This window comes from Malaclemys terrapin, chromosome 10, assembly GCF_027887155.1.
Source record: "Malaclemys terrapin pileata isolate rMalTer1 chromosome 10, rMalTer1.hap1, whole genome shotgun sequence".
NCBI classification, from domain to species: domain Eukaryota; kingdom Metazoa; phylum Chordata; order Testudines; family Emydidae; genus Malaclemys; species Malaclemys terrapin.
In genome coordinates, this window is record NC_071514.1 from 18,147,682 (window position 1) to 18,208,629 (window position 60,948).

A 60,948-nucleotide genomic window follows, 5' to 3' on the forward strand; every position below is an offset into this window, starting at 1 on the left:
AGTTATTTAAAAAAAAATGCACTGATACAAATTTTAAAAAAGGGTAACAAATTCTTATATTTCATGGCATAAATGGACCAGTGCATGAGTCACTTTTACGTGCACGCATATACCATGTGGCATTGCACAACTGGCTATGTACATTATGGGTGGGAGCAGGGTTTATCTTCTTCTGCATCAGAGGCAGGCTAACGATTCAGTATTCCCGTTGTCCTAGATGCCTAGGACATGTATGCATTTTACTCATTCTCAAAGTCCATAGTAAAGAAACCTTGTGGTTTTAGAGTGTGAGCAATTTTTTTTAATAAGCATGTCTGTCTTTTCCAAAGATTACTGTTATTTTATGGTTTCAGAGTATGGTTTTTATCGCTTCCCGGCTCTTTGAGCTCTGGTCCAAGTGAAAAATTCTCTAAGTTATATCTGTTATTTTATCAGATCATTTATTTTTTTCAACTACATTTCAAAGTTAGCTGAGCTTTCAGAGCTTGTAATAGATGGTATAAGGCCAATTGATCATTTAAAACCCTGTATACAATTGTTAGTCACTTAGAGGATTACAACATAGAATTCACACTGTGCTTATTTACTAGTGATGTAATCAGGCAGGCTTCTGATACACTCTTGCTCACAACTGCTCACTGTGGCAGTTTTTCCAACTGTGACTGGCTAGTCATGATGTAACATTTTAATTGGTAAGTAAAACTAGCAGCATGTTCGACTGCTACTAGCTGGGGCTGTGAAGAGCAGCTTCTAATTAGACTAAAGTTGTGCCAAATATTGGCATTTTCACAGTCTGGCTTTGCAACAGCTTATTTACATCACAAAAACTCTGTATAAAAGCATCTTGCATCCCTCCTCCCTTGCAAACATACCTTAAGCACTTGGTGGTGATGATGCTCCCAAGTGAATGGTGCCCAGATAAGATAGTTTGGAATACAGAGGAAACACTCAGTTCTCGCCTTAGAAATTGTATATACTGGTGTGGGTTTTTTAGAGCTTTTTCTAAAGAAGCCAATTTTTTAAAAAGATAGGTGAATACATTTCAAAAGAAATAGTATTTCTGTTTACTGGCTAATATAATAGGTTGGTTCTGCACTAACGTGATTTTATATTTAAAGAACATACTGTTGTAAGTCTGCACAGAGAGAGAGTCTATATGGGCAAAGATTGTACTCAGACTCTGCTATTTACAGAAATAATTATTGTAACCTTTCTGACAAATCAGTGATCAGTGTGGAAGTGCTACACATAGCAAGGTGGCTGGAGCACAATGTTGATTGGCTGTTTGGGTTTTATTCTTAGCTCTGTTACCGACCTGCTGTGTAAATCACCAGACTTCTCTGGGACTCAATTTATCAATCTTTAAAATGAAGATATCGTGATTTATGCCAGCTGAGGATCTGGCCTCGTGTATTTTCTAACAGGTACTTTTTTTTTAGTTATATCTTTTTAACTATAGAAAAAAGTAAAATCTAGCCTAAATATTAGTATGATACCTATTTTAAAAAACCTCAAATGCACTTAAATACAGATGGGTTCTGACTAAATCTGAAGTTGCTTAACTTCATTATGGATATTCGAAAAGGAAGATAGCACAAAATGATGATTATATACAGTATAATGTTTTAAGCCTATACAGATTTTTGTGATCTTTTGGGTAAATGAGGGTAGAGGAATATCCTGGTGTGTAGTTAATGTAGGAAAATTTATGACAAGTCAAAGATGTGGAGAAATTGGAAAGGGTCCAAAGAAGAGCAACAAGAATGATTAAAGGTCTTGAGAACATGACCTATGAAGGAAGGCTGAAAGAACTGGGTTTGTTTAGTTTGGAAAAGAGAAGACTGAGAGGGGACATGATAGCAGTTTTCAGGTATCAAAAAGGGTGTCATAAGGAGGAGGGAGAGAACTTGTTCACCTTAGCCTCTAAGGATAGAACCAGAAACAATGGGTTTAAACTGCAGCAAGGGAGGTCTAGGTTGGACATTAGGAAAAAGTTCCTAACTGTCAGGGTGGTTAAACACTGGAACAAATTGCCTAGGGAGGTTGTGGAATCTCCGTCTCTGGAGATATTTAAGAGTAGGTTAGATAAATGTCTATTAGGGATGGTCTAGGCAGTACTTGGTCCTGCCATGCGGCCAGGGGACTGGACTCGATGACCTCTCGAGGTCCCTTCCAGTCCTATAATCTATGAATCTATGAATCTATGAGATCTGGAATTCAGTTTTGACCACATGGAGTCTGAGAGGACTATTGCCATTTTTAGTCACTGCATTGTTCATAACTTGCTCCTCGGATTCCAAATTTGTACAACATGGTAATAAAATAAACTCAGTTATGTGCATTAGAATTTTAGAAGAACATTCTCAATTTTGACATATAAAGTGAGTGGGTGGGCTTAAGTCATTTTGACTGAAGTTAGCCAGGATTCCAGCCCAATACACCATGCTAACACTACTTGCATTGTCTCGGTATGTTCAGGGATGTCACCAGCTTACCATACAACTTTATCACTGCACATTTTCACTGTGTGTGGGAGCTGGTAATGCCCATCCATAATAAATATTGATTTAAAAAAATTAAAATGGCTGATAGGCTTGCCCAGTCAGGAAATTGCTGTTCGTTCTTCTCATAGTAACACTTTTCAACCAAAATTTTTCATTTTAAAAAGGAATGTTTAACGGTTTGCTACCTACATAACAAACGCTTAACCTGTAGCTAAAAGAAAACCTACATGACTTTATGACTAAATGTTGGCAACGCTTTAGTTAGGCAAAATACTTGTCTCGTTCATTTTATCAGTCTGCCACTGAGACACCTCGTAGTCATCTGTGTAATATTCTAACACTCCCATGAAACAAAGCAAAATTGCCACCATTGGCATTGCTGGCATGTTACTCACTGGCTATTATATTCCACGCTTTAAACACATAATAAAACCACTATCTGGTACTAAACAGAGTGAAAATCCCAGTGAAACACAACAAAATGAATGAGGCTTGTTCCTGTGGGCAAGGTGTCTGCTGATATGAGCTGTATTGATTTAGGCTTGCATCACCTTTACTGGTGCAATATTAGCGTTAAGGTTTCAGGGTACCATGCTACCCACCCTTCTTTTTTTAATTATCTGTACCTTGATTGCTCCCAGTTTTGTGACAAAGCTTCTGCCCATACTTTGGCACACCCATTAGCCCACATCTGAAGAAGTGAGGTTCTTACCCACGAAAGCTTATGCTCCCAATACTTCTGTTAGTCTTAAAGGTGCCACAGGACCCTCTGTTGCTTTTTACAGATTCAGACTAACACAGCTACCCCTCTGATACCATTAGCCCAGTGTCACACCTTTTGGCCCAGAGATATAAACATGGTTGGTGACTCTTCCTTTTATGACAATGCAGTGTCTCTGGCATTCTGTCTAGGCTGCTTTTAATTAGATACCGCAAAAAGGATCACCAAGCTAGTGTCTGTCCCAATTGTATTCCTGCCTGGTTTAGTGTAACTTAACTTACTGGTATTTTTGATAGGCCATTAGAGTTGGGAGTTTTTTTATTAATTACTAAACTCTTACTGACAGACAAATCCTGCCTGTTAAAACTTGTGTTGTAATTTGAGGATTAAATGCCGCGCCTCTGGGAAATGTCAGTATCAAAATTGATTTGTTGTAGGAGACATATGTTGTTGGAAGCTGCAACTCAACAGAGTAGATTCTTCTATAATGCTGTTAGCAATTAAATTTTGTAAATTGTTAAGTTACAAGATTTATGAGAAGGCAGTTCTTAAACGTGCACATTAAAGGAAAATGCATAAAACATCAGTTTAGTTTCCTCTTCCTATCCTCCCAAAAAAAGTCATTGTGTAACTTCTGCTCTCCTGCCTTTTTTGAAAATACTTTTAATTTTTGATGGCTAGTGGAGAAGAATGGAAAATGGTGTGTTTCAATTGACAGTGGAGCTGAGTAGATTTTTCAAATGAACAGTTGACTTGCTGAAAAATGCAGTTTGGTTGACCTGAAACGATTCACAGATTTGACACAAACTGGGTAAACAGTTTTTGCCACAAAAAACAAAACAAAACAAAAAAACCCACCATTTTTCAGGAGTTAGGCACCATCACAAACCAGCTGGAGGAATAGGTGGTATATTCCTTATACCCTTTAGTACATTGGTTATGGCATTCACCTGGGATGTGGGAAACCTGTGTTCAATTCCCTATTCTGCCTGATGTGGAGCAGGGATTTGAACTTAAGCCTCCTACACTTCAGGAGAGTACCCTATCCATTGAGCTATGGGATATCCTGTGGCAAGGCTTTCCTGATGAAATTGTTCCACTTTGTATAAAGTACTTGACTAGTCAGAGAGCGTGAGAATCACACGCTAGCCTGCACTTTTTTTTTTTTCTTCTTTTCAAAACTACCAGTGAACTGAAAAATCACTGATTACCCAGCTCTAATTGATAGGACTTTTTCTATTACCCAAAGCACTGTGGGTTCAAATCCTAGCCCGTCATTGGGCACCAGATCTGAATCTTCTTTAAATACCATAATGGCTAACTCACACTTACAGTATTACTTCAAATACAAATGAGTAGTGAAGATAACTAACGTACCAAACAATTGCCTGAAAATCATAGCCTTGGACGGGGTGCAAGAGTAACTGAATGTTAAACAAGCTCCCTACTTTCATCATGTTCTTGAGCCCCATATACACAGGACTTTAAAGCAAGATAGGGATCAGTTTATATGTGGTTTTAACTACAACAGCTGTGAACACAGTTTGACCAGTCACTGTGTATGTGGAGTCAAACATTAGAGGCAAAATTTTCAAACGCATGTAAAATGACTTAGGAAACCAAGTCCTATTGTCAAAAGTGATGTAGGAATTAGGAGCTTATACCTCATTGAAAGTCTTAAGTGCCTAAGACACTTTTTAGAATAGGACGTGGACTCTTACATCAGTTTGGTGCTTTAGAAAATTGTATCATAAAACTAGAGATGGAGCTGAGTAAGAGAACCCTCCTTACTTTTGAGAAAGTTAGGAGCTATCTGCATACATCGTGACACAAATGAACCCATCTCTAGTTAAAACAGTGGTTTTAAAAGTGTGTTCTCCGAGGCTAGCATGTTAGTCCTTGTCCCAATGCACGCAGACTAGTCTGATTGCTAGAAACCATTGTGTTTGGAACTCTATTTAAATGTGGGTCCCTAACTGGGTTTAAAATTAAGCTGTTTGAATAAATGACTTTTTCATTTGCTAGCAGTTCACACCAAAAAAGAAATCCTTATGGGTAGAAAAAATATTTTGTTTGACCTGAAACTAAACATTTCATTTCAATTTTGAGTATTTTTTAACTTAAAAAAAAATAAAGATGAAGGAAATTTTGAAACAAAATTTCTTCAAATCAAAAAATTGAAACATTTTGACTTTTTTGGAATTTTTTTGTTTGTTTTTGTGTGCCGCCCACCCACCCCCAGAAATCGAACAATTCCATGGAAACAACATGAACTATTTCAGAATCAACAAATCTGCAAAAAAAAATTTTTACCAAAAAAAGTTTCGGCTAAAAATTTTTACCCAGCTCTTGTTTAAAGCCAAGAGCCTAAATTCTCATCAGTGCAGAAAAAAAGAGTTCTTCCATTATTGGGCCTTCACTCACCTTTCACCCTCTCTTCTTCAGAATTCCAGTACGGTGAATGTGTTTTCTGTGTTTCAAGGTTCAAAGCCCCCTCACGCCTTCTGTCCTATTCTGCCTCTTGCAGATTATTTCACTGACTTCCCCCCACCTGAAAAACAAACCCATCCCCGCCTCATTCAGACTGATCCCAGGGCATGGAGTTCACAGTTTGAGAAATGGTATGCAAAAGAGCTGAGACACTTTCCATAAAATGTAGCTTGAAAATTGTTGTCATTTTGTTTTGGGTAAGGTTTGTACCCCTGACATTTCACCTGCCTGCCACATTTCAGAGAAGCAGTTCAGTTTTGCTCTTCACTTGAAATTTCACAAAATCTCAAGCAAAAGTGATGCAACAGCCATCTTTGAAATGTTTCTTTTGTGTACTGTTGGTGAGGGGGGAGGGTTAGAAAGGCAGACAAATTTATTATGCAGCAGATTGTTGCTATTGATCCCTGTCACAGAAGAAACTCTCCACTGTCTATGCTCCTGTATCCTTCACTGTACAATAGTATATCTCCTCTTCACCAACTTCTTGTGTTCCCTTAGTATTGAACCATACTGTAGTGTGACAACTCTCTTATCTCTGTCATAGTTTCCTCACCTAAAGGTGACCCCTTGCTCTGCAGACTGACCACTGGTCCTCATGGCTGTTGTGAAGTGAAATGTCTAACCCACACAACTCCCCAAGGCAACAAGTCAGCAGACCATAAAATAAGTGCCAGGGTCTTTGCCACCATTTAGTTAAATAAGAGGGACACCAGGCATGTGGTGGAATTTAGGTCAAGCAGGCATGATACAAAGGTCAACATCTCTGCAGCAAACCCCAGCAGTAGGAATGAGAGACAGGCAGTGCTCAGATGAGCAAATAGGTGTCATTGGAATACAAAAAGCAGCTGCAGGAGTTAGACCAGTTCTGTCCCCTCAGTGTAATCAATGCATTAGTGATTTTTTTCTATCAATAGGATGAAGCCACAAAATTCAGATCTGGATCTTGAGCTCAAACACCCACAAGTTCCAGGGTGTTGGTGTCTGGGGTTCTGTGATGGGTCTTTCTTTGTGTTGCACCTACACAGTCCCAAAAGCAGTGATGATGTCCTTAAAAGAACAACCAAACTAGAGCAAAAGCAACAGCCTTCCAGCCAGCTCCCCCATAGGAGCTCTTCTCTTTGTTATAAATAAGTAGTTGAAGCACTTCCCCTTCTGACCTACCTACTCATAAACGCTCCTATGCTGCACTGGATGTACAGGCTGAGACATGGGATGGGGAAGAGAGTAAGGTACAAGGGGAAATAGGCTGGGGCAGAGGCTCAAGGAGACTAGGCTGGAAAGAAAGGAGCTCCCCTTGAACCTCCATTATGCCTTGATTCCACATACCTATTATCCCTGCCTTGTATTATGTGAGCACCTAAAGACCTCAATCCACTGGGCTGGGCTTTGTGCATACAACTAGACCGCCCCTGCCTGAAAGAGCTCACAATTCAAATAGACAAGTCAAAATTGGAGAAGGGGAAAAAGGTAAAATAACTTGCCCACAGCTAAACAGTGGGTCAGTAGCAGAGCCAAGATTAGAATGAAGGTCCTAGACGACACTGCCTTATACCCCCGCTTTTTCCCTCCACAGCTGTATCCCCTTTAATTTCTGTTCTTCAGCAGAGCTTTGCAAGGCGTTCCCCAGTTTCCATTTGTCTTAGTTGTTACATAGCTGGATAATTGCTGCACAAAAACAAGCTTGTTCATCTCACTGAAACATATGACAAAAAACTATTATAAATGTGTTATGTGTAACATAAATATGTTAATATTATATAATTCCAATAGAAGTTGATCTCAAGATGAATATTGTAACTAGCACCTGTGAAGGTGGGGCCAGAGCTCATTTGCTTAGACTGCAATGGGGCCAGACAGTAACAAGTTGGAGAACCACTAACCTGGTCATAGTGGATAGCTTGCAAAGAACAGGGCCGGAATATGTTCGCACACAGTGTTCATTGAACAATTTTGAATAATGAAAAAATGTGTAAAAAATCAAAATCTGATTGTGGATAATGCATGAACAGAGAAAGCTAAATTAGTCAAATAAATTGTTCACTATAGCTAGTTTGTCCATTCTCTAATGAGAATTAAATCTCTACCAGGTGAGTGGCAGGTAGCTAATAAAGAGTTTCTTCCTCTGGGCTGACTAGAGGGGAGAACAGCTTGCCACAGATCTAAATTTTAATCACTTATCATTTTGAAGTAAATTCAGGCCACCTGGCAGTTTATATAAACTTAAACCACTCTTCTAGCTTTTGTTGAAGAATTGTCAATGCGGTAGACACATCCCTGGCATGACATTCTGCATCGCTGCTTATTAAATTAAGAATGAAATATGGTCTAACTAATAAGGGAGGCCATTGGCTTTACAAGAACTCACACAATAGTGAGCGTGTGGTTAGGCTTCGTCTTCATTACAGAATTGTATTGTGTTAGAAGACAGCTGTTGAAGAGTCAGATTAGCTAACAGGATGCCGATCACAATTTTTTGATGGCTGTTTTGTGTTGGTTAAGAAACTATTTTCCCACACAGCTTACAAGCTGAAAGACATTGACAGTAACTATCAAAGGGCATTCTCTGAGGGACTGAAGTTCCAGTGGAATCTCTATGTAGACCCATGGCAATTCAAGACTAATTATTATTATTATTTAGTATTTGTATAACCATAGTACCTAGGAACCCTAGTCGTGTGCTAGGCACTGTACAAACACAGAGGAAGAAGACAGTCCCTGCCCCAAAGAAATTACAATAAGCCAAGAGACAACATATAGATACAGACAGATGGGAGAGTAAAAAAAAAATACCATGAGTATGTCTACACTGCAGTTAAACACCCATGGCTGGCCTGCATCAGCTGACTCGGGCTCATGGAGCTCAGGCTGCCAGGCTATAAAATTGCAACATAGACAGCTGGACTCGGGCTGTAGAGCCTGGTCTCTGGGGCACTCCCCCATTGCAGGGTCAGATGCCTACACTGTAGTTTTATATCCTGCAGCCCCGCGATCCCGAATCAACTTACATAGACCAGCCATGGTTGTTTCATTGCAGCTTGGAAGAAAACATGAAGGTTCTTGTTTGAAAATGTAACAAGTGGGTGATGGAGAATGGCATCATGGGACAAGCAGAGGCAGAAGTCTAAATCTTGCTGGTGAATGAGAGAAAATAGGTAGAGGGGGATAGATCATTAAGTGCCTTGAAATTGAAGACAAGCAGCTTATGTACCTATGTAGCCCTAAGCAGTTGACTGTTCAGACACAGATACTCTTTGTCAGAAATGACCGGCAGGCAGTGGTATGAAGCTAAATCTCCCTCACTGTTTTCTGTTCTTGTTAAAGTTCAGTGTGAGAAACATCATGGGGTGGGGAAAGCAGAGACTTAGAGAAACATGTGCACACTGTGAGATCTTGGGGCTGATTCTGATCTCACACTGGTTTTATGCTGGTATACTCCATGGACTGCAATGGGGTTATGCTGGATTTACACCAGTAGTAAGTGAGATCCGAATCCGGTTCTGTCTGTAAAGCACCATACATACCTGTAGCAAATAACAAATACAATTAAAGGAAGAAAATGCCTGTCAGTAACTAGTTACCTTAGCTGACTTCTCTCCCCAGCCTCTAGTATGGAGGTACAAATCTCCTTCTGGGCAAATATTATTTTCAGATGTTCATAAAAAATTCCTGTTGAGTTCAATGTGAATTGTCGATGTATATCACAATTTGTCTCTACAGGAAATACTAATATAAAGGAGGCAGAACAGGGACCCAGAGAACGGGATTGACAATTTTTTTATTTTATTTTATTTAAATTTATTTTTGTTTCCTGTTTCTTGGCAATTGGAATCCTAACAGCTCCAGGAATGAAATTTATCAGATGAGGGATGACTATGAGAAAGAACCTGGACCAAATTCTGTTCTACGTCACCTGCATACAACCCCACATGTGGGTAACTGAGAACAGATTTTGGCCCAATTATGGTAATTAATTCTCTGCTCCTCTTTATTACTCATATTTTTACCCATAGGAAATCTCCAATTGGTGTATTTTTATCAAAGTCTTTCAAACCTTTTCGTTGTGTTCATAAAAAGAAATAAAACTCAATTAATCTTCCTGAATTGTAAGCTGATGGGGAAATTGTAATCAATATAGCTTTTTAAAAAAGAAAACAGACTCCAGTTAAAATGAATGAACATTTAAGACCTGCAATTGCTAAATAAATAAATAAAAATCCACACTTCCAAGTCTGGGGGGGAAAACCCCTACTATGTTGTGTCAGTGCTAAAAATAAGTAAATTAAAGAATAAATACCTCATAGCTTATTTGCAGATAGTTGTACATTTTTAGAAAAAAAAAAGGTAATAGGCCTTAGGTCAGCTGCATTGATTTAATGCCTTTACTTAGGCTGCCAGAGCAGAGGTAGAATCTCCTCACACTGCATTAGGAGTGCCTCAAGCCTCTGTGACTCCTTTTGATCAAATCTCTGTGAAAGATGAGTGTCATGGCCTCTTCAAGCCAGCTGTGAGGGGGCTGCCCTGTGACTGGAGGGACATGCTGGAACACACCACTCTGGGGCATTGAGGTGAGAGCTCGCTGCAGAGGTGAGAGGCAGACACAACTTAGTACTGTAGGTCTGGAGAACACCAAGGGGGAGGATCTTATTTCACTCCCCTGTGCACAGTCTGAGCATACATCAGACCTGGAGGTGCACAGATTCAGACAAGAGTAAAGAGGCGTGTGATGATTCTGCCTTAGTACTTGTACAGACAGGAGTGTTTCCAGTACTTCTTTGTACAACTCGCTGAGGGAATGGGAACCTGTTTTATAGCTCTGGAAACATATGCACAGTAAGAATGTCTGAGGTAAGGAAAGTTCTTTGCAGTTGTATATGAATGCATATTTTCACTGTACAACTTCTACTTGTGACTATGTACTGTGGAAACTCGAAAATCTGTGGTGGTGTTGATTTGGATAATGGCTTTAGTGATTCTTAAACTGTTCTCTCCATTTCTGCCTTAATTACTAAAAGAAACTATGCAAGTGTTAGGCTAGATTATTTACAAAATCCTCTTATTCTACCTGAAATACATAGTGAACAGCTCTATGGCTCTATGAAAACAAATAATGCAAAATCTTAAGAAGGCTGTAATAAAACAGAACCATTGCTTGGATAATTGTTTTCCTATTGAAGTAGTGGCATCCGTAAATCATAAATACTTAAGAATGTTTAATTGTACAAGTCCTGAATATACATTAATAGCAATAAAATCTGTGATTTGCGACTTAAATGTATTTTGAGCCAAGTGCTTTAAGCAAATACATTATCATTATTATGATGTATATATGCACTGGAGACCAGACAACAATATCATTTCACTATGAAGTTCTAGTGGAATTAGCACAAAGTGGAGGCTAATGTATGCCCTTTATATACAAATCACTGCTCACTATTCAGCATCCAGAAAAATAAGGCAGTAATCTTTTTCTTAGAGATCCAGTCTGCATGTCTGTATTTCAGTTTTTACTTTCAAGTAATTAGGAGGCTTAAGTAGTGAATCAGAATTTAAGACACTTATTTTATTTCTTACGATTTTTCGCCATGAAGAAAAATAAATATCGCATTAACTGTCAGCTTAACCCAGTGCTATTTTGGTAGATGTGTTTAAAAGAAAAAGCATTTTACTTTCTGCTCTATTAATTGGTCAAGTACCCTAGCCTCCAGTTTAACAAATGCTTGTTTTAAAAATGAAGAGTCGGCGTATTGCTAACCCATGGAGAGGGTTTCTGATCTATACAGACTATGGTTTATCCTGTTTTAAAATGCTGAGGGTAATAAATGACAGCTGCTTTTAAAAAATGGTTCTTCTAGACTGGATAATTTAGGAACTCATGGATGATTGTGATTTTGGGGTTTGAGAGGAAGAGGGAAAGAGAAAAAAGTAACAATTTTTCATTGTTTTAATTTAAAACAAATCATTTGAAAGGCAGCTAGCACTTAAATTGCACAGCTGATCTGGAGTGGTAGACTGTGCTGTGTTCATTTGGTTGAGTTTGCTGTTCAAGTGTTTTATAAATCCCTTTAAACAAAATCATGTAACTACTTGGCTTCTTGAACCTCAGGAGCTGATTGTTTGTCTTATCTTTTGGTGAGCTAGCTCTGTGTTATGTTGCAAAACCTTCAGGCATGTTGTGTTTCTTCGTGTTCCTGCAGTCTGCAAGTGAAGTCAGCTTCATTAGTTTCATGATGGCACATCAGTGCATGGCTGGTGTTGCCGCTTCCTTCAAGCTAGTCCTGGAGCATGATCTGGGTTGCCTTGGTTTGGATAAGCTTGTAAGGATTTGTCAGCCAGATGTGACAAGATTGTCAAGAGGCAAGTAAAGAAGGAGATCTGATATTAATCAGTGCATAGCTTGGAGCCAAACTTTCTCAAATGCAGTGTAGTAACATGTTCTTCTCATTTACTGCTTCTCTTTGTGGCTATGGAACTGCCACTGTCTGAGTTTGACGGTTAAAGGGGATGCCAGCTAATAGCCTTTAATTGTAAGGATAAAATTCTAGGTGGAAAAAAGATCATACGTTTCTATTTTTAACTTCTTTTCAAAAATATAGTTCAGCATACTGAAAAAAATACATAGGTACTTGATTCTGGTAAAATCTTAATATTTCTATAGTCAGATTTTTAAAATATTGAAACTGGGGTTCAGTTCCAAACATTCAGGGAACATGACTTGGAACATGACTCAGGGAGCCCCAATGTTATTTCTGGTTCCAGTGTGATGAAGGCTGCCAGGGATATTTTTAATTGCTGAGAATAATGTGTGTTGTTTTTCTTTATTTTAGTGATGGTGACAGAAAGAGAACAGTATATGCTGAAGAATGCTCCCCCCACCCATTTTTTTTTCCAGCTGAAAAGGATCATTAGTACATTTAATTGACTTTCAAAGAGCATACCCCATATTATTACGTTGTCTGTATACCACTAGGTTTATAAAGCCATTAAGTTTTCCCTACCAAACACTATAATTCTGCATTTTGGTTAGAATTAATCTTTGGTATTAGTGAACAGATACAGTATTTCATAAACAGAGTTATATTTTAGCAATAGGTGAACAGATGTGAAAGGCATTTCTAATCCTATACATGAGGAAATTCTTTTTTTTCCCCTTGAAGACCCCAAATAAAACTCCTAGGAACACTAACCGTGACAAGAATGTTTAATTGTTTTCCAAATTCTTTAATCTATAGCACCTTCCCTTCTTGCACTTTTCCTTCATATCTTAACAAGAATGATAAACGCAAATACATACATACCCACCGGAAATGTGCATCTTTAAAATAACATAGAAAAGTTTTCTGCAAGTTTTGGGCCACATTCTGCACTCACTGAAAATTGAGGTGAAATCTTACCCTACTCCAGCAAGAACAGGTTTGGGCCTTTTGGTAGGGTGACCAGATGTCCCATTTTTAAAGGGACAGTCCTGTTTTGGGGGACTTTTTCTTATATAGGCGCCTATTACCCCCACACCCTGTCCCATTTTTTCACAGTTGCTATCTGGTCACCCTACCTTTTGGTACCAAATGTCCTAAATAAAGCAAATTTGTACCCTCAGTAAAACTGAACAATATTATAAAAAATCTGTTCATACAAGTGTATTATTTCATTTCCAATCAGATAATCCACAAATTAAGGTGATATTTTCAGCAATAAAGTAGCAGTATTTCATCTAAATAAAATTAAGAGTGCATCATATGCAAGCAGATCTCAGTTCTTTTTATTTTAAAACATGGTTTCTGCAACATGCTTTATTTTTAAAAAAGTAGTTTTTATATATTCTGGTATATGGTAAATGTTGCCATGCAGTCAACAAGCTGAAATTCAGGACTGAATCTTGAAGTCCTTACTCAGGCAAAACACCCAGTAAGTAAGGACTGCAGTTTGGTCCTTTGGGCCTTATCCTGTTCTAATTAGCTGCTTGGTGCAGGTTCAGGTCCTCTATTTCTGTTAGGTTCTCTCTCTGCAGCCACCATTTTTGTCCTAGCAAGTGCAAGAGGTAAGATAGTAAAACAACTTTCATTGCCGCCCCCTCTGTTTTTAATTGCCCATAACTGCCTCCAAAATTTTTTCTCTTGGGACTAAAACTTTCCATGCTCAGGCTCTGCCCATAGATGAATTTTTTGGGGAGGGAAGAAATCTCCATAGATATTTTAGAGTTATGAACAGTGACATGGATAATGAACAAATGGTCACACTTTAACGCTTCAAATTTCACATGTGGCTAGCCCACAATGAGAAATAGTCACTGTGTGTATTTGAAAATAGGTATTAAATTACAGTGTTAGAAGTCATTTTAAAATTGGTTATTCATGCTGAGGGAAAAATTACTTATTTTTAAATTGTTTATCTGCCTGCAGTGGTGTGGATTTGCATAAAATATTGCGTAAATATGTAGCATCATAGACTGTATCTTGTGTGTGTACAGGCAGTGTGATTGAGTTTAAAAATTATGGAATTGTGTAAAGTAAAATTGTGTAACAGTCTATTGCAGAGCATGTTAGTGTTTATTCCTTTTTAAAAATATAAATATTTAAAAGAATGGGAAAAAAATTAAATGCGAAAAATTAAGTCCATATAACATTATGGCTGCAGACTTAAACAGCGAAGTGAAGAGAGGAAAAAGTTAAGATTATCTTTGCAACATTAACTCACCTACATTGCTCATCTATAGAACTTTTTAATATTGGTAGAACTGTTACCATACGTTTTCAAGTGTGCATTTATGTGCAATGTGCGTAAGTTAATGTTGTTTATATTTTTTTCGTTTCCTAATTATTGTGTGTAAATTTGAAACGTTAAATTTGTGTTAGCCTAGGGTTTTGGTTTTGTTTAATTAAACTTTAGTGGCTCTCTAGCTTCAATGTAACATGGTGTTGTGTATGTATGTATGCAGGGTACACATAAATATGTACAAACAGTATGTGTGCAACATCCTATATATAACATTAAATGAGACGCAATCGGGTTTATTTTAATAATTTTCACATAGTTCAAATTCAATGACCTGTCCCTACCTCAGAATCCTTAACTAAAAACATTGCTGTTAAACAGCTGTGGTTTGTCAAATGAGTATGCAGTGATCTATTATTCATTGTTGAATATATAGTGGGAAATTTTCCTATGCTACCAGAAATAGGTTGCCTTATAAATTTACTTTAAAAGAAACTTCTCTGCTTCATGTAATGGGTATTAAATAATCCCTTACATTTTGCAGGGTATTACAGTCTATACATTCCTGCATTGTGGGCAGTTATGTAATGGTGCATTGTAATATTTTTGTTACTGATTCAGTATGTATGAAAATAATTTCAATTTGGTTGTAGGGTCAAGCTTAAATAATACCCATGAGATGATGACACCTGAGACAGTTTCTAGCCCTAATTCCCACTTCTCTTTGTTCTATGTTAATTGGATAATAAAAAAGTATATGAATCTTTTTCCTGGTTTGAGAAAACAATCGTTAAATGCACACCTGTTGTTTATAAATATGTAAGATTAATTGCAAAGATCGTGTATCTATAAACGTGTTGTCTAACGGCAAATTTGGGCTTTACTGGTCAATGTGTTTTGCTTTAAAAGTACCCATTTTGTGTGTGTGTGTGTGCGCGCGCTTTCTTTTGTCTTAGTAGTTATTTTGACAGTGGCCATTAACAGAAGTTGCCTTGAGGGGCCCTGGAGGGTAAATGACTTGCATGAGGAGTGTTTTGCATCCCACAAGTTATGTTATCATTTAGGTCTGGCCTTCTGGTATGTTACCTTTTTGAGAAACTCCTCCATTCGCTTTCTCTCCCAGTTGCAGTCAGGCTCTCAGTCCTAGACACCTATCTGTCAGCTCCTAACGTTGCTGTTAAGCAAGACTGAATGCTTACATTACATTTTGAAAAAGTCTTTACTTTGTATAATCCTCTATCGTGGACATTTGCTTTCAATGCAATGTTTTATCAGGAGAAGTTTTTAACTAAGTGACTGTGTATGGACTATAGGTCCATAAGTCTAAGGTCCATTCCAGCCCTTGAAGTTAATGCATGTGGGTGGTTTGACTGAGTAGAGTCATCAATATTGGGCAGAAAACATACATAGACAGTACTAATTCCGTCTTGAACTGGACTTCCTTTGGATCCTCAATTTTATGGGCACAAAATATCGCAGAGACAATTTAAGCATTTAGGTATCTAAGTATCAATTTTTACCCACAAGTGAGATAGTTGGGGTCAAATTCAGCACTGACGTATATCTTGTTCATGTCAACAAAAGACAATGGGATAGCATCAGATGTAAATCAGACCTTGGTCTGTAGACATTCATATTATAGAAATTGTACCTCCATATACTTGTATCCTCAAATTGTTAGTGTATAAAGAGAAGTCAGGTTTGATATCTGACTCTAAATACAAAATATTGTCTGTAGTTGAATGCATACACTAGGGATCCAGATAATTAACTGTGTTTTCTGCAGTCTTCTTTTATAAAGTATACTCAGAACAGGAAACATTGTGAATGAAAGGTGTATGCCTATGAGGTGTAATCTCCCAACAATCCACATTTATGCCGAGTTTAGTGATGTCACAAGACTGGCCAAAATTTTCAAACTTGAATGCCTTAAGTTAGACTCCCAAATCCATAGTGAGCTTTTTGCTCAGATTTTCAAAGGTGCTGAGCACCTGGTGCTCCTTTTGACTTTAGTGGGTGCTTGGCTGCTCAGCACCTCTGAAATCGGGGTCATTTATTTAGGAGCCTAATCCTGGATTTAGGAACCCATGTGTCAGCACCCAGGTATGACCATATTTGTGTGTAAGTGGAATTTTCAAAGGCACTCTGCTGTCATTGAAGTCAGGGGTTGAAGTTGCATGTGCTTCATGGCCTGTCTCTGGTTTGGGGAAGAGGAGTCTATCCCATCCCTGTCCTACATGCTGGTCTCTTGCATAAAGCCCTTTGCACAGGAACCAGAATTTCACTGAACCCTTTTGCTACTGAGGAATGTGCAGAAATTACTTGCATCAGCTGGAACTGATATTCATAGAAGTTCAATATGGAATAAAGCTCTTGGGTCATGCAATCCATCCTAGTGTCCTTGTAAAAATGTTTTCCTATCATAAAGAATGTTACTCAAAAGTTGCATATGTTCAAAATATCCATGTGTATATTCTCAGGACAAAACACTATCAAACTTGTTCACTGGCTAATTTATATTACTCTGTCTTCTTTTTATTAGAAGAAAAGTACTCATTTTCATTGATGATACATTTTTTGTGGGCTCTTAAAGGGTCCATGTTTGAGATGTACTCTCAGTTTATCATAATATCTTCCCAGGAGAGAGATTTTGTTTATAAACCAAAAAGATAATGTGTCAAATCTTGCAGGGCTTTAGAACCTCAGCATTTGAACCAATATAAATAGAAAATTTAAGGATTCTTTTCCCGCAGTGAAAATAGCTTCATTTATTTTAGTCTAAATATTCTTCAGCATAGTGGTGAACCTAAATACAACAACATGATACCAGTGCATGAATATTACAATTTGAAATAGACAAGCATATTTGTGTTGGATATAAACACACCATGAACTGAAAACTGATTTAAGTGCAGAGATTTTCAGAGTGGTTTAGAAGATTATCATTAAGGGAGGATATGTGGCTAAATTCCAGGCATTGTTCTGAAAATCTCAACCAAGGACCTAGAAAAGAAGTATAATAAACACTGAGTGTCCAGAGGAGTACCACAGAGCAATATATGAAGTCTGGTCTTAATTAATAGACCAGGTCCTCAGCTAGTGTAAATCAGCATAACACCATGAACTTTCTGGAGATATGCCAATTTACATCAGCTGAGAATCTGGCCCATTCCTTTAATTCCTGCAGCCATCTCAAAATCCGTTAATTAATGATCTAGAAGAGGGACTCAAAATCTTTTTGATTCTTTCTCCTGTATAGAAAGGCTTCAGCCATCCTGTCTGGGAGCAACAAGAATAGCATGTGACTTAGGTGACCAGTCACACACTATAAATAGTAAGTGGTCAATGACATACATTGAGCAAATATTTCACAAACAACCCCTGGGCTGCAATACAAGGTAAAATTCACCCCTGTGCAGAGGACCAGCACAAGACCTATATACCACTTAAAGTGTACATGAGAACAGTACATGGTCCTCATTCTGGCCTTCTTCACAGAGGCCAGTTTCACACAAAGTGTTGACTGAATAATATGCAATAAGTTGAACTACTAAAGTCTGTTCTCAGATGGTTAACAAATAGAAAATGGGTGAATTTAATCTATTCACATTACTCCCTACAAAGAGTTTGTCCAATTCTAGGCATAAGTTTATAATGTGATATGGCAGTTTTGGGCTCTGTAGAAAAATCATCATGTAAGAAAGCAGGGAAATCATAGTCCTGGCTTTTTGTGACAACGCCTAGACTATTATGGTCAATTATGATAAAATGCAGGAAGCTTAGCAGGGCGACAAAAATTAAGTGCTGGAGGAAAGATTGCAAAAATTAAATATATACAGCTTGAATAAGAGCAGATAAGATAGAACTCTACAAATATGAGGATATTCATTATCTGGGAGGAGCAGTGTTACTAGGGTAATAACAAGGAGGTATAGGTAACACAAGAAAAATGGAGGTTGAGTATTTGTAAAAGCTTTCTGACCGTGAGATCTATCAATCTGTGAAATTGTTTCCCAGGAGAAGTGGTGGAAGCCTCACCCTCATTGCTTGGCAAAATTAAAACTGGACAAGACAAAGCTTTGGAAAATGTGCTGTAGGTGTACGAAACCGTCCTGCACTGGCAAGAAGAGGGGCTAAATAACTTAATAGGGCTGTGCTTGCCTCTAATTTCAATGATTGTCCAAAGTGAGTGACATGTAAAAGTAAACGGCTATAAACAGGGGAAGAAAATCAAATTTTTAAACATTTCAATGGTAATAACCTGAGTTATCAGCAACACAGGACAGGAAAATTAGATAGGAGGCCCAATTTTGGCCTCAGGTCCCCATGTGTAGCTCTCATTTAAATCCATGAGAGAGAGAGGCATCAGATCTGAATCAGAATTGGCCTTTGATTTTGCATTTTACAGTGTTACTTTAAAAGCACACTAGAATGAGTACATCCTTTAATATTGTAAATCGTTTAACAGGTGTAAGCAGGTAAATATTTCCTAATAACCAGGCACACATCCTACTTTTTACAAACCAAAAAAGGGAACCGAATCTCCATGGATCCTTATTATCCAGCTTCTAATATGAAGGTATAAAATCCTTCACATTTTAGCCAAGGGGAGAAGAAAAAGATAATATTTTACCAAATGGTCAACCCATGTCTCTATTGTAAATACCAACCCCTCCTCCACAGGTGCAGATAGGGTGACCAGACAGCAAATGTGAAAACTCGGGACAGGGGGTAGGAGGTAATAGGAGCCTATATAAGAAAAAGACTCCAAAATCGGGACTGTCCCTATAAAATCGGGAGATCTGGTCACCCTAGGTGCAGAGGTCTCTCTAACAATGGAACTGGTGAGGTTCTATTGCACAGAAGTTGGGCAAGTTTCAATTCGCTCCCACATATGATGTGCATCTCCTGTACTCCACAGAGCCCAGCTCCACAGGGGGCTACGTAGATCCAGTGGGATTTTTTCTGGGGGATTGCATTCAGTGGCTTGAAGACCCTACATAGGGTGCACGGAGGACTGGATCTGAAATTCACATTTCACATACAGTATTGAAAGTTTCTTTCAGATTAGGTGTAGTTCATACAGAAACCACCAGGACACCTCCCTTTAGACTAAGGGTGAAGCTACTCCTCCATGGCAGCAAAAGACATTGATGGCATGTAAGCAATGGCACTTCATCTGCAACACCATTTTGTTAGTGATCTGGGTGATAAAATAGTGATGACACAGAGCCAAAGTCTAGAGCACCCCAAATATTGGCAAAAAGACCAAAAGTAGCTTTGCAAGGTGTAGCTTTATACCAAAGAGAAGATCTCTTTGATGGATGTCCACAGATTCCCTAAGAGGGGAGCAAACCAATGTGTTGTCCTGTGCATTATAGAGATGAACTAGGCTAAACTGTAAGGGAGAATGAGAGATCTCATTCTGCTATTTCTCCCTGTGCCTGCACTAGCAACTGTGACCCAGTGCAGATATCCTGTCTGGTTGGGCTGGGAATCTGTCCCTTAACCATTACAGTTTTTGCACATATTTAATTCCTTTTACTCCAAATCTGAACCTCATTGAACTAGATTCCTTTTAGATTTTAATTCTGAATGTGCAATCAGACTTGAGACAGATGAAAAATCTCCTCTTAGCTACATTCATATACACACTGGTATTTTTTATTCCTATTATTTTTGTGTCATTCTTATTTTAAACTCGCCACTTGCAAGGTGAACTCATAGCCCACAGACAACTAGTATTAATTTCAGGTAACAAATCTTAGGTGTATGCCGAGTATTGGGATGAACTTGTTATCTTGTGCCTCTCTTTAGCTACAGGTTTCAGAGTGGTAGCCGTGTTAGTCTGGATCAGCAAAAAGAATGAGGAGTCCTTGTGGTGCCTTTAGAGACGGTGCCACAAGGACTCCTCATTCTTTAGCTACAGAGGCTGAAAACTGGGATATGAAAAGGGATCTTCAGTGTAACCTCACAAAGCATAATCAAAGCCATGTCACTATCTCAAGAAAGAAAAGTTAGAGGTCATTACATTTAGGTAACCTGTTTTGGCAATGATCTCTGCCTTTTCAATGATTAGTTAGCTAGCTTTTGAGAATTCAGTTTGATAATAAATATATACTTCTTGTGACAATGGCAAAGATGCATTCTTATTAAAAAGCTATGGGCCAGATTCTTGTCTCAGTTGTGCTGATGTAACCAAGATACAAATTTGGCCCCAAATCTTCAATACTAATTTTAAAAGTATCTGTATGGGTGGTGATAGTTCTGGAATGACACGTTTAGGATTTAAACTAGGATTAAATTTGTTAGTCTCTAAGGTGCCACAAGTACTCCTGTTCTTCTTTTTACGTTTAGGAAAGAGGGAGTAACTGGAAAGCAATGATAATATCCTTGATAAAACCAGAAGACTTTAAACATCTGCTGTATGTTTCTGGAAAATGGAACAAAATATTAAAGATCTGAGTGAAAGGATTACACTTAATTTTTTTTTCCATTTTAAATTCCATCTGCACTTCCAATCCTTTAATTAGGATTCTGAATTTTTACATGTATTAAATGTGGAAAATTATTCCTTTGTTCTACAGAAAGAAATTCTGTGTACATTCTAGTTGGTGGGATAACAAAGCACATCACTCAATTATATATCAAAAATATTCTAAAGCTCTGTAATTATCTGTTTCTTTATAAAAGAATAGCATATTATTATAGATGCTTGGTAACTTGTTTGATCATTAAACCATGTTAACATTAGTTAATTTCGAACTAATCTAAACACAGCTTCCATAAATTTATTTACTAGATTGAATAATGAATGAAAACTTTTGAGATTTTGAATCTCAGTTGAATCATGTTAAAATCTAACTGACCATATTACATTTTGTTCTTCCCTATAGATATTTAGAGGGTTCACAGAAAAGTGTCTAGGGGAAGTTGGAGTGGGTCATTCACATGCAGTGTATTGGTGTGGAGAACTAAAAGGAATTACCTATTGTACACATCCTGAGTAGAAAGTCAGACCAAATATATTGTAAAACTGCCACATTTATTTATATTTTTAACATTTCAAATTAAAGGAAACAACTTGAAAGATCACCTCTCTCTGAAAATGCTGTTCCTAGTGTATTTACAAATAATTCAAAGATGACTATAACTGAAAAAAGTATGTGGTATTTTTCTCTTTTTCATGGGGGTTGTTTGTAATTTTTTTTTTAACATTGGTGCATTTCCCAGCATGCTGAGCATTTATGTATATGGAAGATTGGGGCCTGTCACTGTTCTTTCTCATGGACGTAGGCCTCCTGGTATCAGAGCACGGCATTGCACTGAGCTGCACCTCTAGTATCCCCTTTGGCCGCTTACTCTGCCCTGCACCAGCTTGCCCTTAATCTTTGTGTTCTTTGGCCTAGCTGCTCACTTCTCCACTCTCATCCCCTTCCAGGATATCCAAAGTCCAATGTAATACGTTCCAATCAACCATAAACAGAAAGGTCCTTCTGGCCCTCACCAGGTACAAGGTTGCCATCTTCCCTCTCAGTCCTCCCATCCTGACTTCCCTCACAAGAGCCTTCCTTGCCCCTCATGATTCTCTCCTTGCAGGAGAGTACTGCCTTTTCTGCAGTTCCTCCCCTTACTGAGGTCCTTCAGTCTACTTATAATGTCCAGGTGTCCAGTGAATCATCATCTAGCTGTGCCCTCTCTGGCCAGAAGGCAATCAGCCAAAGCACCCCACAGATGTTGAACGTGTCTCTAATTGGGGGTTTTCTCCCTTCTCTAGCAGGTGATGGGGGAGCCCCATCCCAGAGTCATAATCAGATTCCTTACTGAAAAGCGCCTTTAAACTTCAGCTAGAATGGAGAAAAGCCCTTATAAACCTGATTAAAGAAATGTTTAAAAACAAATTTCAGGCCATGCTATTCAGTTAGTGCACTGTCAGTAACTGGAATGTTAAAAATTTAGTCAGTTTAGAAAATTTTGATTTAAGAGTTGTTCTTTGGTGAGAGACCAATTCATGAGCTAGCCGCATCTAAGCGTGCTTCCAATAATAATCAATATCTGGATTTTTTTTAAAAAATACAGTATTTATTTGGGGGGGGGACTTATATTTGCCCTTTTAATTGTTTTTACGAATGTATGTAAGTAGCTATGTCCCTCTTTCTTTGTCCATTTTTTTTCATTGAAGAAATTTTACATTTTTTATATATATATACACACACACACACAATAAAGACAAGAGGACAAGTGAAACAGATACATGCATCATACAGGAAAGGTGCATACAAATCTCTGAAATGCAAAATTAAATGCACTTCAACTATCTTAGTTAACTACATACAAAAAGAATTAAAAACATAAGAACATAAGAAAGGCCGTACCGGGTCAGACCAAAGGTCCATCTAGCCCAGTATCCTGTCTACCGACAGTGGCCAATGCCAGGTGCCCCAGAGGGAGTGAACCTAACAGGCAATGATCAAGTGATCTCTCTCCTGCCATCCATCTCCACCATCTGACAGACTGAGGCTAGGGACACCATTCCTTACCCGTCCTGGCTAATAGCCATTAATGGACTTAACCACCATGAATTTATCCAGTTCTCTTTTAAACTCTGTTACAGTCCTAGCCTTCACAACCTCCTCAGGTAAAGAGTTCCACAAGTTGACTGTGCGCTGCGTGAAGAAGAACTTCCTTTTATTTGTTTTAAACCTGCTGCCTATTAATTTCATTTGATGACCCCTAGTTCTTGTATTATGGGAATAAGTAAATAACTTTTCCTTATCCACTTTCTCCACATCACTCATGATTTTATATACCTCTATCATATCCCCCCTTAGTCTCCTCTTTTCCAAGCTGAAGAGTCCTAGCCTCTTTAATCTCTCCTCATATGGGACCCGTTCCAAACCCTTAATCATTTTAGTTGCCCTTTTCTGAACCTTTTCTAGTGCCAGTATATCTTTTTTGAGATGAGGAGACCACATCTGTACGCAGTATTCGAGATGAGGGCGTACCATCGATTTATATAAGGGCAATAATATATTCTCAGTCTTATTCTCTATCCCCTTTTTAATGATTCCTAACATCTTGTTTGCTTTTTTGACCGCCTCTGCACACTGCGTGGACATTTTCAGAGAACTATCCACGATGACTCCAAGATCTTTTTCCTGACTTGTTGTAGCTAAATTAGCCCCCATCATAATGTATGTATAGTTGGGGTTATTTTTTCCAATGTGCATTACTTTACATTTATCCATATTAAATTTCATTTGCCATTTTGTTGCCCAATCACTTAGTTTTAGAGGTCAGTGGCATACAGAATGCAACAGAGGAAAAAAGAATGTGAAAGCTTGTGAAATAACCTCAATTAACTTTCTATAATGACAGCAATTTTTATTGTACATCTTTCTATTATTCCTCGCAGCAAAAGAAAGTTCCTCTTTTTAACATTGCTTGGAGGGGCTGCCAAAGAAACATTTGTGAAATTCTGATCTAGCTTATGGGACTAACAGAATAGCCTTATGGAAGAACGTGCAATCTATGCAAGTTATAGTATATTATGGCACAATGAGGTAGAAGAATTGAACTACACTTTATAGTTTGATATCTCGTGATGTAAATGAATCATCTGCCTAGCACAACATGCTTTTTTTAGCCTTATAAAAGAAATGTATGGCTTTTTATTGTTCTATTAAAAGATTTCAGCATCCAAGCTAAAATATATCCTGCACTAAAGTGAAGCAATTCACCATGCCTCATGTGTATTTTATGACTTTATAGGGCTCTCAAAACTTTTCTCAAGAATTTAGCATTTTGCAATGGTTTCTTTAAGGGATTAAGCAAAAAATGATTCCGTCGGCTGAATGGCCATGTTGCCACTTGTTCTTTCAAAGGAGAATGACTCTCAGCTTGTAGTCACTACAACCTAGTCATTTGTGTGCACACTAATATTCATCAGATTTCAGGATAAATACTGTAGGTACTTAAGCATATGAAATTTAAAATTCTAAATCTAGCAACAAAAGGCACTGGAGCGCCCTGGACGTGAACTTCTAAGGTAGGGTTCTCCCCTGCCCTCAGTGAGGCTCAACGGCTGAAGAAATGCTCATGGCAAAGAGCCCCATTTCATGTCTGACATACTGAGGTATTTGGTCTCTCCATCCTCTCAATCTGATCGCCATTTATGACTATATATTAATAAATACAGCAAGTTTTAATTTTGCCTAAAGTTTGAAGAAACTGGAACAGTCCCTGAGACCTATTGAATGGCAGATAATACTCAGCATAGCTGGTTGGGAGTAGCTTCTGGCTATTGAGACCATGCAGGTTGGGAGGGTGGCCATAAATAGCTCCTCCGTGATGAGGTACATCCAAGACCCCAGTCCTGCAAAGGGTTTAGTACATGAGTAGCTTTACTTACATGTCTTTACAGGATTGGGGCTCGAGGTGGAGATGGTGTGTGAAACAGAATTCCCCATGAAAGTGGTTGCTTTTCGGTTTGTATATTTTCTCAGGTGTGAGTGTCCTGAAAAGCAGAAGAGGAAAGGAGAAATGTTTCAAAAGTTCAGCTACTGAATGCCAAACTTATTTGAAGTTCAATATGTTGAAGGAAAACTGCTTTGAATTTTTAACACTATTTTAGAGGGGTACAGAAGAATCCATTCTAAAAGAAGCATTTTCAACTATGAAACTCAGAAAATGTTTCAAAATCTGCATTAATATGAATTGGACAGCTGTGGAATCCCTGGTGATTCCTTTTATGAGAACTGCAACAGGAAATGCAGCCTGAAAGCATTACATACGGTGATAGACCCAGACCAGTTGGGAACAGCAGAGTAGCAGAAGGGAGATATACTGGCCACTGGATAAGTAGTTTTCTGTTCCCTGAGTGACCAGAGCAGGGGCTGCTCCAGGCTAATAGACCACCTGACTCCAATTAACCTGCTAAGAGTCAGGTGAGGCAGTTAAGCACCTGACTCTAATTAAGGCCCCTCTGATACTAGAAAAAGGCTCACTCCAGTCAAGCCAGGGGGAGCCAGAGAAGAAGTGTGTGTGAGGAACTGGGAGCAAGAGGTGTGCAAGAAGCTGAAAGTGAGTAGGCGTACTGCTGGAGGACTGAGAAGTACAAGCGTTATCAGACATCAGGAGGAAGATCCGGTGGTGAGGACAAAGAAGGTGTTGGGAGGAGGCCATGAGGAAGTAGCCTAGGGAGTTGTAGGTGTCATGCAACTGTACTAGGAGACACTCTAAACAGCTGCAGTCCACAGGGCCGTGGGCTGGAACCCGGAGTAGAGGGTGGGCCTGGGTTCCCCCCATACCTCCCAACTACTGATCAAACACAGGGGGAATTGACCTGGACTATAGCTTCTACCAGAGGGAAAGGTCTCTGGACTGTTTCCTGACACACAGGGTGAATCTGTGAAGTGAGCAAATCCACCAATAGGCCTAGGACCCACCAAGGTAGAGGAGGAACTTTGTCACAATACATACAGGAGGGCTAGAATTGGAGTAAGAGACAAGGAGCAAGAAATTTCCATAACTCTTTATAAATAAGATCTTCATTTTTCTGGGATGGAGGGAAAAGGTTGTTTGTTTCTGATTTGGTGTTAAAGAAGCCATACCCAAAAACAAAATCAGAACAGAGTTGCAGAAATTTCTTAAATCTCTTCCTGTTCCCTGTGTCTCTTGCTACAGCTCTTAATGGCCTATTTTGGTGCACATCATTGGGATGACTGTTTTCCTTCTTCATTATTTCATATTAACATTTTTTGTTTTAATATGTGTACCCTCTATTTACTGTACAAGGTGTAATTCAGCCATGTTTTAGATTAGATCCTTTGACTATGAAGTGTTTTATATTCCATTGCACTTTCTGATGCATGAATTCCTTCACGTTAACTCCTCCTTAATAAATATTTCATTTATGTAAAAAGTATATTCAGGACACTAAGTGCTGTACTGAGAATAACAGAGCTAAGAAATACTTGGTCGTACAAATGCTGTACTCTGTAGCAATCCCTGTGGAGATTTAACCAGCACCTCAAAGTTGTCTGTTCACTTCCTGCACAAGATGGGTCTGTAAGGAGGGAAGTATGTATTCCAGGAAACACAGCTGCATTGGCCTGTTGCATATGAGCATCTGAATACTAATTTGGATTTGTATTATAGATGACCCCAGTGAAAGCAAAGTGGTACACCCGTTAAACCATGCAACAGGTTGCTAATCGATCTGCACTTTGTGTTTCATCTGTAACCCTTCAAGAATTTCTCTTACATTATCTAATATTAAACATGCCTGCCCAATGTATTGAATACATGGAATAAACAAAATGAAGCCATTCTATTAATGAGGATTTGTAGTACTTATCCTGAACTGCAGTGTTGCTACTGAGAATGGGGTGACGGATTTCTTTTGCCTCTGGGAGAGTACATCCGCCACGTGAATATTGCTAAAACAAACCCTGCCCGGGATAACTTTTATCCCTGGATCTTAAAGATGCTCTGTTGAGCAAATATGTTGCTTATACGATGCACTAGATTGCACTAAATGTCATTAACTTTCTCCTAGAACTGGATGAAAAGTTTTAGCTGAAACTTTTTTTTTTTTTTGCAAAAGATGCAATTACCGTGACACTGAAACTGTTCATGAATTCACTTTAAGTTTCACTGAATTGTTGTGGTTAAAATAAAATTTTTAAACAAAATCTAAAAGCCCCAAACATTTTGTTTTGACATTTTTAAAATGAAATATTTCAATTTGGTTTGAAATAAATGTTCATTTTAAAATTTCCTTTAATTATATAAAACAATAAATATTTTAAATGGTCTAAACCAGTGTTTCCCAAACTTGGGACGCCGCTTGTGTAGGGAAAGCCCTGGCGGGCCAGCCGGTTTGTTTACCTGCCGCATCCGCAGGTCCGGCCAATCTTGGCTCCCAGTGGCCACGGTTCGCTGCTCCAGGCCAATGGGACCTGCTGGAAGTGTGGACATACTGGCCGCCGCTTCCAGCAGCTCCCATTGGCCTGGAGCAGCAAACTGCGACCACTGGGAGCCGCAATTGGCCGGACCTGCGGACGCGGCAGGTAAACAAACCGGCCCGGCCCCCCAGGTGCTTTCCCTACACAAGCGGCGTCCCAAGTTTGGGGAACACTGGTCTAAACTAAATGTTTCATTTGACCCTAAATGATTTTTTTTCAAACCAAAAAATCCATGATTGGCCCAGCTGTATTTTCAACAAAATGTCAGGGAATGGAACTTTTATCTCTCTGTGCTCATTTCTCTTTTTAAACTCTGCTGAAAAATCGATTGCAAGCTGCATGTAAGCATAGCATAATTTCCTAATGGATAACAGCAAATTTATTTTAATGGTGCATTTAAGTTATTTATTTGACACACATCTAGGGACAGCACTAGAAGTTCTACTGCTGCTCACCAACCAGCCCCAAACCACCTATGAAAGTGTTGCTGAATATTTTGCTGCTCATAATATTCTGCTGCTTTAGAGGGTGACCCGTAATGCCAGTTCACAGCAGCAGCCCTGTTGACTTTCACAGCTCAGGTGGTAACTGGGCTGTCCACCTAGCTAAATCTATATGTGTATTCATATGTGATCTATATGCATTATCCATATGTATTTTTATACTTCATTTAAAAAGTCTGTATGAATATATAAATTTAGTGTGCATGCTCCAGATGTTGCTTGTTACCAATAAACCTGTTTTGTTAATTTCCAGGTTATCCGATGCACTCTGGTGAACTGTAGTTGTCTGTGTTTCAAACCTGGAAAAATAAACCAACGACAATGTGACCAGTGTCGACATGGATGGGTAGCGCATGGTAATATTGCTTTTGTAAATCTATCTATCTAGGTTCTTGTATAGCCCTCCTCAGCATAGTATCTCAGCTCTTGGATTTTTTAATGTTCATCACACTCGGTTGTGTATAACTCTTGCCACTCATGTCTTTTCTACTTTGTTTTAATTTTATTTTCAGCCCTAAGCAAATTAAGGATCCCCAACCTGTATCCAACAAGCCAGGTAGAGATAGTACAATCCAATGTGGTCTTTGATATCAGTAGCCTCATGCTGTATGGAACCCAAGCCATTCCTGTCCGCCTTAAAATCCTGCTAGATCGTCTTTTCAGTGTCCTGAAGCAAGAAGAGGTGATACAGATTCTCCATGCACTGGACTGGACACTGCAGGATTATATACGTGGATACGTGCTACAGGTATTGTAGTGAAAGCCTAGTCAATACAGAAAAAATAGTTGACCAAAGTAATAATTTAAAATGTCTTCCAGTTGAATCTTGGTATCCGTGGATCCCATTGAGACATCTATTTTTAATTGAATTCAGTGAGGAATTCTGCTTAAAAAGTTGATGGCATGAGATAAAGTCAACTATACACTTGTAAAAATTATGTGGCCCTGGCTCAGTTTTTATTTAGTTTTTACTCAGATAAATATCTATTGACATTGACCACCATAAGGGGAAGGAAGTCAACAGCAGTCTGTCTGAGTAAAGGCTTCAGGAATTGACCCAAAGTATTGCTTAACTATTTTATTTTATTTTATTTTTGTATGGTGGGATAATACATTTACAAGTTAACCTGTCAACATTTAAACACCAGGGCCTATATTCCTCTCCGGTGTAACTCCACTGACTTCAGTGGAGCTACACCAAAGATGAATTTGGCCCTACGTGCTTATACAGATGCTACTGGCTGGAAATTACCTTTTATGTAAAGTAGCATCATGATCTTATATTATGACACAAATCAATATTTAATGGTCTTGATAATCTTGCTTTTTAGTGTTAGGATTAAAAATATGGACTCAATTACCTTGAACCTCTATCAAATGAAAAATTTATGATGTTACGTTCTTCATCTTAGAAACTCTTACATGCACTGAGAAAAATCTCAGTAGGCCATCAAATACATGTTCTGTGATAAAATATTTATTGTAGTTATTGGGAAAAGTTAGGCATAGCTAGAGTTTGAAAGAACTCCAACACTCTAGTGTAATTACAGCTGTGCTCTGTGAACACTGGCGATAGATCAATACAGGTTCATTTGTTCTCTGATCTTAGTTGCTTGGAAGATTATTAAACTTGCAGTGAAAGAATACTTGACTTCAATGTGGAGCTAAATATTGGTCTGATTGCTCCATCTCTGCTCTTTGTACTTACATGTTGCTAACTGTTCAAATTATACGTGTTTTAATTTTTCTGAAAAAAAATAGCTTATTAGACAGTATTACTATTAGTTCAGAAAGAACTAAGATCACCACTGTGTTGAAACTCAAAAGACAATATCACAAAATTGCCATCAAACTGTCTGTAAGTAGAGTAATTTTACAGACTTGCTAGAGAGGATTTCTGAGAAAGGGGAGTCTGAAATATGTTTAAATGAACGTATCACTCTTTTAAATATGTTCTGTTTTAGGATGCTTCAGGAAAGGTGCTGGATCACTGGAGCATAATGACCAATGAAGAAGAACTGGCTACTTTGCAGCAGTTTCTTCGCTTTGGGGAGACTAAATCCATTGTAGAGCTAATGGCAATTCAAGAGAAAGAAGGGCAGTCAATTATAATACCTACAACAACGACTAATTTGGATATTAGGGCATTTATAGAAAGTTGCAATCAAAGAAGTCCTAATCTTTCTTCTTCCATGGACAAAATGAGCTCTACCAACGTTCATCACTTTGAGAACATTGTAAATAATATGGCTTTCATGCTGCCTTTTCAGTTTTTCAGTCCAGTGCCTCCACCTTTGATAGGTTCACCACCAGAAAGACATTTGCTTCAGCAAGGTCAAGACCGCAGCAATGAAACTAAACAAGATGTTCAGATACCATTTTCCGAAAGCAACTTCTTAATTTCCAGTTCTACTTCATTTCAAGTTGAAAATGAGAGGAGCATAAACAGCCCAGATGCCACTACTAAAACAGAAGATGATGCCCCTTTAAGTGATTCTAGCTCACATAATACAATAACAAAGCTTGAAAGGACAGAGTTATCTCCAGAAAATAAAATGAAATCTGTTGAAAAAAATGGCATTGGACCAAGAAAAGGACGAGTTTTCTGCACTGCCTGTGAAAAGACATTTTATGACAAAGGAACTCTGAAGATCCACTATAATGCTGTTCATCTGAAGATCAAACACAAATGCACAATTGAAGGCTGCAATATGGTGTTTAGTTCTTTGCGAAGTCGAAATCGTCATAGCGCAAACCCCAACCCAAGACTCCATATGCCAATGAACAGAAACAACAGAGATAAAGACCTGAGGAACGGTTTGACTATCGCTGGACCTGAAGAAACCAAAAGGACGGACTTTACCATTTTAACCCCAGATAGTAGACCTATTACTAGCTATGTCAGTTCTTGCACAGATTCAAAGGTGCAATCCAGTTTTCCCAGTATTGGACAGAACGGTGTTCTCTTTCCAAACTTAAAGACAGTTCAGCCAGTTCTTCCTTTTTATCGCAGTCCAGTCACACCAGCTGAGCTTGCTAATACCCCAGGCATACTCCCTTCTCTACCTCTCATTTCTTCATCAATACCCGAGCAGCTGGTTGCTAAAGGATTGCCATTTGATGCACTACCCAAGAAAAAATCCCGTAAATCGAGCATGCCCATCAAAATAGAGAAAGAAGCTGTTGAGACAGCTAATGAAAACAGCAACCTTGCCAGCTCGGAAGATGATACACCTCTGCAGGTGGTAAGCGATGGAGAGCTGGAGACCTGTGAGCATAGGATTGAAAAGCAGATGAGTGACAGGGTAGAAAAGCACCCCATTTCAGGTAATTCATGGAAATCTCTCTCTGGGGTAGAGGGCCCAAAATATTTTGATTCTGTCATTGAGCCAAATAACAAATACATCAAGGAAACCGCTGAGAATGAATTGGATCACTCTAAGAGAGAGATTACGCCAGAAGAAAACCAAGCATTAAAAGTAGCTTCTCATGAAATCATGTCTGAAGATCCAGAACAACACAACAGTGATGTTATAAAACCAGTGACTACATCCTCTCTTTATATTAAAGAGCAGTCAAAGCACCGGATTCCTAGTAATGATTGCACTGAATTGCACCACCACTTGCTAACTGGGGGCCTCTTCAGTGCTTTGTCCAACAGGGGTGCTGCCATTCCTTGTTTAGAAGACTCTAAAGATATGGATCATATCAGTCAACATGCACTAGGGATTCAGAAGGCAGAAAGCCGCTTTCATTGTGACATCTGTAAGAAGACATTTAAAAATCCTTACAGTGTAAAAATGCATTATAAAAATGTACATCTGAAAGAAATGCATATTTGCACAGTTGAGGGTTGTAATGCTGCTTTTCCTTCTCGTAGAAGTCGAGACAGGTAAGAAAATTATAAACAAAATTATATTTATTTTACATTCACAATGGGGGCCTAATTTGAAATTTAAATAAGTGTTTGAGGAATATGGAGCTGCAAAGATTTTCTGTGTATCCACCTATAACGGGTATAATAACTTATCAGAATGTTCATAAAATGAAAATCCATTGAAAGAAACATTTTCTTTCCATTAGACTACAAGGTTTTAAATAAAGCCTTGAAAATTTCATAACTGATAAAGATTGGAATAGTTGAAAGAATACTTTAGAATATCAATGAAAAGGCACAAGGTGTGAATGCAACACTTTTCCAGCATATGCACATGTGGTTTCATGGGTTTAATATGTACTTGTGTGTATCTTAGTTTTTGCATTTAAAAAAAACATTATGGGGCCAGCTCATAATAGCTTCACTCAGTTTTCACTCTTTCCTTGCTTTACGCAAGGAAAGCCCCCCACTGAAGGATTTTAAACCAAGTGGAGAGGGAAAAATAGATAAGGACAACAGGATTTTTCCCTTGAGTTACTACAAAGTTAATATTGCACATTACAAGGTCAGCATATGCAAACATTAAAGGTGAACATGCAACGTTAACTACCCCTTGTGTGTATGTGTCATGATACTGTCTTTAATAACAAGATCATATAATACTTCATAGATAATGAAATACCCATGGGCCCAAGTTATTGCTGGTACTTCTGTTTTATGCCACTGTAAATCCATTGATTTCAGGTCTGATATGCATAAGTTAATAGAGAAACAAGAATTGAAAATGCTCCATACATGCAGCTTTACTGTTGAAAGCCTCCATTTTGTATATTTTACTGAGAAATGGTGGTAACGTTGTTAAAGATTATGAACTTGACTCATTGCATTGGTTCCACTGTTTAACAACACTGTAACTCAGGCTGCAGGCTCTGGTTGTAGAAAGTCTGCCTGGATGGAGCTCATAGTGACACAAGGTACCAGGACTCCATATTCTGCTGGGAGACCTGAAGCCAGTCGATGCAGTCCAGGAAGTGGGCAGAGACAGTCAGGGAGGGATGTGGCCATTACAGTCAGGAGATGCACTGAATTAATCTGCTGCTGGCAGGGCTTCTGTGATGTCCTGTCAAGGAATGAAATCTACTCCCCAGTGGCAGAGTCCCAAGGGAGGGCAGTCAGGAGCGGTGCCAGGGTTTTTGGCGCCCTAGGCGGGGGCCTTCCGCGCTCCCGGTCTTCGGGGCACTTCGGTGGCGGGTCCCGGAGCGAGTGAAGGACCCGCTGCAAAATTGCCGCCGAAGACCCGGAGCGCAGAAGGACTCCCCGCCGCCAAATTGCCGCCCCCCCCCCCCAAATCCTGGCGCCCTCGTCAACCGCCTAGATCACCTAAATGGAAGCGCCGGCCCTGAGGGCAGTGACAGGGCTGCTTCCTCTCTTTTCCCTGCAGTGAATTCCCTTCCAGTGTAGCTGTGACAACAGGTGGGTGAATGAAGCCCTGTGCTGCAGTTCGTACACAGGTACTGCAAATGCCTTTCCACACCATTATATTGCTTTAACTTTAATTCTGCTACCCTCAAGCACCTAGTTTAAAAAGAGAAACCAAATGATCCCACAAGAAAGTTCCTGAACTCCACACAGGACAAGAATTAACTACACCTCCCCTGCAATGCTGTTCTAGCCTGGACCAGGAATGCTATAGTTACAGGGCAGAAAGTTTTCAGCGATAGCCCCCTGTTTTCATGGGCTGATAATGTTCTGAATAATCTATTTTTTTTGGATGAAACTATGCCTGTAGAAAGAATTTTTTTTTCTTGTTAAAGTCTGGATGATGCCCTTGCAGCCATTTTTGGAATTAGATAAGGGTACAAGTAAAAAGAAAAACCCTCTTTTATATATCCAAAATGGCTGAGGTCTGGAAGTTAGCTGGAAGTCAGAGATGAGCAATAACTGCCCGTGTGTGAAGAAAATTGGTTTAGATGGAGCAAAGTGATGCCTGTTTGAAAATTGCACTGTGGATCTAGCAAAACATTCTGTTGAGTGCAGAAGTGACCTCTTCAGGGAGTCACACTGGACAGATGGGTGCAGCTGCAGTAGGGCACATGTTTCATGGTATCAGGCAGCAGTCTTCAGTGACTTGAGCCCTCTATTTTCTGGCTATGGAGCAGGTCCAGGGGCTAGTCTCTTTCACTTCTTTGTCCTGGGGGGAGATAGGTTCAAAGTCCACTGTCTGGCTCATCTAACCCCACCCCATCCACTCCTTGATACCTGAGTCCTGCTAGAAGAGGTTATCTAATCTGTTCTGTAACCCCTCTAAGCCAGCATTTGGTCTAGTATGTGAGTGAAGCATGAAGTAGCCACCAGGGCTGACGAGAGGTGGGGGAAGCCGGTACAAATTACCGGGGCCCGGCGGTCCGGAAGGGGGCCCAGGGCCCTGTTCCCCCTCCTCCCGCCCCCCATTGCCTTACCAGGGCCCGGCAGTCCAGAAGGGGGTCCGGGGTCCGGCTTCCCCGCCTCTCGTCGGCCCTGTCTAGCTGGTTCGCCCTTGCTGGGGGCCCTGAAAAAAATTTTCACCAGGGCCCGAACCTGCTCTTGGCGGCCCTGGTAGCCACACCACAGGGGAGTATCTGGGCTGCTGACTTCCATGGAGTTATTCTTGATTCACACGGGTGTACAAGTGAGATCCGAGTCACGCCAAATACCTGTACAGATGTTTGAATTTTCTCCTTTAATCTTATAGTGGCACTTGATTAAACATACACAGTTCACATAGACTACCAAATATTGGTTACTATTTCTTAGTTAATAGTTTTCAAGCAACTGATGTTAGGTATTGATGAAAAAATCATTTTTGCTAAGCTTCTCTTTGTTCTTCTAGACATAGTTCAAATTTAAATCTTCATCATAAGCTTCTGACCAAAGATACACTGGAATTCAAGGACAACTATTTCAATGCAACATACCTCTTGAAAGACATGGCTAAGGAGGTTTGTCAAGATGTTTCTTTAAAACAACATGTTGGACAGACTTCTGTAATCTTCAAAGGAATGAACAGAACAGGCAGCTTGGTTTTTCCACTGAGCAAAATCAGAGAACCCTGTTCTGAGAATTATGGATATGATCCAATGAATGATGGTGCTGTTCTGGATTTAAGCACTACTTCCAGCATTAAGTCTGAGAGCAGTGCACATTCCTCTTGGGATTCTGATGGAGGAAGCGAAGAATGCATCATGCCTTTGGATGATAGTGATGAAAGTTGTGAAGGGCCAAGCCTAATACCGAATGAAGAGCTCTACCCGGACTGTACTGTAATTGAGAAGGCTAATCAAAGCTTTACAAATTTACCTTCCAGTTTGCCAATAACTTGTCATATATGCCAAAAAAATTACAGTAATAAAGGAACCTTCAGGGCCCATTACAAAACTGTGCATCTCCGCCAGCTCCACAAATGTAAAGTCCCAGGTTGCAACACAATGTTTTCATCTGTCCGCAGTCGAAACAGGCATAGTCAGAATCCCAACTTGCACAGAAGTCTGACCAGATCACCAAATAGCCTCCAGTAACAACGTACTAATCTCAATTGACTTTTTGCTAAGCGTAAATCATTTCAGATAAGAAAGAGTTGGAAAGATTTTTAAACAAAACAAAAAAAAACAACCTCATTTGATGCTGGGTCCATTTAACATATGGGGTCAAATTCTGCTCTCACTTATACGGATGCTTTCCTACAGCTTCACTGAGCAAAATGTGGTGCCATCATTTTTAAACCATTATTTTGTTTGACGTTAAATAACAGAAACTTCTTTAAGGAAAAGAAAGCAGTATTGGCATTGGGGTGAATGTGGCACCATTAACTGAAGTCTTTTTGACAGTTTGCAAAGTATTATTCACTTACAGTACGAAGTTTCAAAGGAGAAACCTCCATCCCATTGGATCCTGTTATGTTTACATGTTAAATGGGAATAGTATTCTAGGATGTCAATAAAGATGGGGGCGTCCTTTGGTTGGGTTGGGGGTTTGGGGACTGTCATTTTATTCCTGAGGCCATTGTCAGAGGCTCACTTGCAGTATTAAATAAATTATGGTGTTTTCAGTTTAGTTTTCACTGAATTTCAAAAGCCAAAATACAAATTTAGGAGAATGTAGGATGATGCAAATTCTCCACAAATTCTGCAGTCCTTACTCCTTAATTTCAATGGGAATTTTACTTGGATAAAGACTGCAGGATTCTGGCCCTTTGAGAATAGACCAGAACTAGATTTAAAACAGGAAATATTCCTTTCCATGCAAGAGGGTCTCTTGGTTAAATCTGAGAGATCATGACATGTATCAGCAGAAGACAGCTAAGCATGTTGGTTCCAGAACTACAGCAAACATCCCAGAGGTAGAAAAAAGTAAATACTATATTTTAAATGCATTTTTTCCCTCTACTTTCACGAAAAGTGGAATACTGGGGGGGGAATTTTAAAGGTATAGTTTCAAACCTGTGGGTAGGGTGACCAGACGTCCCAATATTTAGGGGTTTGTCCCATGTCCCGACCGATCTTTGGTCCCGATATTTTGCGGTATTCCTTTTTTTCTTTTTCTTTTTTTTTTTTTTGCTCTGCTAGCGAACCCCCTCTTCCCCCCTCCCCCATGTGTCCCGATATTTTCTTCCTCTCATCTGGTCACCCTACCCGTGGGAGCTATGGAAAAAGAAACAGTTTAAAAAAACGTGCAGTAGGTGTCCTTCATGATTTGTTGATTTTCCTCATCCATGGGAATAACGTACAGATCTGTGTAACAATAAGAAAAAGAGTGCATTTATTCTGATTCACATACTTTTTTTGATATTAGAACCTTGCTTGAGATCTATTAAAATGTTTAATATCCTTGTACTTGTCACTGTAATTAACAGTATTCTGCATTATGTTCTATGCACTTAAAAAAGACTGGTTTGCATTGTATTTAAAAAAAACCACTTTGATAATATTTAATTTGTAGTTATGTCATACCAATGCTGTGTGTGTACATGTGGTGCAACAGTGTACTTGACTGAATCATTTTTCAATAGCAGAAAGAAATGCTAAAGCAGGCTTTATAAAACCACTTTTAAAAAAAAATTAGTAAACTTTTCCATTTTGAATCAAGTTTTCATGAGTTGTAGTGGGCAAGCATGATAATGACAGCACAATTTGTACATATTATACCAAAGTGCTTAGAGTATTTGTGGTTTCTAGAACTAGTCTGGGTTTCCAGTGTAACTGGATCTTAGTCTTTATCCATTTTTGTGACCGAACGAGATTAGACTGAATTTCTGATTTAGGTTTTAGGAAGACTAGTACAAAGCTATTGCCATATGTCTTGATGTTTAACTTATTCTAAAATATACTACAGTATTGTAACCATTTTATATTGTATAAAGGAAGCTAAAGTGGACTAAATATTTCATTAATTCTTTTGAAAATCTGGTTGTGTGTGTGCAGAAGAAAAAACCATGACATTTGCAGTGTTGTAAATTTTTGTGCTTACTAGAAATGGGTTTCATATGTTGTGTACAGTAATTTTATTTTATATTTACAGTAGGTCTCTGTGATATTAAAACACTCACTAAAACAATTCGGGCTTGAAGCGGTTAGGATAAAAATGTTGTTAGGCTGGGACTAGATTGTGCCCTCACTTTTTAAGCAGGAATTAATATCGATGGGGATTTTAGCTTAAAAACCAATGGTATAATCTTGGATGCTACAAAAGACCCTGGTCTTCTGGTGGCACAAACAAATGACTTGTTACCAACTATTTGGTGTGCTTTTTACATATATTTGTGCTGGCTTAATCGTTAAGGGTCTGTTTGAAACGAAGTGTGATGTAAACAAATACTGTAATGCCCAGTTATTTAGTTTTTCACTGTTTCCAAAATGGTAATACAATTTGTATACCCTAAGAATTTTGTATGTGTTAATAAAAACATATGATAATGTCTTTGATTCAAAGCAAAGAGATTTCTATAACTGGAAAATTATCATTCTGCCACTTTATTTTTAAATAATCCTTTAAGCACATTCTTTCTACTTGGTTTGACAGTTGTAGTAACTGCTGCCACAAAAAGGAAGCATAATTACTTTAACGAGCTATTATAAATAATGAGGTAACTGTTACCAGATCATGTATTGATTCTTCACCCTGTAATGAGCAATTTATTTAAATATTGTTGGATACAGTACACAGAGGTAAATCACGCAGCATTGAATATTGTTTGAGTTAAATATTTTGGCCTTACCTTAAATATTTATACTTGGGAAAGTTTTTAATCTTTCTTGAGACTCTTTGTTATTTACTCTCACAGTTTTGACAAGATGCAAGATCCCCTAAGATTCTTAAACTCACTTAGTCTCCACACTGCCAGCCTTGGGGGCATGGATCAGTGTTCATGTTGCACTCCCCTTGGTGGAAGCTAATGATCCAATCTATAGACCAAATTCGGTGATGAATCCTGGTCATGTGCCACCTGAGGCACATTGCACCTGTGCTAAGAAGACTGTTGTCCTTTAGTTTTAGAAATATATGGTGCTTAGAACTGCCTGTATCCCCTATCCAGCATGGAAGTCAGGGAAATAACATCATGGCGATAGCCCTGGTACTTTTAGGGCATGTTACACAGACGCATAAAAGTTATATATTGATATTGCTCTTTTGGGGCCTGACCCAAGAGTAACACTGCAGTCAGTGAAAATCTTTCCATTGAACTAGGGCTCAATCAACCTTGCAAATATTTACAAACATGCTTAAATTTATGCACCAGTAGTCCCCTTGATTTTAATGAGACTGCTCATGGGAAAAGATAAGCATGTTGTAAACATTTGCAGGATCAAGGCCTTACATGAGAGTTGAAATGGTCCTGTACACGCTAGCCCTCATAAAACAAATATTGTTTCTGCTGTATCTGTTTCCACTGTGTGCTGCCTTTCATTTTTTTATTTAAACTGGATCATTTCACTACTCTGGGATTCCCAAGAAGGTAGCATTGAGGAAAACTACAGTATAGCCAAGCTCTAAGTTTGAACAGCTGATCTGCTCAGAGGATAGGGATTCTTTTTGTGGGAGAAGGAGGAGAGTTAAATAGTTTCTGATGTCCAGTAGGTGTAGTTGTGACAAAGTGTGCACTCTAATGAACACAGGAGTATATTGCAAAAGCCCTTCCTGGAGTAAGTGGCCAGATCCCCTGCTGGTATAGATTGGTGTAGTTCAATGGAAGTTAGCCCAAGGATTTGACCCATCAGTACTACTTTATGTACCATGACAAGAAGTGCAGCAAACCTCAGGCCACTGTGCTGGCTACATCTTTCCTGAGCACAGTTACAGTGATGTAAAACTGGTGCTGTGGTGTGAAGTGGAGAAGCAGGCCCTGAAACTATCTGTCAGCGGGGGCATAAACAGAATTTTCCTAATGAGAGGGCCCAGATTCAGGGGCGCTGGAACAATGTGTATGGGGGAGGGGTGCTGAGAGCCACTGAACCAAACTGTAAGCCCTGTATATGATGGAAACCACTTCAAGCCAGGGGATTTGGCCTCACCCTCAGCACCCCTAGTTCCAGCACCGATGCCCAGATTACCTGCTGATAGCAGAGGTCGCTACAAAAGGTCTATGGGGCGATTAGTCCCAGTTGAAGAGGTGACCTGAGGGTAGTAGGGGAGCTGGAAGGATAATAAGTGCAGAGGAGGAGCTAGGTCCTCTGCCTCCCGCCCATCATGCCCCTGCCTATTAGCCTCCTTGTATTGATGTAAGAGCCTAAAAACCAGTTAAAATTGCATCAGCAGGGTCATGTAAATGTACTAAGAGACCTTCAAAATCTGGGCTGGTTCACAGTTAACTCCTGCCCCACCAGTAGGAATAGCCTGTACTGCAAAATTAGTTTCAACGCCACCTACCTCCATTTGAGGTGCACGCGTTCAGGGTTGTAATTTGATGTACTAAAGAGGGAAGCACTGTTTGCAACAGTCAAATGTGAGTTTGGGACTGAAAATCGGAGAGAGGCCAACAGTTTAAGAGGGGAAGGGAGGCTGGATCAAGGAGTCTGTGGAGAAAAGCAAGACAAAGGTTATGTTTGGAGGAGTACTAGGAGGAAGAGTCCGTTTGGGGGGGGAGAGTTCCCAGGTACGATTATGGAGATTCGGGGGTGGGGCAGTGATGTAAAGTGCGGTGACTCTCGATTCCTTTAGTCCCAGCTTTAGTCTTTGAAGATACTGTAAAGTCTTTCAAGTGTCTATTGTTGCACTCAGATCTCTCTAACCCAGTGGTTCCCAAACTTGTTCCGCCGCTTGTGCAGGGAAAGCCCCTGGTGGGCCAGGCCAGTTTGTTTACCTGCCACCAGGGCCGACGAGGGGGGGAGCCCGTACAACTTACCGGGGCCCAGAGGTCCGGAAGGGGGCCCGGGGCCCGGATTCCCTTGATTCCCCACCCCTCTCGTCAGCCCTGTTTAGCCGGTCCGCCCTTGCTGGGGGGCCCGAAAAAATTCCAGGCCCGGCTTCCCCCGCCCCCTCATCGGCCCTGTTTAGCTGGTCCGCCCTTGCTGGGCGGCCCGAAAAAATTTTTTCATCGGGGCCTGAACCTGCTCTTGGTGGCCCTGCCTGCCACGTCCGCAGGTTCGGCCGATCGCGGCTCCCACTGGCCATGGTTCGCTGCTCCTGGCCAATTGGGGTGGCGGGAAGCAGCGGCCAGTACATCCCTCGGCCTGCGCCACTTCCAGCAGCTCCCATTGGCCTGGAGCAGCGAACCGCGGCCAGTGGGAGCCGCGATCGGCCAAACCTCCGGACGTGGCAGGTAAACAAACCACCCCGGCCCGCCGGGGCTTTCCCTGCACAAGTGGCAGAACAAGTTTGGGAACCACTGCTCCAATCTAATGGCATTCCAATGGCAGATTTTGGCTTTTAATTCTTCTTTTGTCATTTCCTTTGGCATACCTTAGACTAGTAGATTTGCTAACTTGCAGAAATGCCTTTAAAAACCCATCTTTGCTGAGCTTTAAGCAAATTAGCCCAGTGGAGCCCTTACAAGCTTCATGTTTGTTCTTTAAAGCCGATGGCTTGTTTAAAAAATCCGTGTTCCTAACTGGCATTGCCTATTTGGTAGGGATCTTAGCTAACTAATTCTGCATCAATTTACAGCCCTGGAGAGGTGCACAGATAGGTGAGAATTGGTTACATTGTGCCTCAGTAGACAAACAGACTGCGATCTTCATGATACCGCTTTCTGAGGCAGCTACATAGGTGTGTAAGTGTCACTTGCAGAGTACTTGATCCTGTCCCCAGGGCTGGCTCTAAGTGTTTTATTCAGGGCCGGCTCTACTGTTTTTGGCGCCCCAAGCAGCGCGCCGAATTGCCGCCCCGGACGGCGGGCGCAGTCCGTTTGCCGTTAGGGCGGCACGCACGTTTCCGCGGCGGTGGCAATTCGGCGGCAGCTTCAGTCTTCAGCCGGAAGACAGACGCTGCCGAATTGCCGCTGCAGGCAGCTGAACATAGAAGCTGCCACAGAATTGCCGCCGCCATGGAAACACGCTTGCCACCCTAACAGCACACGGACTGCCCCCGCCATCCGCGCGGCAATTCGGTGCCCTGCTTGGGGCGGCAAAAACACACGGACTGCTGCCCCTTGCAGATTGTCGCCCCAAGCAGCTGCTTGGAATGCTGGTGCCTGGAGCCAGCCCTGGTTTTTATTGCACAGGGCAGAAAACTTTCTCAGCATCCCCGAACAGCTGAGGGGGAGGGGGAAAAATATAGTTCCTCCCCAGATGTTGATTTGGCACCAACAGCTGCCACCCAGATCGCTGGCCCTGCCTGCCCCCTGCTGGTACATTAATAGCAAAACTCTCTTACTGGCTTCAGTGGGAGCAGGTTGGTCCATACTATACCATTAATATCCTTCCGCAATTCTCAGAAGGATATTAAGTCCCAATCCTGCTTCCCAATCCTGCTTCCACTGACATCATGTCAAATGGGAACAAGGTCCTTAGGTGGGAACTCTTAAATATTGGCTCAGTTATCTTCTCATTTTATGGCTTCTACTTTTGTCTCCTGTGTAGTTTGTCTGTTACCATTGCTCCCCAGCCCTTATTATCACCCTTTATGTTTAACTTCACAAATGTAGGTAAATTTTTGGAATGTCCAATTGAGCAACATAGAACCTAGCAACATATCGGAGTGACTCAACCAATGACTGTACAAAGGGTCCATTGAGCTGCATAGAACCTAGCAACATATCGGAGTGACTCTTCCATTTGTACAAAGGGTCAGGGCGAGGTTATAGCATTGAGTCACAACTCTGAGTAAGTAATTGCATGTCAGTACATTGCCTGGACAGGAAACCCAGGAGGCATTGTGTTTTAGAGAGAGCTCCTCAGGGGCATGGGGGGAGGGAGTAAATTACTTCAGGCCGAATCCAAAGTCCATTTAAGTCAATCTGAGGAACTGTCACAGATTGAAGTGTCACCAGAGGAAATTTTGGAATTAATTGATAAACTTAACTTTAACAAGTCACCGGGACCAGATGGCATTCATCCAAGAGTTCTGAAAGAACTCAAATGTGAAGTTGTGGAACTATTAACTAGGGTTTGTAACCTGTCCTTTAAATCAGCTTCTGTACCCAATGACTGGAAGATAGCTAATGTAACCGCAATATTTTAAAAGGGCTCTAGAGGTGATCCTGGCAATTACAGACTGGTAAGTCTAACGTCAGTACCAGGCAAATTAGTTGAAACAATAGTAAAGAATAATATTGTCAGACACCTAGAAGAACATGAATTGTTGGGAAAAAGTCAACATGGTCTCTGTAAAGAGAAATCGTGTCTTACTAATCTATTAGAGTTCTTTGAAGAGGTCAACAAACATTGACAAGGGAGATCCAGAGGACATAGTGTACTTAGATTTCCAGAAAGCCTTTGACAAGGTCCCTCACTAAAGGCTCTTATGTAAATTAAGTTGTCATGGGATAAAAGGGAAGGTCCTTTCGTGGATTGAGAACTGGTTAAAAGACAGTGAACAAAGAATAGGAATAAATGGTAAATTTTCAGAATGGAGAGGGGTAACTAGTGGTGTACTCTAAGGGTCTGTCCTAGGACCAATCCTATTCAACTTATTCATAAATGATCTGGAGAAAGGGGTAAAAAGTGAGGTGGCAAAGTTTGCAGATGATACTAAACTGCTCATGATAGTTAGGACCAAAGCAGACTGTGAAGAACTTCAAAAAGATCTCACAAAACTAAGTGATTGGGCAACAAAATGGCAAATGAAATTTAATGTGGATAAATGTAAAGTAATGCACACTGGAAAAAATAACCCCAACTATACATACAATATGATGGGGGCTAATTTAGCTACAACAAATCAGGAAAAAGATCTTGGCGTCATCATGGATAGTTCTCTGAAGACGTCCACGCAGTATGCAGAGGCAGTCAAAAAAACAAACAGGATGTTAGGAATCATTAAAAAGGGGATAGAGAATAAGTTGGAGAATATATTATTGCCCTTATATAAATCGATGGTACACCCACATCTTGAATACTGCGTACAGATGTGGTCTCCTCATCTCAAAAAAGATATACTGGCACTAGAAAAGTTTCAGAGAAGGGCAACTAAAATGATTAGGGGTTTGGAACGGGTCCCATATGAGGAGAGATTAGAGGCTAGGACTTTTCAGCTTGGAAAAGAGGAGACTAAGGGGGGATATGATAGAAGTATATAAAATCATGAGTGATGTGGAGAAAGTAGATAAGGAAAAGTTATTTACTTATTCCCATAATAAAAGAACTAGAGGCCACCAAATGAAATTAATGGGCAGCAGGTTTAAAACAAATAAAAGGAGGTTCTTCTTCACACAGCACATAGTCAACTTGTGGAACTCCTTGCCTGAGGCGGTTGTGAAGGCTAGGACTATAACAGGGTTTAAAAGAGAACTAGATAAATTCATGGATGTTAAGTCAATTAATGGCTATTAGCCAGGATGGGTAAGGAATGATGTCCCTAGCCTCTGTTTGTCAGAGGGTGGAGATGGATGGCAGAAGAGAGATCACTTGATCATTACGTGTTCAGTTCACTCCCTCTGGGCCACCTGGCATTGGCCACTGTCAGTAGACAGGATACCGGGCTAGATGGACCTTTGGTCTGACCCAATACAGCTGTTCTTATGTTCTTATGTAATGGGAGTCTTTGACTTTAGTGAGCTATGGAGCCCTTACATCCCTTTCTGGGGTGGACCATGCTTCCTCCCTTCACCTCAACATCTAGCTAGCCATAGCCCTTCCCACTCACTCCTGGGCCTTTGCTCTCCCCCCCAGTGCTCAGTCACAATCCAGGTAACAGTAATGCTATCGTGTTGGGGGGTGGGAGACATAGCCCCTCTCCCCCACTTCTCTATGCGGCCACTTTGGATCAGAGTACAATCTAGTTCAAACTAATTAATTAACCCACAAAATTGCTGGGCAGTAGGTAAGTAGTAGTAGCCTAACTTTCCATACGAGACAGAGGTTCATGAGTTGTACCTGGCATACGCTATGTATAGTGACTACCAAACAGTCCACATTGTACACCTTCACTTGCTGTGGGTTAGTAAAACTCTGTTTAGTGTTCTGGCTGTGACTTGTCATTTGTATATCAAAATGATGATGATTTTTAAATGATAGCTATTCAAACAAAACAATTAAAGCTTTATCTTTTTTTCCCTTTTTTTCTGCTCCTTTGGGACCAAAGTTATTTTGTTAGGGTTTTAACCGAAATTGCCGGCTTCCACCCTAGAAATTATTTTCATGTTTATGCACAAGATCTGTATATGTGCATGTATTATTACACAAATATTCACAAGGATTTTTAGTATGTAGATTTACTACAGATATCCATGGCTGGTTACGCACATTGCGCTCCATTCTGCTCTCTGTTACACTGGTGTAAATTAAGAGTAACCATTCTGAAGTCAGTAGAGTCATACTTGTGTTTTTGTTTGTTTTGTTTTGTTTTTTAAACAAAGGGAAAATGTGATCAGAATCAGGTTTCTGTGGATTGTTTAGTTCCTCACCCTAAATGCAGAATGTGCAGACTGGCCCAAAACACTCAGGCCTTGGCTACACTTGGCAATTCACAGCGCTGCCACGGTTATTTTTCACCTGCTTGAGGCCTTGGCTACACTGGCGCGGTACAGTGCTGCAACTTGCTGCGCTCAGGGGTGTGAAAACGCCCCTCCCCCCCCGAGTGCAGTGAGTGCAGCGCTGTAAAATGCCAGTGTAATCAGCGCCTGCAGCGCTGCACGCTCGCTCACAGCGCTGCAAGCTAAGCCCCTCAGAGAGGTGGAGTACTTGCAGCGCTGTGAGAGAGCTCTCGCAGCGCTGGTGGTGTGACTACACTGGCACGTTACAGCACTGCACTCACTGCGCTCGGGGGGGGGGCGTTTTCACACCCCTGAGCGCAGCAAGTTGCAGCACTGTACAGAGCCAGTGTAGCCAAGGCCTCAAGCAGGTGAAAAATAACATTTTGAAAGTGCAATTAAGTTCTACCGTGATATCTTTCATTCCACATATAAAAGCTGGTTTAGGGCTATATCGTCCCATGACCCATGCACCAAAATGCATAGCAGCCCTTCACTACTACAAGAAATCGCTTGAGATCCTGAACAAAAGCCAAAAACACCTTTCTGGTAAGATGTCACGGGGTAGATTAGGTGTTAATGGGCATAACGGCTGTGACTTCAACGAAGCTGTGCCAATTTACACCAGCCAGAGATCTGGCCCCATTTTTCTTATATTAAAATGGTCTCCAGCCAAAGATCTTCAAAACAATCCTCACAGCGCACAAGCCTGTGAGCGTGGGGCCTGTGGAAATATGGGAGAATTGGCAGCTGCCAAAACGACTTCAGAGGAGACTGTAGGAAAACAACATAACTTACTAGAGAAGAGACACGTTATTGCTGCTCTGGGAAGCAGACATCTGCATCTTGGCAAGGGATGATATAAACCTTACCAAGGATTGCTGAGCGTAGAGGGGCCATTTGCAAACAACGGGTGTGTATAGACCTGGCATACAGCAAGCAGCTTGGATGAGGTCTCTCCAATGTTACAGGTATCCTTGCCCCTACATAGCCTAGCGCAGGGCTCCATAACTGCATCTGCAAACTTTCTTCTCTCTCCTCAGTGGATATTTAAGCCAGGCTGACAACTCTAGGGGGGGGTTCTTATATTGTGAGTTTTCACACCCTACTACAGGTCTGAGAGAAGAACCTGTGGAAATCACCCTCCAGTTCGCTCCCTTCCCCGCTCCCCAGCCTCCTGGCAAGGGGCAGCCTGTCAGAGCTGCTCCATATGCTGAGGGAATTTCTTCCTCTTTCAGAATACGAAGCAGGCCGAGCTGCTTCTCCTAAAGGCTGCTAGAGCTACAGGGGCTGTTCAGCCCTGTTCCTCAGTTGGTTCTGCAGCTCCTCCTCTCCTGCAGTTCCCAGCACTGGGCCTCCTGACTCCTCCCAGGAGTGTGTGTGTGAAGAGACTCCAGACTGGCCCCACTTCTCCTCAGCCTCCTCCAGTACCAGCAGGGGAGTGAGGAAGAGGAGCCACAGGTGGAGATGAAGTTGAGTCCCATCATTCTGGGGAACAGCAGCAATTGAAGGCATGTGTGGGGCACACAAGTATTAATAGGGGGTGTGGGATCTGTGTGGGAATCTGTGTGAAAGTGGCACAAGCAAAACTGGGTGGAGGGGGGATTTGTGTGTGCAGGGGTAGTATAAATTGGTGATGCTTTCAGGGGAAATAACTTTACTGGGAAAACTAAAAGCAAGAGTGAATGTTTGATCTTAGCTTCCCACCCCATCCCATTATACCATAGAGTGATTGGGGGGAAAAGCAATCATTATTAAACTTACATTTAAATAGTTTTGTCATGTCACATTTTTACTAGCCAGGAATGGGTACAATTTGTTAATCTTGTTTCTGTGTCTATAATAGTGTAATGATCTGGGCACGGGCACGCGCGTGTGTGTGTGCACGTGTGCAGCCCTCTATTGGATAGGATCAGAGCTTTCCATGACCGTGTTCTTGAAGATCTAAGTTCTATTGCCATGTTGTGGTGAAGTTCATATGCAAGACCCCAGTGTAGTGCCTAGATGGCTATGGATTTGTTACAGTGCGGTGTGTTTTCTGTTACTGGATTTGTTGGTCATTTTTAAACAAACCAACCCAAACATGCAGCACAGATTAATGTAGTCGTGCTTGGAGCTGCACCAGGAAAATAAATAAAGAAATGTGCAATGTAATGATTAGCAATGTGTTACGGAGAGAGTTCAAGTATTGCACATCTGGTACAACCCAGACAAAGACAATACTCATACAAGATAAAGGAAAGTGGAATCATTTCCAGGTCAGTAATAACAACTGTTAACAACACCCAGGGGCAATCAGGCATGTGTGTTTGCATTCAAATACAAAATGCAAACCTCAAGCACTCTGCACAGCCTTTTACTAAAACATGTCAAAGTCGATTTGAAATGCTGTGTTTTAATAACATTGTAAATACATATTGACGATACCTGATAAGGGTAAAAGATCATCAGCACATACAACATTAACAACTTGTGCATTCTCTAATGTAGAACCAGTGTGCATACAAGTGCCCATCTGAAACCTTCACAGCACATGCCTGAGCAGAACAGACCATTACGATCGTCTGGTCTGGTATCCAGCTGATAATAACAGATTCTTTAAAGGAAAATCAAACACCATACAATGCACCTGGCCACTGCACAGGGGGAGAGCAAGAGAATCCCATTCTGATCTTCAATCAGCTTCCGCTTTTGTACTTACAATCTAAATTCTAATAGTCAATGAACAGTCATTAGCCATAGGTATTTCTCAAGTGCAAACATTATTTGTCTTGCAACTGTTGTCGTTCCTTTAAAAAAAATCAGCTCCACAAATTTATAAAGAGAGTGAGTGAGAGAGAGTGCACTCATGACCACATCAAAGGAGGGTCTCAAGGCATTTCAAATAAAAGATAAAAGTGTTTAATCCAATACACAAAAAGTATCCTCAAGTGAAACAAGCATACTGGAAAGAGAAAACTCCCCAGTGTTCCAGCCCTGCAGCCTCTCAAAGGCCAGAGTGCTGAGCACTTGGTCACAAATAGAATGGATTGTACCGTCTTGAATCTTACTTTACTGGTCCAAAATTATTGTCTGCTGCCCTGTTAAGTGGGAACATTACTGTATGGAAGATACACCCAGATATAGTCAGATATTCATGGCACGTGGATGCTTCAGTACATGAATCAACACTCATTGTAAGATCAGAAGAACTGTTCAGATCAGTGTGTTTTCCTCTAAATAATAAAATGATTGACTCCTATGCTCCTTCTTTCTCCTCCTCACCAGCCCTCTCTAGCTACAGTCAGTATAAGTGACCTCCATGAACACGCATGAACAAAGCAAGATGGATAATGTCAGGGCCCTAATTCCAAATGGTGGAAGAGAGTTTTCCCAGAGCATTGCACCCTGGGAGGTTATCATCTTCCTTTGCCTCATCTTTGTTTTTCTGTACATAAGTACATTCTTATTTGTTAAAAATGCCCATATTTTAGACTCCCTTTATTACTGTATTGTGCAATCAGATACCATAGTGATGAGCGTGATATGAAAATCAGATAGAACGTAATCTAATTCATTCTGACTATATGGTCCCATTTCCATGATATCTGATCCCTCTTGCAGAGAATCCCAGACATTTACCTTCATCACACAGAGATTTTCAGGGCAGTGTAAACCTTTATTTCCTATCCACGACCTCTGTAATCTTCAACAAATTTGACGCTCTTCAGGAGGAAGCTCCAGATTTTCTCTCAAAGCTGAAAAAACAGTGGCTCAAATAAATAAGGCAGCCACTACTAATGTTAAGGGATCAATAAGACAAAGTGGGCAGATGAGTGGATACTTTGGTTTCACCATGGCTGTGCAGTGTTTAGTGGCCTGTGATATACAGGAGGTCAAACAAGATGATCCAATGGTTCCTTCTGGCCATAAACTTTCTGACTCTAATGCCCACATTCCCAGAGCATATGTATTCATAGGGCTGAGTGTCACTTTATGGGAGGGATGATGCAGTCATGTGACACCCATATAGTTTGAATAAGCTGGCTTTTTTCCAGTTTGCATCTCAGCTTTTAAAGGTATTTGAATGTGTATTTTGGTGAAAGTAATTGGTTTATAAAAAATCCTAGTTATTTACCTAGTTATCAACAAATAGGCTAATCCTATTAGTTCATACCATGGACACTATATGGGTAGATATATTCAGGAAAATATTTTATGAATTATTGTATTGTGTAAAGAAATCCATCTATCTATAGATATATCTGGGAATTTTTAAAGTGAAGATCTTCTCAATTTGCTGTTTATAGCCATTGCAAACAGTTATGGTCGCTTAAATTAATCCTGCTGTCATGCACATGCACCAAATTAGCAGGCAAAAAATTCTTCAACAGGAAAATGGTTTCTTTTTTTTCCTCATTCTGAGTTGCAGATTTTCAGTTTAAAAGAAAAATTGTTGGCCGGAGGTTTTAGAAGTAGATAAAAGCGTTTAGACCCGAAATTGGAGTTGCAGCCACTTACACTGGGTCTCATCTTAGATCTGCTTTAGTATGTGTACAGCACCTTAGCACCTTTTATTTAAGAATCACAAAGTACTTTACAAACATTAATAGGAGGCAATATAACTATTTTTATACTGATTTTCTAGCTAGATAAACTAAGGAAGCGAGAGGCTGGATGAGTTCTCCAAGGTCACAAAGTGAGTACCCAGAATAGAACCCAGGAGTCCTGGGGCCTGATTTTTAAAGAGATTTAGATGTTTACAGTTGCAGATAAGCACCTAATGGGTGCTTCAAAAGCAGCGAGGTGCCTAAATCAATGGGAGTTAGGCACCTGGACATCTTGAAAATCCCAGTAGGCACCTAGCTGCATCTTTGGGCACCTAAATCTGATCCCTGTTACCTAGGTCTATGTTCTAATCAGTAGCCATTACTACCTCTCTACTCCAGTGTGTATTTTCTAAACTATAATTTGATTAAAAGAAAAGAGAAAATTATCCTGCTCATTTATTTGGGCATCCGAAGAAGTGAGGTTTTTACTCACGAAAGCTTATGCCCAAATAAATCTGTTAGTCTTTAAGGTGCCACCAGACTCTTTGTTGTTTTTGTAGATACAGACTAACACGGCTACCCCCTGATACTTGACATCCTGCTCATTGTATGTCACATTTCAAAGGTTCATAGGTTCCAAGGCCAGAAGGGACCATTGTGATCATCCAGTCTGATCTCTATAGCACAGGGCAGTGACCTTCCCCAAAATAATTTCTAGAGCAGAACTTTCAGAAAACATCCCATCTTGATTTAAAACTGGCCAGTATTGAGAATCCACCACATCCCTTGGTAAACTGTTCCAAAGCTTAATTACTCTCAATGTTAAAAATTTACACCTTATTTCCAGTCTCAATTTGTCTAGCTTCAACTTCCAGCCATGGTTTACCTTTGTCTGATAGACAGAAGAGCCCGTTATTAAATATTTGTTCCCCAAGTAGGTACTTATAGACAGAAATCAAGTTACCCCTTAGCCTTCTCTTTGTTACGCTGAATAAATTGCGCTACTTGTGTTTATCACTATATGACATATTTTCCAATCCTTTTCTCATTCTTGTGGCTCTTCTCTGAAATCTCTCCACTTTATTAACATTCCTCTTGAATTGTGGACCCCAGAAGTGGACACGGTAGTCCAGCAGTGGTCGCATTAGTTCAAGTTGTGAGAACTGTCCCGGAGCCTGGTGTAAAGGGGGATTCAAAGTGGGGAAACAGACACACCCATAGCAATGTTAGTGTGACTGGCACAATATTTACAGTGCAGAGTGCTACCACTATCACAATAAAAACATAATTTAAGTAAAGAGGTTTGCAAGGACCAGGATATGCAGCATTCAATTCCTCCACCCCCACCCCAACATTGGATTACACTGAAAAATTCAAATAATTATGATTACATTTGCTATTGATGTTGTTTAGAAACTATTGGCTTTGACCAAGCATTCATAGTGCCAAAACCTGGCCAGATGGGGCAAACTCTTCCGGATGCAAGAGATCCTTAGTCAAGCCCAGTAGACTATGGTATGGATAAAGATACTCACAAGTGCAGGATCAAGCCCTATACATTTTCTATAAGCCCCTTGCTCTGAAAATCTGAGTGTCCTGTTTTTAAAGTATTAATTTTGAGTAGCTTTAGAGAGATAAAAATAAAACTAGCTGTACAACTTTATCCATGCACAAAATTGACAGTGACTGCTGGTATGACACCATCTAATCTGTTGCAAACCATGAATACACACCTGCATGTAACTGAATTAATCTCACTCACAGATTTGTAAAACAGCTAAGTAATAGCAGGATTACAACAAATCTGTGACAGGTGCAATACATATGGGCTTTCTTTCCTTACAAGGTTTGAAGTCCTGCAAAGTTTTAATGGCCATAGCTCTAAAAATTCTGACCCGGGGATTATCTTGACTCATGACTTACCTCTTTCTCCACATTGGTTGGCAACGTTCCTCTGAGAGTCTGGCTTTTTGTAATGTACAGTTTAATATCCAGGATCACATTCCAAACTCAAAAGTCAGGATTCTATATGACTGGGAATTTCTGCTTCTGAATCCTTTCAGTGCCAGCTTCTCCTCTCACATAACTCCTGCAGCCCTGCTGACATCAGTTCCTAGGAGGGATCCAATTTTCAAAGATTTTTTCCAGCCACTAGGGAGCCCTATTATCAATAGAAGAGCCCTCTTGCCCCAAAGTGGCTCTACAGTGGCTGTTAAGTAACAGTCCACATTTTCAGAGAAGGGCTACACACTAATGCTACGGATCATTCTAATTGAGTGCCAGAACTGCTCCAGGGAAGCTGGGAGAGCTCAGGCCAGAGCAGTACCTGCAACCCCCTTTTACAGGGCATGTCATGCTTTCCTCTTCTTAAGGCTATTACAGAGGGGACCCATCCTCGCCCCATTCCCCGGAGGGAGTCTAGTGCTGCTGGTGGGGTGTACCTCTCCCAGTTTGAGCACAAAAACAGTAATTGTGGCTAAGCCCTCCATAGGGACCGAGGAGAAAGGGTCTTTATACTTCCACCCCTATCCTGGTCTGGTCCAAAGGTAGGTTGGCATAGGCGAGTGGTCTGGACAGTGGGTGTTACCATATCTGCCTTCTCATTAGAATTTTTCTCTCTTGCCCCCATCTTTCTGTAGCACCCTTCACGCTGTCTACTCCTGTTTTCACCCTTTCTTTCCCTTCAGATATTTCCTGTCTCCTCTTTTCTTCACCTGTTCTGTGGCTCACAAACCAAATAGTGTTTCTGTTTGAGCCAGACCTTCAACCCACAATATTCTGGTGAGATTGAAATCAGGCAGGACAAATTTAACTGTAGAAATGCAGGCAAAGAAAGGCCAAACGTGACAACGGTGCCTTTGAGTTAGAAGCATAAGGACATTTTCCCTGCCCCTTCTTGAACCTTTGCAAAGTGTGAGCCTGTTGAGCAAGCGTGACCTCAGCCTCTCGAGTCATCTTGTCCTTTGGGAAGACACAGTGTCGTGCAGAAAGATTCTCTTGGAACGATAAGAATCTCAGCCTAGCAAGCAGAAAGGATCAGATGAGTAAATGCATCTACAGACGTCTCTATGGTGCTCACAAGAGTTGATGAAATAGCCCTCCCAACACCCCTGTCACATAGGGAAGCATTATTGTCCTCGTTTAGAGTCAGGGAAAGTGAGGCACAGACAGTAAGGGCCACATCATTAGAAGTAATCTGTGATGTTGGGTGTCTAACCAGAAACATCTTGGTCCAAATCCTCATAGGTATTTAGGCTCCTAAATTCCATTGAAACCAATGGGAGTTAGGAGCCTCAATGCTGTTGAGGATCTGGGCCATTGAGATTAGTTTTCAGAGGTGCAAAGCAGCCACATCTCCCAATGAAATCAATTCTCTCTTCCCCCATCAATTGCTCTTCCCCTCAAGAACCTTGTAAGCTCTTTCAGTGGTCAAACTACTTTGTAGGTATTCAGTGGTTCACAGATTAGAAAGCAGGAGAAGAAAGGGAAGGGAGCGATAGCCACTGGTCCCACCCACTTTGGCAACCAGACAAAACTGGAGACATCACCAGGGAAGCCCACAAAATCACACTGAGGCCAAAAAGCGAGAGATTAGGCTGGTCTGATTGTCGCCTGCAGTCTCACTGTCTGTACCCAAGAGTTTGCAAACCAAAGAACTACTGACCTGCAAGTGAGTTCTGAGGTATGAGAAAATATTTACTAGAGCCACAAGAGACCTCTGCTTTTAATTCACCAGCATAGAGATGACAGGAGGCTGTGTGTCGATTTGGCTAAAACGCAAGTTTTGAGACCTAGTGGAACTCTTGAGATGTTTGCTTTCTCATTAAATCTCCTTGTGCTGAGCTCCAAGGGGTGCCCCTGTTTCCTTTGGTCCCAGAAGCCCTGCTACAGTTAAGATGAGGACACTGTCTTTAGCTGCGTAGGGGGGAGGGATGGCTCAGTGGTTAAACCCAGGGTTGTGAGTTCAATCCTTGAGGGGACCACTTAGGGATCTGGGGCAAAATCAGTACTTGGTCCTGCTAGTGAAGGCAGGGGGCTGGACTTGATGACCTTTCAAAGTCCCTTCCAATTCTAGAAGATGGGATATCTCCATTAATTTATTTTTATTTTTTATTTAATTTAACACTGAAACAAAACCTGCTAGCCGGGTACGTATCTTCTGGGCACTTGTGCACTAGTGAGAGGGTTTGAAACTGAGAATTATTCTGCTGTGGGAGTGTGGTGGGAAATCTTCTGCTATGCTGGCCCTAATTTGGCCCTCAGGTACATCTATGTAACTCCTATGAACTTCAGAAGGGTTACATGGATGTAACTGAGAGCTGGAACCATTGGTGACTCTAGGAAGAGAGACGATTAAACGTTATGCTGTGTTTTACGGAGTACTGAGCCTGCTTGTTTTATTTCGCAGTTGGCTTGCTGTGCTATAAAGCTGAGGGTCGTTTACTGTGTCATTCTATACGTACTGTGTGTGTGTTTCCTAGGATAGCGTGAGTGCACTTACTCCTAGTACTCAGTGGTAATAATGTGAGTGTTGGGAAATTGACTCACCTCCTTTATGGATGAAGGTGAGCATATGGTTATAAGGAGTAAGTAATACTTGATCCCACAGTGAGAAGGCTTTAAATGCTACATTTGTAATAACTAACATCAAATAGTGTTGTGATCTGGCAGGCACTCCCTACCAGGTCCAGGGCAAGCTGCCCCATTGCTGTCTGTAGATTCAGTCCCTGTGTATGTTCTGCAGGGGTCTATCTTGGCAGAGCTTGGTGAAGAGGACTGTGGGAGGCTGGAATGGTCTCTGGGCTTGTCACAAATTCAGATCTAGCGCTGTGCCTTTGAAAAATCAGATCTGTGCGTAGCACACAACGATGCAGGGACTGTGGCAAAAACGTTCATGTTGACACATTTAACGTAAATGACGATTAATAGCAGTTTGTCATTGTACCAGGATTAAGAGTGGTAGCTGTGTTAGTCTGTATCAGCAAAAAGAACGAGGAGTCTTTGTGGCACCTTAGAGAACACGAAAGCTTATGCTCAAATAAATGTGTTAGTCTCTAAGGTGCCACAAGTACTCCGCGTTTTTACCAGGATTGGTGTAATGTTAATACATGTGGGGTTGCTGCAGTTTGATAGTCTTTAAATATTTTAATTGCAAAAAAAAAAAAAAATCGTGGATGTAGTTTAGATAAAGAAAAACAGCAGTACAATGATACTGCTAGCCAGGGAAAGCACAGCCATTGTCCTGCTGCAACTGTTAATTGCTACTGTTACGCTGGGGGTTGGGCAAAACCTCCTTGAAGCTGGTGGGTGTCACCAGGGCCGGCTCTAGGATTTTTGCCGCCCCAAGCAAAATCAATTTTGGCCGTTCCCCCACCCCCCCATTTTTTTCTTACCCCACCCCCCGGCCCCGCCTCAACTCCGCCCCTTCCCCAAGTCCCCAGCCCTGCCTCCTCCCCCCAGGCTCTCAAGCCTGGGAGGGAGGGGGAGCAGCGGTGCGCGAATCAGCTGTTTCGTGTGCCGCGGCCGCTCGGGATCTCCCCCTCCCTTCCAGGATGAGAGCCTGGGAGGGAGGGGGAGCAGTGGCACGCGAATCAGCTGTTTCGCGCGCCGTGGTACGCGAGCGGCGGCAGCAGCGGAGGTGAGCTAGGGCGGCCGGGGCCGCATTCTGGCGCCGGCCATGCCGCCCCTAAAAATGTGCCGCCCCAAGCTCCAGCTTGTTTTGCTGGTGCCTAGAGCCGGCCCTGGGTGTCACAGCTGCCACCAAGGATAAATGTAAAAATTTCTTGGTGGAACAAAGAGCTGCAACAATAGGAGCCTCCACCCAAAACACAGGCCCCATGCAAGGCTGGAGAAGGAGCTGGGGCATGTGGCCTAAAAAGCTCCCACCCTGGCTCTAATAAACTCAGGGGATTGAATGGTTTGCAGCTGTGTAGGAGAGAGAGCACGCGAGAGAGAGAAACACCACAGATAGACACAGAGAAGGCAGCAAACAACCAAGGACAGCCTGGGAAGAATTTGTAGTTATAGCTGGTCAGAAATTTTTGGACAAAAAAATAAGGTTTTCTGGTCAGAAAATGGTGATTCATTGAACCTGAAATGTTTTATGAAAACAATTCGGGTCCAATGAATGTCAAATTGCTGGCAGGAAACTGCACTGAAGCTGGGACCCCAGGCTTCTAGAGTTACTTATTATGGAGCTGGAAGCCCTAGCTTTAGTTGGGTCTTTCTGGGTTTTTCCATGGTCTCTTTTAGGGAGCTGGGGCCTGGAGACTGGGAGCACTGGAGCCCAGGTTCTTGGCTCAGCCCTGAAAGCTGTGCAGCAGGGAACCTGGCAGCCCTGAAAGCTGAGAGCCCCAACTCGACCCAAGGATCTCAGGGTTTCCAGGTTCCCTGCAGCTGGACCACCTGGCTCCTTGGGCTACCTGACTCTCAGGGCAGCTGGTTCCCCATACTGTGGGAGTCATCACGTAAAAAATTTATTAAGATGATGTTAAGAAAAAAAAATGAACAGAGTTTGAGCATAGAAGTTTCTGGTTATCAGGGAATAACATACAAATTATAATTATCAAGGGTGCAAAATTTGGTTTAAGATCAGGTGGCATAAGGAATACATAATCTGCAATATCCCCGATTGGGGGTAAAAGGTTGATGGGTCAAAGTACAGGCATTGAGATATGAGGGTATGAAGTTCATCGAGTGGCTATGTTCGGGTGTGGAGTATAATGAGTGAAGATGATGATGAGGATGGATTGACCCTCATTTGGTGAGATTTAATGTTCAGGGAGTTTATGGTTCCAGTTCATCTGATCCAATAGAGAAGGTCACTTCCACACCAGACTGCAGCCTAGCGTACCTAGCCAGCAAAGGGCTTGGCACTGAGAGAATAAATCTCTTTCCTTGTGTGAGGGGAAAGGACCCCGCCCCACCCCACCGATGTTATCTGAGCCTTCAGTGACAAAGGCAAGAACCTCCATTTCAAAGTTATTAAGGTTTCTCAGCAGATCAGGATGAAGCAAGGAACAGTCAGTGATCAGACAGAGAGGAGGAACTGTGTAATAATCTGTGTTTTCAGAGTCCCTCCCAATCGCTCTGTGAAGTAGATTAGTAAATAGAATTTTATAGGTGGGTAAACTGAGGCACAAATCAAATCATTTGCTCATCGCCAGACAACAAGCCAGGATTAGAACTAAGGAGTTCACCCTCCCACCTCGCAAGGTCCCAGAGCCCAGGATCCAGACCCAGCCCAGAAGTCAACACAGCAATGAAACAGCCCAAGCCCCGCAAGCCCAAATCGTCTGGCACAGGCCAGCTGCAGGTGTCTCGTTGCTGTGTAGATATACCTTCATGTCACTGTTTCTCAGCAGCTGCCTCCAATCCCAGTTGTGGGGTTTTGCTTCTTCTCTGAGAAGGAGGGAATCGTTTCTTTTCCTTTGAAGAAAAGAACCTGTTCGCTTGACACCCAGGAGGAGTGTGATCTTTACAATTTAACCCTTTCTTTGTGAACCTAAAAAGAACTGCCACAAGAGCGCTTTTAAACCCCAGCCTGCTTGTTGTGTATTGTTTTCTGCAGATGCGATAACACATGTGCCCTATCACCCTGCCCAAACCTAGACACACAGTCATTCTGAAATGCGTCCATCCCGAATGAGGGATGTCACAGTAGATGTGACATGTAACTGTTAATTGTTATCTTCTGGCTTTAAACTACAGGCATCTACAGTCATGGAATTGTGTTTTTACTTCTCCCAGTAAATTATATTCAACTCACAGAAGCTGCTTAACCTGGTCAGAGGCATTAAGCATGATTTAACAGGATTTTTGCCTGTCTTGTGTGTCCTGCTTCCAACTAGCCTTTAATTCTTAGTAGGCAGAGACCTCTGCTGGAAACAGTCAGGTACTACAAGACATTTGAGATACCTGTTAACAATTACAGTGGATCTAGCTGTAAGGGCTTGGAACCCCACCTGGGGAGCAAGGCACAAGCCTAGGGAGGATTACATTAAAAGCAATAGAGACAGTCTTCATGTGGCCTTTCTCTGTCTCTCTGCTGTCAGAGTTCAAACTGCTCTTTTCAGAGAGTAAATGCTCCAGCTTGGACTGGATTGACTTTCCTTTATCTTTTCCATTTCACTGTAACCCTACACTTGAATCAGCCAATGGCAATAGAACCCACACACCTGCCTCTGGGCAAAAACTCACACATCCAAGCCAGTGGTGTGCTAGTGAGCCACCCTGTGTGTGTGGCATACATTCCTCTCCCCCTCCCCATTCTCCCCCCCCCCCCCATGGCACATAACAGTACAGGGGAAGTAAACCTGGCCACTGCTCTAGGGGACAGACCATGGCCCCAAGGAGGCGTGGGTAACTAGAGCTAGCCAGTTACCCACGCCCCCTTGGGGCCATGGTCTGTCCCCTAGAAGAAAGGTGAGTCCAGCCTTCCAGCTGGCTAGTACATTACGCTGCTATCAGCAGAGTGTGCTAGGTGGCTTCAGAACTATAAACTGCAGTAACTAGTGATTAATATGCTGCAATCACCCTCCCTGAGCCTTTGTGCCCTGCAAAGCAGGATGCCTCCTTATTCATATTTCTGATTCTGTTTGTTAGTTCATTCAGTGCCTTTTGTTTCAGATGCATGGCTGGCAATGCGTCACCAGCCTCTCCTCTCAGTGCAGGCTGTGTCAGGTGAGAGCAGGATTTGGCCCGTTGGGTTTTCCCATTGGGTTACAAAACAGGGGAACTACTGCATTGTCTTAAAACCTCTTTCTGAAGCAGTCCTTGCTCATAAGAGAGAAGCAAGTTCTGCTCCTGGGCAGGAGCACCAGGAGTTCCTAGGGTTTATTTAATGTTCAGTAGGTATAGTCTTAAAGCAGTGGTTCTCAAACTGGGGCCGCCACTTGCGTTGGGGAAGCCCCTGGCGGGCCGGGCCAGTTTATTTACCTGCCCCGTCCGCAGGTCCGGCCGATCGCGGCTCCCACTGGCCGCGGTTTGCCACTGCAGGCCAATGGGAGCTGCTGGAAGTGGCAGTCAGTACGTCCCTTGGCCTGTGCTGCTTCCAGCAGCTCCCATTGGCCTGGAGCAGCGAACCGCGACCAGTGGGAGCCGCAATCGGCTGGACCTGCGGACGGGGCAGGTAAATAAACCGGCCCGGCCCACCAGGGGCTTTCCCTACACAAACGGCGGCCCCAGTTTGAGAACCACTGTCTTAAAGAGTCTTATATTTGTCTCGTGACAATAGGATTCAGGTGGCTCCACTTTGACATACCTGATGATGGGATGCATTTCATTATTTTCCCCAAATGTTCATGATAATGGAGATGTCTGGATCAGGCCCAAACAGCATCACCAGTGGGTTTAGTAAAGTAAGACTTCCCAAATAATTTGCAGCCCATATAGTAAATGACATCTTAACACATTCTCCCAATCTGGGCATCACATCCACTCATTACCCCAGAGCAGCTCTCCACAGTGTTAAATGAACCGTAAGCAGAACATGCTGGTGGCTACATGTATAAAGAATAATCATTAGAGTTTCAATGAGATTGATAGAGTGGGACAGACTTCTTGGGAAGTGGGGACGTTAGCCTTAAAGCAAAGTTTGTTTGGTTGGTTAATCTGTCTATGATAGTTTGAAATGTGTGCATAACGAAAGAGGCAGAAAGCAGTACACTGATGGACAGTGAAGATCCAGTATCACAGCAATGGTTAGAAACATGTTCGTTTTATTTATATGCAACAGGAAATAACATCTGTGGGATGCTAAATGTATTGGACCGATCAGTTTTGGCACATGACGGAAACTGATCTCCATGAGTGGTATTGTACTTTTAAAATAGTCCCCTGTTTTATGGCCATAAATTCTGGTTTGTCCAGAATAATCATGATCTTAGTCTTCACCCAGAAAATCAGAGTCAGGACATTTTGCTGGGAAGGAGGATTCTATGCAGGATAGGAATTTTTCCACTCGCATGTGTGTTTATATGAGCATTAACTGAAAAGAGAACTAGTATAGTCACAGACTATAAAATACTACTGAACAAGGACTTAAAAATAAGGCTTCCGGTTTGGGGATTAACCAGAACTTTTTGGTAAATGCTTCAAGAATCATAGAAATGTAGAGTTGGAAGGGACCTCAAGAGGTCATCTAGCCCAGCGCCCTGTGCTTGGACTCACTGCCACTTTATTACTCTTGGAAATGAAAATTAAATGAAATTGTCTGTGATTTGCACATTTAGGAGCCATCCTCTAAACAAGAAACAGAGGAACTGCCAGTATGGATTGGGCCAGTGGTTCGTCAAATCTAGTATTCTGGCTCTAACAATGGCCAGTACCACATGCTAGTCAAGGGAAGGTGCAAGAAACACCATAGTTTTCAATTATGGAATAATCTGCCTTCAGGGGAAGTTTGTTCCTCACCCCTATCAGTTAGTGGCTGGCTTGTGCCCTGAAGCATGAGGGTTTATATTCCTTTTTTAAAATGTGACTGCTCTTTGCTGAAGCTGTGGATATTCCTATTATCCAGATCAATGGCTAATCCCTTTTTGCATCCTTGTAAATTCTTGTTTTCAGTGATATATTGGGACAGTGAGTTCCACGGGCTAATTGTGCATTGTGTAAAAGTACCCCGGGAGGAATTGCTAATGTGGCGAGAGGCCACATGTATGCAAGCAATATAAACCAACTCAGCTTCCTGCACAGACACAACTTACAAGACCTGTGAGACTTGTCTTTCATAAGGATGTAAAGTGAGCATATTTTCTGCTGCTGACAGGTGCATAGAGCAGTTTTTGCTCCAAGATGCCAGAGAAGTCCTAGGCTGTACTACGCTCACCCCTCTACTTAAACTGGAAGCATATGAGGTGGGATAATTCATTTATAAGGGTGACACATTAATAGGTGCAGCATTTGTTACCTCCGTGCTACCAGTTCCTGTTACTCACCCGAGTAGAAATTTTCAGTGGACCCTTTTGCACTGTGCATAACCAAATGCATAACCTAGACCTCTATTCTCTTCTGTATGGGCAGCATGTGGCACATGTCAATAGGAGTTGCATTCCTATGGAAGAGAGACCATCAGCTTCTATTTTAGCCTGCATAGGATCAGATTCTGCAAGGTGCTTCAACTCCCCTGGACTTGCAGATGCAGGACAGTAAATAACAAACTAAGATGTGTACTGGAATAGCATGCAGTAAGCTTAAGATATGTACAACTATTGAACCCAATCCTGAAGTCTTTACTCAGTGTCTAGCCAGGCAAAATTCTCACTGAAGACTTCAATGGGAGTTTTGCCTAAGGAAGGCCTGCAGAATTGGGCCCAATGGGAGGGCGCAGTTTATAAATGCCAGCCTATTACAAGGCCTGTCATTGCCAATTCTATCTGACATTTCATCTCATAATATTCTCTTTGACTTCCTTAATACTAACCAGACTAAATATTTTATATACATGCCTTGCAGCCTCTTGCTAAGCCCTTTGCTCCCACTCACTGTGAAGATGGGTATTGCATTGCTGCTTATTCTGAAACATTACAGCCCTGTGAACTTTTCTGTA

The 60,948-nt window shown here is 41.2% G+C and overlaps 1 protein-coding gene across 1 annotated transcript; it reads left to right on the top strand.

The window, feature by feature from the left end:
* Positions 1-10,412: 10,412 nt before the first annotated feature.
* BNC1 (basonuclin 1) lies at positions 10,413-37,724 on the top strand. The gene is made up of 5 exons (XM_054040956.1): positions 10,413-10,560; positions 28,149-28,251; positions 28,408-28,643; positions 29,860-31,787; positions 34,642-37,724. Exons 1-5 carry the CDS (start codon positions 10,552-10,554, stop codon positions 35,324-35,326), a joined length of 2,961 nt encoding a protein of 986 aa, XP_053896931.1. The 5' UTR covers positions 10,413-10,551; the 3' UTR covers positions 35,327-37,724.
* Positions 37,725-60,948: the final 23,224 nt, after the last annotated feature.

Coding starts and splice junctions, on each gene's coding strand:
- BNC1 (XM_054040956.1), top strand. Junction 28,252..28,407: donor ACATGGATGGGTAGCGCATG/GTAATATTGCTT, acceptor TTTTATTTTCAG/CCCTAAGCAAATTAAGGATC. Junction 28,644..29,859: donor TACGTGGATACGTGCTACAG/GTATTGTAGTGA, acceptor GTTCTGTTTTAG/GATGCTTCAGGAAAGGTGCT.